Source organism: Thunnus maccoyii, chromosome 21 (genome assembly GCF_910596095.1).
Source record: "Thunnus maccoyii chromosome 21, fThuMac1.1, whole genome shotgun sequence".
NCBI classification, from domain to species: domain Eukaryota; kingdom Metazoa; phylum Chordata; class Actinopteri; order Scombriformes; family Scombridae; genus Thunnus; species Thunnus maccoyii.
Genome location: NC_056553.1, coordinates 9,808,311 through 9,866,631, shown reverse-complemented (window position 1 = coordinate 9,866,631; position 58,321 = coordinate 9,808,311). Strand labels below are relative to the sequence as shown.

The following is a 58,321-nucleotide window of genomic DNA, read 5'->3' as shown; positions in this document are numbered from 1 at the left end:
TGTTAACATTCACTTACATGGTTGGGTGTAGATTGTCATCACTTATAGTGATCTGGAGTTTTATTCTAAGACCTTCCCGTCATTTAAGATGCAAAATAAGAATCATTCAACTACTGAAATCATCAGACACTTCTATACAGTTTTTAAACATTTTATGACACAGAATAAAACATTTTAACCTATTTTGAAGTCCGATTAATCTCATAAGAAGTCATTTTTTCCACAGAAAGCAAAACTGACCATTAGAAATTACTAGCAGCTTCCTGTTTGTCAGACATTCTGAAGTTATTTGCAATTGCGCTGCAATGAATCGTTACTACAAATCACATTTTCAGAGCGAGGTATGAAGGAAGTAGTGTTACCTCTCCTCTTGGTGGGGGAGTCGGTGGGTTTGGTGGAGGCTCTTGCGTCTGGACACACAGCTGCTGAGTCTCCGGCCACATCACTGACTCCGCTGGCAGCAGAGTTGCTGTCCCTGCGGCTGGGCGGCGAAGACGTCCACCTGGTCTTCCGTACGTTTTTCGTGCTGAGGTCGGAGTTACTGGGACATGGCTCAGATGAAAAGCTTAAATTTGAAAGGTCTGGCTTGTGCTGAGTAATGCTTGTGTCGTGCCCAGAACAACTGGGCTGTGATGAAGCTTCAGGGGGCTGCGGTTTGCAGCTGCACTGATCGGGTTTGACGGTCCGGGGCTCTGGTTTGACGATGCTGCAGATTGGATCCGTTGTTCTCTCTCTCTCCGTTGACTCTGCCTCCATGGCTTCTGAACTCAAGATAACCCTGAAATGTGTATTCTCTGAGGGAGTGATGGTCAACGTCTTCGACTTGTCCTTTTTGTTGACCTAGATAACAAAAACAAAACAACACAAGATTATCCTTCAATATATGCGTATTAGTTAGATTTGTTCATATCCTCATTGAAGATACAATCTTCACTTCACAAATGTCTCTTTTCTCATTGCAGCCTGGCAATTCTTTACTTGTGTTTGGGGGATTTTCAATAAGAAAATTTAAAGCCAGATTCTGAGATGCTAGATATGAGTCATACCCTGGTGGATTCTGGAAACTCTCCCCAGCTCCACTGCATGTGCGAGTCGGCCCTGAGCATGCTCTCTGCAGGATTCACCATCAACTCGGAATCACTCTTTGGCGACATGGGCCCAGACATCTCCCTGCTGTAAGCAAAAACCACATTTCCACTGAGTCAGCTGTAATGGCGCTGTGGGAGTGCTTTGTTTTACAACCTTGTCCTGTTTGTTTTGATAAAGGAGAAAATTATTTCTTGTTGTAACTCTCTGCTTGTATGAGCTGTGTAAATATTTGAATGGACAGAGTGAGTGGGCCATACGCAGTGCAGGGCGACCAGTCTCCGTCTGAGAACGGGTAGCTGTCCCATTCCAGGGCGGTGGGGGGGGAATGTTGCCTGTGGTCCGTATTGTCCTTCATCGTGGCGAGTGAAGATGCCCTTAAGACATGACACGATGAAATTAAAGTTTACAGAAAATCACAACACATCAGAATCCAGCGAACGAACTAAACATGTCTACTTACCGTCCATTGTGTGTGTTGTGCTCATCGTCTGAACTGAGTTCACACAGCTCCAGCTCCCCGCCTGCAGGTGTGGTTTGCTCCTCCTTCCGGTGCTCGGCCTTGTGCTTCCTCCTGCGTCTCTTCTTCTTCTTGCCGGCTGTGTTGGAGCAGGGCTGCAGGTTTCCAGAGGCTGGTTCTTCTGGACTGAGAGGCTGACTGCTCTCCGCCGATGATCCCCCATTTCTGGGCTCTCTGCTCCTGAACAGTGGTTCTTCTGTGGTGATGGGCGAGGTCACCAGGTGGGCTGGGATGATCTCCTGTGTTGGTGTTATATATATAAAAAAAAAAAAAGAAAGCTAAGCTAAGCAAGAAAGGTCCAAGAAATATTGAAAGCAAAATTAAATTCCTTGTCATATCCATCACAGTGTGCAAAACTCACATTGTGCTGTTCTGTCTCCTGGACAAAAAAGGCTTCTCCGTTGTCTCCAAGCTTCATGTGCAACTCAACAGGTTCCCCATTGATTTCTATGTCAATCTGCACAATCAAAACAACACGTTTCTGTGAGATACACACTCTGTACAACACTTAACTATGCACCAGGTCACCACGCTCTCCTCAGTGGGCCTCAAGTTTTAAAGGCGCAGTGTATAAGATTTAGTGGCATCTAGTAGTGAGGTTGCAGATTGGTGGCTGCAAAACTCAAAAAAAACATGGCAGGCCCTGTCTACAGTCAGTCTTTGGTTTGTCTGTTTTGAGCTACTGTAGAAACATGGCGGTGCAACATGGTGGGCTCCATGGAAGAGGACCTGACCTGCTCTCTATGTAGATATAAAGGGCTCATTTTAAGCTCACAAAAATACCATGATTCTTGTTTTCAGGTGCTTATACACTAATTAAAACATACTTATGAATATTATATTCCATTTCTGTCAAGTCTGTTCAGCTAAATTCTACACACTGCACCTCACCTTTAACAGGCATTAATGAGGTTTGTTTACAACAAAAAGCACTTAATGTACTTATTGTTCATGTTTGTCACAGATTTACCTGAAGAATTAGAGTTAATCCACAGAAAAACAGTGAGCAGCTTGTGTGAAGGCTTGCATATGCCACAGCTCTTATCCCTGAATTAAACAAACAGCTTTAACTCAAAACCAGGTGGAATTAGGTTGTTGAAAAGGACAAAAAGTCAACGACACAAGTACAAATATGCGAGGTCTGCGCACACAAAAAAAAGCTTTCTTCCACCTTTAAATTATCAGAATGGAAAGGAAGTTAAGACAAAATCTACTGGAAGTGTCTGCAAGACGTTGACATTTGATATGAGGTCAAGATAAGGTTTTGCTTGGTTACTCAACAGTGTCAAAATGATTTACAGAATCACTGAAACCACAGACTTTACTTCCTGCACAGCTCGGCTTTCCTGTAAGCTAAACCTTTTCTCTAAAGACACTTTTTTTGAATGGGATGAATCTTTACATGTTGGGAGTAAGACGCTAAATCTGAGCTCCCCACCTTTAGTCCTCCTCTGGTGACAACTACACTGTGCCTATAAATAGAGAGAAAGGGCAATCTGCTCTTGTGAGAAGCAGAGAGTGGATTAGTTGGTGGTGCTCATAGTGCTTCAGAGGAAAAGAGAAGAAAATATCCTGGTACCACCTTCTAACAAGTCACCATTCAAAATAAGGGTTACAATCTGTCACTAATGCCTTTATTAAAGGTTAATATATACTTTAATAATGCTTTATAGATCAGTTATAAGCCATTAATTAACACTTTTGGGTTGCCAGGTTGTGGAAAATCCCTTTTCCTGGTCAATCAGTCAGATAAACTGAAGAGCTAGAGGGATCTTTCACAACCTGGCAACCAAAAAATGTATTTTTATTAATGGTTTATGCCTTATTAGAAAGTGCAACCAAATTTTATTTCATGTTGTTGTTCATGTTTGTAGTAGAAATTCAATATAATAATGATATTTCAATAAAGTAAGAGAGTTTTCCTTGTATTTTTAGGTTTACTAGGGTTGCTTAATCAATCAAACATTGTTATATTATAATTTAATCCTTCATAACCATCTGTGACATTGCTTTCCACTAAAATATTTCTTTCAGAACACACACTTCACTTAAAATGTTGAAAGGACTGGAAAACTGAACCTTAACAAAAAATGTAAACACTATTCATAACATCAGATTGTCATTACAGACACAAATGTGCAGCTTTAGCTCTCGTGCACTGACCACTTTCTCTCTAGAGCGAAGAACCCCCAGTTTTCCAAAGCGGACGTGGAAAGGGGAGCACTGGAACGTCCCATCAGGCTGTCGTACCACGATCACATCGATGCAGCCAGACAGAGTGGCCTGATTAATCCCCTTATAGAGCTCCTTCACTGTCACCAGCACCTGGCCCGCCAGCTGCCCCACGTAGTTCATGGTGTCCACCTGTCCGGCAAAAATAACACATATATGCAACGTCAGCAATCTATGCACAAGAAGTTCTGCGTTATCTTTAAGTAGAACAGCAGAATAAAACCAGACACTACTTTTTTTTTTTGCTTTTACTGGGCCACTGTCCCTGTAGTAAGCGCTCCTGTTGTTCAGAATAGTCTGCAACGGAAATGCATGCTGGTCCCTAAACACAGCGGCTCTGTCCCATTTTCCTGAAAAGAGTCCTGAGCTGATCAAGACTTAATCAGGCCCTCGATTGCAGCAACAAGGCTGCAGCAGACCAGAGCAGAGAGGACAGTGTGTGGCAGGTTTGTCCTCTCTTTGATTCTTATGAGAGCATGTGAAAGGAAGACACTTAAATTTGAAGTAGAAGAAGTCTAACCTGTCTGTTTCCTCAATATGATCCATCAACAATAAACACAGAAATAAGGGCAGATGAACTAAAGTTTGAGCTTCATAACTGGACAGAAGAGCACATACAGTTAATATCTAAATCTATCCAAAATCCAAATACGGCTCAAAGTATTATCTCGCACAATACACCATGCTTCATTTGCTGCGAAAGTACTACAAAACAATAAACAGCTTTCACTGCACAAATGGCGCAGATTAAGAACTTAGGTGGCCACAATTGTGACAGTATACTTTTTTTCTAAACTGCACATTAGGTGACTGTGAATTTTGTTATTACTTCATGTTAAGATACGACACCAGAATGATTCAGAACGATTTCAGGTCAACATGTGAGGAGTCAGAAAACAGCTAAAACATGACAGATAACACATTCAAGCAGCATATGGTTTATATATGTAAACAGAAAATGTTAAAAGGTCAGAATTAAAACTGATTTTTCAGCTTTCTGATCTTCACTCTGAACTGTCTCATCAGCAATTGATTTATGCAGATGAACTTAAGAGTGTACTAGTTACCATTTCAGTGACAGCAGGAAATATTGAAATGTGTTTGATGCACCAAGATTTTACAAGCAGACTGTATCCTTCTGATTCTGAACATGTTCGCCTTGACATCTTTTCCTTCCAATTTTTTTTTATCTCCAACTATGAAAAACATACTGATGAATTACTTACATGTTGAATTTATCTCCTCTGACCATTCAAATCATTTCACAGATTCTCAGCTGGTGCATAAACTGATATAAAACACGTACAGGAGAGAAGAGGAACCGAGAAAATCACATCAATTTGCACAAAGATGAAAAGATAGAAAGCAGGACCTCATTCTGTCACGATGATGAGCTGATACTCTTCTCGTTATTACTCTCCTTTCTAGAAAGTCACTCACTCATTACAAAAAAAGTATTTCTTATGCAAAAGGACCATTATAAAATTCACAAAAATAAGTAAATCTAAAAAAAGAAAAAGATTCATGCAAAATTGAGGAACAAAGTTTAGCTCTTGAGTCTAGTGTCAACCACACATGAACACCACAATACTTTCATACACACTGCTATTGAGATGACTGATAAAAATCAATCAACAGTTGCTGAATGTTTATCCACATCTGGCTTAACTGGATTTTAAATTGTTTTCTGTATCATATTACACTTGAACATAGCTTTTCTTATTTTTCACCTCATGCAAAACCAGCCCATGATCAAAGTTAAGTGTTTCCTGGATTTCTACAGGACACAAAAAAAGATGAAAGCCACATTTTCTGAGATTAAATCTTTGTTTTTCACTCTTATTCCATCATCAGAGTGTCACTGTGTGTGTGCTCACCTTGGCTACAGCATCTGTAATCACCGTTTGCACCTTGGAGCATGTTTGACTTACAGACAAAGACTTAATGTGTGTGTGTTTACAATCTGAACAATGACACTTTAGCAATGCGTCTCAGTATTTAGGACAATGGTTTACACTGACTGAATCAGAGCTGCATACCAGCTAGATGGACTTTGAAACCTTTTGGTCTCTAAAACTGGCAGCTACTGCACCAGCAAAACTACTGACGGAAAAAACACTGAAAATCATCTTTCATTGAGAATAACAAAAAAAATCTAACTGTGAATAAACAGAACATACAGTACTGTACCAAAAAACTGTTGCACACTGTAGTCACATGACAATCATGTGACTACACTGAGTCTCAACATGGTGTAATGGAACAATGTTACACCATAAAGCAGGGTTGGGCTATAAATGCCATGACACAATACCATTTGAAATTTTATTGTACAGTCGTACTAAGGTTTCATTTTCATATTCTGTTTTACTTTAACATGTGTGATTGTCTTAGAGCATTTTGGATAATGTTGCGAATCAATGAGCTTTATATTAATATGGATTTACAGGATTGTTGCATTTATGTGGTATTTAATTCACTGGATTCAAATAAAAAACTATTTCCATTGGGTCATATATTGGAATTTCTAGGGAATTTAATTTATTACAATATATATTGATATCAAAAAATAAAATTATACAGTACGATTTAACCACATGCTTTTTTTTTCCAATTCATATCGCCCCTCAATTAGTGGTGATCTACAGATGTTCAGTGTAGGGCTGCAACTAACAATTATTTTCTCGACTAGTCAATTAATCATTTGGTCTATGAAATGTTAAAAAAAAATGTGAAAAAATGGCATTCACAAGTTGATGATGTCTTCAGAATGCTCATTTTATCTGACTCACAGTCTGAAATGTTGAAATATTCAATTACCTGTTATATATAAAAAGGAAAAAACAGCAAATCTTCACATTTGAGAAGCTAGAACCATCAAATATTTGGCATTTTCGCATGAAATAAAGACGATTAACTGATTATCAAAGCAGGTGCTGATTAATTTTCTGATGATCGACTAATTGATTAATTGGACTTACCGTTGCAGCTCTAGTTCAGTGTTTGGGTTAGAAATAGAGTCTGTGTTAGGATGGGGTCAGAGTTAGGTTTACTAGAGTAGAGAGATTCACATTTGTCTCCTAAACATTAGAGATCAACACTGCACTTTCCAAAAAAAAACAAAAAATAGGTCATATAAATTTTGTTTTTGTTATAACAGAGGGAAGAAAAGCTCCATGTAATCCACTCTGCATGTTCAAATGGAAGTCTAACCAGCATCCTAACTCACCAGAGTCCAGGAGGACTTCAGGTGCAGCCGCCAGCCCTGCTGCTCTGCAGGAAACCTCCCTGAGAGCTCCATTACACCCCAGCAGGACAAAACAAGAGCAGCAGGTCTGAGCAGATGTAAGGCCTCCTCTCCTCCCTGTCTGTGCCATGCACCACCGCTCCTACAAACTTTCTAACCCCTCTGACTGAGCATAAACTCTCTGAGGGAAAAATAACACCGAGCCTGAGCCCTAAAACTCTTACATAACCTCTCTTAGCACCGGCCCCGCCATCACCGCCGTCCTGTGCTGGAAAAGTCTCCATACAGAACTCAAAGAAGAAGAAAATTTGAGCGTGCATATTAAAAAGGACAGGTTCACAATTTTTCAACTCTGTCCTAAAACATCAGTCGGGTGCCCAAATGAACACTGACACATGTTTTTCTTGCTGTAATCATTCCTCCTGTTCATACTGATCATTAGAAGATCCCTTCATAATGCACAAAAAGTGATTGGGACCAAAATCCACAAGTCTCCTGTTAAAAAATGGTTTATCTGAAGCTAATATAAAGCTCAAGCCTTCCAAACTAGTCAAAGCAAGTAGATATCTTTCAGAATTGATGTCTTTTTAGAGTAGGGCTGGGTAATATGGACAAATTATAATCAAATTATATTTTTGACCAAATACCTCAATATCGATATTGTGATAATATTGTCGGGATGACTAGTGGTGCTTCCACAAAATATTTACACAATTAGATTTTTGATAAATAATCATCAGTAATGTGGACATAATGACTAAGTGGGTAAAGACAAATAATAGAACAGTTAGAGCAGTCTGTTAATTTCAGAAAATTACATCAATTTACTGTAATGAAGCCTTTATCTAGTCTATATCACAATATAGACATAATATCGATATTGCCCAGCCATATTTTAGAGCCAGATTCCCTCTTTTTGTTAAGATCCCTGATCACGGCAGCTGAACAGGAAAACACTGTCAAGACACAAGGAGGGAATTTTCTTACTAAAAAGACTGAAACTGTGGAGGATATCAACTTTATTTGAGTAACTCGGACGGCTGAAACTTCATATCATCTTCAGATAAACTTTTAAATACATTTTTGCACAGAAGGAGGATTTTGTCCCCTGTCACTTACATAGTAAGTACATTAGGAAGGGATCTACTAATGGTCAGTATGAACAGGAGGAATGATTATAGCCAGCAATTGTTTCAATCTTCATATGAGCACCTGAAAAATTGTGAACCTGTCCTTTAATATAATTATTTCCTTGATTAACAGATTAATCATTTAAACTATAAAATCTGAAAAAATATGAAGATCAACAGTTGCCAAAACTCAAACTTACATGTTAACATTTAGCATGACAGTAGAGCCTGTTTGCATGTAAGCATGCTGCAGTATGTCATGGCATGAACCTGAACTGAGGTGCAGCTGAGGCTGACAGGAATTAGGTCAGTTGTTTTAGAGGTCATGAACCTAAATCTGGCCAATTGGCGGAGCTACGTTATAAAGTCAGTAGATCACCAAAGTCAGTAGGATTCATCCTTTGGAGACCATGAATGTTTGTACAAAATTTCCTGGCAATTCAATGAACAGTTGTCACCATATTTCACTCTGGACCAACAGAGTGTGATGTGATAATAAAGTCACAGCTGTGACTGAATTATAAGTACAAACAGACTAAAGTCACTGCAGGCATACTGTGTATTATGGTACCAGATAATAGTGTTCTATTGTGCACACTGTGTTCATGTACTGTATGTTTCCCCTTGTATAACACAGCACATTGTAGAGTGAAAGTGCATTGCTCATTACATGGACAAAGCAGAAGTGTCTAGATGAGGGCCATCAGCCGTGATAGCCAGGTCTCACTAGTGAGCTGACTGCACACTGTCTGCATGATCTGCACACACACACACCACACCAAATTTAGTAAGAGCTTCAACTCCCACAGCACTTCATTCAGACCTCTCTGCTCTAAAACTCCAAGTCTGAGTACAGATGTGGTGGTGTGATAATGTTCTGTTCCCATTGTAAGTCAAAGTGAGGGCTTGAAACGCATTAAAATGATCAGAGCTGCACCTTGGGCTTTTGGGAAACAATACTTTTCACAATTTTCGGACCTTTTATAGAACTATTAAAACAATCAATCGAGAAAATAATCGTTAGTTGCAGCCCTAAAAATGATCAAGACATAATACGCGGGTCGAAAAAGATAAATCATGCATGTATCATAAAACTACACTGATTATACAAGTTTGTTCCTTGATAAATGTATTTGACAAAACAATCTCATCTCAAGATCTATTTACTCACTTGTTCTGGAGCTTTCAAACAGTCTTCATTAGCAGATGAACAATCAAGCTAAATTTTTAAGCCAACATGGACGATAATTACGATTTATTAGTCATTTTTGCCCACTGCTACCACTATTATTATTAGTCATATTTCTATTATTATTGCTGTTATTGTTGTTGTTGCTGTGCTTCTCTGTGTCTCTCTCAACCCAACCAATCGAGGCAGACGGACACTCACCTACACTCCGGTTTCTTCCCGTTAAAGGGGAGTTTTTCCTCGTCGCTTTCGCCTAGTGCTTGCTCATGGAGGAGTGTTGGGTCTCTTATATAGCGCCTTTCTAGTCGTCCGACCACTCAAAGTGCTTTTACACTACAAGCCACATTCACCCGTTCACACACTCACACACCAATGGCGGCAAGCTACCACGCAGGGTCCTGGCACAGCCATCAGGAGCTATTTGGGGTTCAGTAGCTTGCCCAAGGACACTTCAACATGCAGACTAGAGGAGCCGGGAATCGAACCACTGATCTTCCAATTAGTGGATGACCCGCTCTACCGCCTGAACCACAGTCACTACAAAAAAAGAGTACAGTCTAGACCTGCTCTATGTGAAAAGTGCCCTTAGATAAGTTGAACTTGATAACTTGTGATTTGGTGCTATATAAATAAAATTGACTTGACTTAACGAGAGAAATTCTAAAATTATTCAGAAAAATTTAAACTTAACACATCTTTAAACGTCATCTGCTGATGAAGACCATGTGATGCGGTGAAAAGGTTCATTAACGGTGAGTAAGCAGATCTTGAGTCAAGACTGTTTATTGTTCCAAGGTTAAGAATGGACTGTCAAGGTCAAAACGTATTATATTTTTCTTTGAGCTGCATTTCAAACATGTTGCACAAACAAAGGAAGGAAGGATGCTATTACAAGACGCTGTTTTACTTTCATTTTCATTTTTAAACAATACTTGTTTACTGTGCTTCTTCCTCATTGACAGGAATGAGGATGTACTGACATCAACTCTACAGTATCATATTAACACAATAATGCAGCCATCTCCTTGGATATAATATGATTAGAATGAGGGGGACTAAAAACCTTAAGCTCTGTTTTTTTAGATCCTCTCTGGGCTTCACTAGAAACTGTCCATACTTGCTTGATGAGCCACAGCCCAGTTCAGCCATGACACACTCTCGTCTGTATGGGGTGAGATCTTAAGAGGTGTTAATCCTGTTTACAAGATTAGGATGAATCTAGCTTTCCCTGTCTCGGCACGTTTCTCCTGCTCACTACGTCCAAGTGTCCAACGTGATTCTGCGTCAGCCGGTTGTTGTTTTGACCAACCCCGTGCCACCGAGACTGCAGGTTTTCATTTCAACCACAACCACTGAAGTGACCAATACTGAAAAATTTAGACCGCATACCACAATGTTTTTGACTCAGTAACTGCATATTGATAATGCTGCTATGGCTGCAACTAACAATTATTTTCATTTGAGTAATTTATCTAATATTTTTTGATTCATAATTGATCATTTAGTCTATAAAATTGGAAAAACAACACATTTCTAGAGTAAAATGGCTAATAAAAATAGCTTCTTTTGTCCAACCAACAATCAAAAACACAAAGATATCTTGTTGACGATGATAAAAGACAAAGAAAACAAGCAGTTCCTAAAATTTGAGGAACTGGAACCAATGTATGTTTGGTAGTTTAGCTTGATAAAAGATAGATCATTTATCAGCACAGTGCGATCAATTTTTTGTCAATTAACTATTAAAACTTGAGCTTTTCTTCTCAGCGCTACATGAAAACATTCATTAGTAATTTGTATGTCACAGCTTTCACCTTAGAGCTGCAACGATTAGTCAATTAATTGATTAAGTCAATCCAAAGAAAATCTATTAGGAAACATTTCAGTCATTTTTAAAGCAAGAACGCCAGATGTTCTTTGGTTTCAGCTTCTCAAATGTGACGATTTAATGTGTTTCTTTGACATATATGACAAAATTGAATATTTTCAGGTGTTAGACTGTTGGACAGATGAATTGACGACATCACCGTGAGCTTAGACATTGTGATTATCTTAGCATTTCATTGACTAAACAATTAATTAAGAAAATAAGTGGCAGATGAATCGATAATGGTGACAGACTCACAAGGGAGATGACAAGTATATCACTATTTTACAACAGCTTAAATCTGTGTGAATATTGACTCTCATTATCAAGATATGATAAAGTATGGATCATATATCTCTCAGATCTAATGTCTCAATATTTGAGGAGGGCTGCAACTAATGATTATTTTAATTATCAATTAATCTGTCAAATATTTGCTTGATTGAATCGATAAGTCTTTTTCTCTATTAAATGTAAGTAAATAGTAAAAAAAATGGCTAAAAATTTTTCCTAGAGTCACAGGTGATGTCTTCAAATGTCTTCTTCTGTAAGACCAACAGTGTCAAACCCAAAGATATTCAGTTTATTATCATGTATGACAAAGAAAAGCATAAAAACTTAACATTTGAGAAGCTGAAACCAGCAAATTTCCGGCATTTCCTCTTCCAGAATTACTAAAATGATTATTCAATTATCAAAATAGTTGCCAACTGATTTTCTGTCAGTCGACTTATCGATTAATCAACTTATCTTTGCAGCTCTATTTGACAGAATGCTGTTTAATACAATCAGATGGTAAAACTTGAGGCATATGGGTAAATAAACATACGCTATTACGTCATAAGAGTCATGATATTGCCATGAATGTAGTCAAAGAAGCAACTGTGTGATGCTGGTATAAAAAAAAATCTAAAATTTCGTCATTTAATCTTCCAGTAAAGCAAACTCTTCTCCCATAAACATGTGAGGCGTTTAGGGACCCTGCTGACAAAACAGACATTTATGAGAAGCACTGCAATTTCATAAATAGCAATAACGCGTCACAACATTGTTAAATGCCGGTTTACTTTGACGAGAAGACACATATTGTGCTTATTGATTATATCTGCTATCACAGCACTCCAAAATCGATATTCAGGACTCAGGAGTTCCGCACAAGCAGCTAAATGACTCCTCAGAAACATTTCAAGGACTCGGCAGAGCACAGAGAGACGACATGAAGACACATTCACACGAAATCTGCCACATTTTATGTTTTCGAGAACCGTTAAATGCGGACACAGAGCAGACTAGCTGATTAAATCCTCCTACCTGCCGGAGTTGAGGCTCATCCGCAGGCTGTCACACCTTCAGTCAGTCCGCTGCTGCTGCTGCTGTGTGCAGGCAGCCGTCATCACGTGACCTGCAGCTCCGAGGCTGCGCGTGATTACAGCAGGAGGACAGATGACCAAGTTAATTATTCAGGTTAATTATGAAGGTTTTGATTGTTTTGGGGGGGGGGGGGTTTGATGTGGAAATGTCTAAAGATTCCCTCCAGACATATTTTAAGATGCTTATAAAATACTCAACTTAGAATAATAGTTTGTGTTTGATATGTTTTTTCCACACACACACACACACACAAAAGTTCAATTATTTTGTTAAAATCCTTAAAATTGCATCCACTCCTTCTCCCTCGTTAAAAAAATCCAGACTCTATGAATATACAAATATATTTCATTCAGTCTCCTACTTAACTGTGAGGTCTATTCTCAGTGTTTATGCCCTGGAGGCTTAAAGTTTCCACATCACACTTGTGTTAGTTAAATATTGGACCAAAACTGGCTTCCAGACTAGTTTTGATGTCACAAATCATGCTCGCAGGCTTACACCCCTTAAAATCTGATTTTCAACGAGCACAGAGAAATTTTCCACTTTCAGCAGATGAAAGTGAAAACAAACTCTGCATAAACATCATTCTGCACAGTGAAGCACAGACATCCGACTGTAGGAACAAGAAGAAAACATTTTTGAGTGGAGGAGGACTTTAACTATGTTGGCCAAGTTTAGATGTCGAGTCATGGTAGCAGTCCTCTGTTTTCAGCTTTTTTTGAGGGAGTTATTTGATTTTAAGAAAGCATGCTGAAGTGTAGACTATGTTACGCTCCTCCCTTTGTCAGCTCAAAGTAAAACTCTAACACCTTTTAAAACACCCAAACCATGGGATTTATTAACATAAAGACACACAAAACAACCAAGACACTAAATAAAGAGTACAAACGACAGTCAAAAGACAATAGCAACACTAAATAAAATCCCAGACTGAGAGGCAGAAAGACCAGCAGTCCACAAACCAGAAGCATCTCCCTGCAACCGGAACCTGAAACATTTAACCACTTCCTATCCTGGGCCAGGTGCAGCTCAGTGAGGACTGATCAAGTGTAGAAGACCTGAGAAGAAGAGGAGAGGGAATACATACAGCTGTAACAGGCTATGATATAAAAAAAAATAGCTTGGGATATTTATCAAAAATTACTTGTTTGAACTCCTGAATAGACCTCATTTTTATTTTATTCATTTAATTTTATAATACTTATGACTTTAGTTGTTGTCTGTGGACACATGCAGGTATAAATATGTGTATAAATACAAAGATACATTCTCTGTAGTGGTTATCCTGTTTCAGGAGTTATGCTATATTGTACCACCATAAACTGTTGTTAAATAAAAGTTAATCAAAAAAGTTATTAGGGATTTATGAGGAATGATTTCCTGCTCAATGAAAACAATGCAGGTTCAAATTATGAGTTAGTATCTTAATTGTTACTTATAGTATAACAGAATCACTTTATAAGTAAAAGAAAAATAGTAGTCCAATCTTGTGACTTATTTTTAAACACAGCCTCAGTAAGGAGCCAAAATAATGTGATAATATCATAATTATTTATTTAGTTATTGGAAATTATTACTTTTGCCTGCAGTTACTACTAAGTGATGCTTTATGAAAGGTTTAACTTATCAATGGTGTGTTTACATGAGTATCTGTTATGATCAGGTTTTTGGAGGATCCCGGTTATATGTTGCACATGTAAACATCATATCCTGATGTCAGAGACCTGGATGCTACATGGAGAGTCCTCCAATAGAAACCAGGATACTGTGGTAACAGAAAACTTGATCCAGGTTTCTGAACTTTTCTCTGTTGTTTAAAGTAAAGTTATGAGATACAGAGTTGTAAATGTGTCTTTTGAAAGTACCCTTATGAACTGTATTATGTTTCTAAACCTCAAAAGAGAACTCAGTGAAAATTCAGGAATTTTTGGTGTTATTTTGTGCTGTAGAGAAATCAGGAAGTGTTCCCTCCAGTCAGAAATATCACCTGATAAGATCTCATGAGCCGTTTTTTTCCCCTCATGTTTTATCTATTTAACTGGCAGGGACTGGTTCTGATACTAAATCTGCTCTCCAGAGGCTACAAGCCTAACAAAAGCAAACATCTGATTGGTGTAGATACAGTAAAACAAAAAACACAATAAGACATTGTCTATTAGAGCATAATTATTAACTAACTATTTCCATTGTTTATACCCTGAAATCGAGTCCAGCCGATTAAAGTGGCCCTTCATTCGTCCCAGTGATGAAATGAATTCTCAGTGTTCTCCATCTGGAGGTCAGAGGTCACTGTCAGCTACAGAGCAGCAGCCCTGCGGGTGATGGAGGATTTTCATAGGTTCGGTCACTGCACTGAACCTGAATGCTCTGCTCTAAAGGACACTGTGACACTGTGCTTGCCAGGCTTCCCTAATAAACGGATGTAAGGAAGAACAGAGCGAGTCGACCGTCCTCCGGCTCTGGAGCGGAAGAAGAATCTATCTTCACACAATCTGCATGATTGTTTAATATTTTGAAGTATTTGGCTTTAAAACATGTTGAAAGGTCTGTATAATGTTTCTGTTTGTCCGTTTGTATATACTTTGTCTTTCAATCTGTCACTTCTCAGTACGCTGCAAGTATTTGCTGCCAAGCCTACTTATTAGGCCTTATTTCCCAATGAAATGTTTTGCAAGAATTACCTCAATAAACATGTGTGGGATTAGATTTGTTTCAAAATTACTTAATAAAATCTCCCACGAATCAAACCAAAAAAGTGAGTAAGATTAATCTAAAACCACAAAATGACCTCAAAGGCAAAACTGACAATAAAACTAAACAAGACATTACTTTTCTTTCACTGATCAGGATTTTTTGTGTTGCAGGGCTGCATCCCTATTGGTCAGTTACTTTTGGAGGGACAGGTCAGCGGTCTGGACGAGCAACAAGTGGTACGAAGCTGAAAAGTGAAACTCAGTGAAAGAAAAGTGAATAATTCTGTAAACAAATGTTGTCTTTCGGGTCACTTTTTTTGGTTTCAAATGATTGTTTATTCACTTTCAATTTAATTTATTTTGTTTGATTCTTAGGAGATCTTGTTCAGTTATTATGAAACTAATTTAATCCCATAAAAACTCAATTAAACATTTTAAAATACCAAAACTCTAAATGAGCTATGCATATATAAGCAACTGCAACCAGTTCGTTTCATTGATTCATCTTTACTCTACAACTTTCTCTTGTTGAATTGAATTATTTCTGCTTTGTTTCATCCCAAGAATTTCTCCTGTTTGCTTTGTTCCGCCCCCCCAACTAGTGACCGCCTCGTCCTTCTCGGCCTGAATCCACCTGCATTTTACCCCAATTAGTGCGACAATTTAATTAAACCAATGAATATGTCACCCGCTCTTTTATTCAAGCAAATGTGATGAAAAAGATACACATAGTAAACAAAATACCCAAAACAATAACATACAAAGAATAGAAACAATCTAATATTTGTGGTGTTATTACTGTAACAGACTTGGATAAAGTACAAAATATAGTTTCCTTGTAAGATATATAGGGGAGAACAGGGGCGAAAGTAACACTTTTCATTTTAAAAGATAATCAATGAAACTCATTTTCATTGTGATCAACAACTCACATGCATGTTCCATCAATACCAAGTGCTATTTTGTACAAATGTGGAACAACTTTGGTATAATTTGACTTTGTGCATTGTTTCTTTCAACCCCGTCAGTCGGGATGAAAGAAACATACGGATGGGTCAAAAGTAACACAACAGTATAAACTTGAATTGTTTATATTATTCTTGTTTTTATTAAAAATGTCTGATAATGTCCTTGTTAATATGTAATGGCAAATTATGTCCTTTATCTTAATAAAAAAAATATTAAATTTCATTTTTGGAACAGTCAATGATGCACATTTTGCCACTTTTTGCCATCTAACACTTACCTATCCATAAACCCAACCCGCCTCCTCCAAATAAGGAAGTCACCTTTATATAAACTGCATCACTTCCCCAGGTCATAATTACTACGTCCGCTAGTTGGCGTCTGTCACTCAAATGTAACTGAAGGTCCTTTTGTGGTGACTGAATTTTACGACCTACAGGGTGGTTTTTTTGTGAGAGGACAGACTCGTGAATTTACTTACCGTGATTGAAAACAGCTTTTTCAGGTAAAATTCTGCAAACGTATGACGTATCCGCACAATCTTTCGCAGTTCTGTTAAGTGTTGCGTTCTGTATGTGCTGACGCAATTAGGCATACCACACTTGTATGGGCTCGGAGAAAATCGCCGTGTTACTTTCGACCCGGTTCTCCCCTACTTATTCCAATATAAATACATTACTACAAATGTGGAATATTGTTATCATTTATAGAAAATACAAGATCTAGGTTATAAAAACTGACACATTAGACACAAAGGTCCACTTCAAACATTGTGGATGTCAATATTTGAGTATATTTTTCTCTACACTAGCTCAGTTTTACTTCTTAGTGTTTTCTGGCTGTGTCTCAGCTGCTGGTTCAGGGTCCTTTGCTGTGCCTGCAGGCTGTTCAGCGACTTTTTGTTCTGAATCTGAACCTTTTGGTTGAACAGACACAGCGGCTGTAATCTTCTCTTCTTTCTTCTTTCCCGACTCCTTGTTTTTGCTTTCCTTGTTGTCTTCCATCTTTTCCGCAGGAGGTGTTTTAGTTACAGATTCTGCAAAGGCAACAAAAAGCGGCGTCGTTACTGTGATATCTCAGACGTCACACAAACACATATTACATTTCAGCCTTCTCACCCTTTCTCTTCTTCGTTTTTGTTCCAGTTATTGAACTTTTCATCTTTTCCTTTGGGGTGTTTGGGCCGAACACCACATTTCCGTCTGCATCAGTCCAATATGAAGTTACCCCCAAGTCAGGAGTTCCCTCTGTGATCTCCAGCTGAGAGGAGACATGTTAGGAGTTAGACCTCACCATGTCATAAAGATCTGAAATCAGAATCAACCAGCACACCGACAGCCAAATAATGATGCCCACTACTTACCCAGGAAGTTCAGAGAGGTCAGACCTACCACTGACTGTGTGGTGTATTTTCATTAAATGTCATTGGTGTGCTTTAAGAAAATATTAAGCTATGCAGATTGATTTTATAAGTAGTTTTATAAGCAATAAGTGCTAGTGTGTTAAAATTTATATTGATGATGTATTTGTAATCTCATGAATCACATTTAATCACGATGTATGCATAGAAGCATGGTAGAAGAATCATAATCATACACTGGAGAAAATTGAGTGTGTTTGTATTACATGTCACTTTGCTTGGGTCTGCATTAAAGTCTTCACCTTTTTTAAAAATACTCTCTGGAGCAGATCAAGAAATAAGGGTGTAAAGTGACTAGAATAACTTATAAAAAAATAAAGGCCAGAAGACAACTTGGCAATAATGGTGCAAAATGATCCCCAATACTTATATAAAAAAATTGGACATAACCAGATAGAATTGAATATGCCAGTACATATCCACGACAGCTCAAAACCTGTCTTGAAGAGTTTTGACCAACAACAAGTGACGGAGATAAAAATAATAGAGTAATTGGCCAAAAATTAAGGAGCATGGACGATAGGTGTGACCTATGCCGACCCAAGGGTATAAAAACTACGCCCTGAAGGAAAAAACCTTTAGAGCGACCTGGTTCATAATATATGCGCTAATTTGCTCTCCTTTATTGCCGACATTAAAGAACACTTTGCTGCTTGGAAATCTGACTCCTGATTTTTATCTTCAAAAGGTAGTTTTTTGATCTGGTGTTTTTTTTCTTCAACTGTCTTCCATCGATCTGACACAACAACTGCCAAAGTAATCCACCTGACTACAGTACAAACATGATACTGCTGCTTATTAAATATTATTCCCATTTTCAATCAGATTATTTGATATGTTTTAACTGACAACAGTCTATATTGTATAGTGTTCATATTCATAAAATTGAGTGTCAGCAGACTCACTTATTCACATGACATTAAGCAGTGAAAATATCAAAATGTGATTTACAAATTATTTTTAAAGTGTCCCTCAAAATACAGTACAGTGATTTTTTATCTATTCTGTTTATAATTGTGTTGAATTAAGCTATAGAGACCAGCTGAACATGTCCTGCTGCATTGCTATTTACATGGTTGAACTACTCTCTCTCTTCTTCTCCTCAGCAGCCATTAGGACTTATCACACATACAGTAGTCCAGATTTGTCACGTTAACACTTAAGTGAAGAGGTGGAGGAAGTGAGATGAGTATATTCTGCAGATTTAAAGTTGGGGGACTTACAAGAGTCAGTTTTTTAAACAAACATAGTAAAATTTTTGATGCAGCAGAGGCCAAGATATCTTGATTCTAAACCTAGATTATCTAATTATTTGGCCTCTCTTGGGCAGTGGAAACAAATGTAAACACTGAGCTATTGTACATTTTTACGTTGATATTGCAAACTTGTTACCGTAAGTTGCCTATTTACACATCCAGCAGGTGCTGTGCAACATAAACATTCATTTGTCATCCAGTTTGTATCCATTTGATGAATGTAAATCCTGCATTTAATCTCCTTATGGCTCTGTTTAGGTCTTCACCAACTCCTGAGGGAAATATCTGCCTCTTTAGCTGTCAGCTGCAGCTGGAAACAACACTGATGAGAGTCGACTAAAACAGTAAAGTTTGGGGCCATAAAACCAAAACAATGAGCTGAAAGATGCAGAAATGCTCGTGATACGTAATGTAATAATCTCATCATTGGCTTCATCACTGCGAGTGACACCCTTCACATACATGTAGTCATCTGATCTATTGTTAATATGTCTAAATATTGATTACAGCAGCTTTAATGGGTCGATCCTTTACTTCACATAACGCAACTCGATAGCATCTTTAGTGAGACCCTGCTTGCTTCAACACCCCCAGTTTGTAACGTAGGTCTACTGTTTGTAATCTCTAAGCCTGAGATTATTGACGTAGTGTCACATGACTATCTAGCAAACAATATTATGTAACTGGTTCCACAGGCTGACCAGTACTCCTCATCACTAGTAAATTGACTTTGACATGTAACATCAGCGGTGTGCCCCTTTAACTCTTTGTGTGCTCTAGAGACACTATAAAAACATTCTTGGTCCACGTCATCCATACTTTGCAGTCAGTAAACCTGGACCTGCTAATCCACATGTTGTCTAACAGTGTAAAATTGTCTTTAAGAATCATCAAGTACTACATGGCTTTCTCAGCCCTGAGAGGAGAAAAAGCAGCCAAAATGATAAGAATATAATAATCCTGATATATTTCTACTCTATGATTGTACCACTGGATGCTGGTGACCACACAACAAGAGGAAACAGCATTAGTTTTCTCTCAATTACATTAAGGAGAGCTTGATTTTGTTGCTCTTAAAGGATTAAAGGATCACATTTTTTTTTAAGTTTGTCCTAAAACAACAGTCAGGTGCTCATATGACATATGTTTTTCTTGCTGTAATCATTCATCCTGTTCATACTGACCATTAAGAGATCCGTTCATAATGCACTTTTCAGTGTAAATCCACAGTCCTCCTGTGAAAAAATGTATTTAAAAGTTTATCTGAAGATGATATGAAGCTCAAATAAAGACAAATTCCCTCTTTTTGTTGCAATCCTTCGACTGCACCTGCTCCTTCATATGGGCACCTGACTATTGTTTTAACATAGACTTGAGAAATTGTGAATTTATCCTTTAAGGCAACACATTATCTCCATCTTTTTTTTTTACTCGGGGCACCATAAATCAAGCGCACCTCAAGTAATCTAAAAAAAAAAAAACAACAAATATGTGGATCGGGGTTGGATTACAGCGGAGGGGGGTTCTCTCCATGCTGATGGTTGATCTTCGGGGGAAGTTCCAAGTCTACGGGAAATCGTGATTGGGAGTGAAAAAGGGGAAGAGTCGACTGAAACGAGAGAGTGAATGGTGAAATGGTGGACGGGCACAGGGTTCAAACCAAAGTGAGACAACTCAAAGAGGAAGAGGAGGAGGAGGAGGAGGAAGTGGGGAAGTACATGCTCGTTTTTATTAGTGTCATCAAGAAACAGGGGAACAGGAAGTGATGCAATAACCGATTAACAGTCTTTGTTGCAGTGACATCATTATCATCATCATAAATAAAGGGGGACATCATAATCATTAATGGATGACTGTGAAGGGGAGGTCATAACAATGGTGAATTACATCGATAATAAGGACTAGACAGTGGGATCTTTACTACATACAGGGAGACAGTGGAGGTGATGTCATGATCACGACATTAAAAGTGAAGTGAATGGAACAAACAATAAAACAGGACTCAATGTAAAACCTGATGAAATGGCACATTTGCATTTAAGGTACACGTTTTACCCCATTTTCTACAAATTTTGAACACTTCTACTGTTTTATTTCCCAAAAGCAGAACACAGGTATTTAGATCAGTTCATGTGACTTCCAGAGAGACTTTGCTTCCTTTGATTTCAGGTATTGTTGCATTAAAATTCAGCTGCAGAATCTAAAAACCTCCTGATGCTCTAGATTCCCACAAGCACTTGAACGCACCGTCCTGAGGATTTACATGCAACAATGCCGACTTAACCGAAGGGATTAAGATGACTAATCACTGTTAATGATGACCTTCTGTGTCTCAAGAATGAGTCTCTCCAAAATGTTTCCTTTATGTTAATGACATGAAATGAAACCGATTGCTGCAGAAAATGCAGGAAAACAACACATTTATAAATCTAAAACTATTGAGTGCTTTTGAAAATTTTTAGCAGTGAAGTCCACAGAATTTGTAGAAAATGAGGTAGAACGTGCAAATACATCCATATGGCTTTTTATAGACATCTTTCTCTTCTTTGACTGAGAGTTGCATCCTATCAACACAACTTAATTACTTTTGGCTTTTTTTTTGTTGTTGAAAGTAACGTTTCATTTCTTTTCCTGAAGTAAACAATGAAGTTTATGCCAACATTTGCTTCTTTGCATGCCATAGCTTTACACAAACACAAACTAAATTTGCACCAGTAATATTTTTGAGTGTCTTATGACGTTCAGCTGACATTAGATTCATCATTATTGGACCAAATGTGTACATACGGTATAGATTTCCACTTGTGTCTTTAAGTTACAACTCTAAACCACAGTTTGGATTCCTCTCTGAACTGTTGTCATGTTCAGATTGTTCAGCACCTCTTAAGTTAATTTATTTCTACACAAAACATCTAACACATCCTCAAGCCCTTTTTTTTTTTTAAAACTGTTTCCAGTGTTTTTCATTTATACATATTTATGACAAGATTTGGACCGCTTTTACTTTTTCTTGCCGCCCAGTTCTTCAGGGATGAAGACACTTACGGTGAAGTCCCCGCTCTCCGTGCCGTACTTGTTCTTCACCAGGATGCTGTACTTGCCAGAGTCCGACGTGTTCACGGCGGTGATGGTGAAGCTGGCGAACTTGCCCGATTCGAACTTGAGGATGATGTGTTCGTCGGACGTGATCTCCCTGTCGTTCTTCAGCCAGGTGACCTCTGGCACGGGGTCGCCCGAAATGTTGCAGGTGAGGTTGAGGGCCTGCGGGGAGGATAACACACAACACACACCAGTAATATTATACATTAATGACAATAATATTTAGGCAGCATGAGAGGACAGATACAAGTTTAGTGTTTTTCTTGAGGACAAGGTTTTTCTATAAGGTTTACCTTGCCCTCCTGTATGGTGACCACATCAGGCAGACCTCCTGCTACTCGAGCACGGTCTGAAAAACACAATAACGTCAATAACAGCAATAAACCAACTATGTATCGATGGCGCTTTCAAAAACAAAATGGCTTTACATAAAGTTAAAAAGAAGTACAAAAAAGCAACAACACAAAGTGAACAACTGTACTGGACGAAAAGCAAGAAATCAAAACTGCAAAATTACGATTTTAGGTTATCGACTTTGAAGAGAGTTCATAAAAATTAGTTTCCAGTGTTTTCATGTCATTTAAGAGGATAAAAAGCATTTTAATCCAGACTTGAGGTGGGAAAATTGAGTCTTTATCGAAGATGATAAATGATAAAAGCTCTTATATACAGTTTACATTTCTTGTTTTAAAAGTAACCAATAAAAGTCTTAAAATTAACTGTAAAATCTACTGGAAGACGACATTAGTTGGAAAGAACGAGGTTTATATGAGCTGTGTGTTTAGTTTTAGTTCAAATACAAACTACAGCATTGATAAACAGTATACAAAAAACAGGTCATCCAGGCCTAAAAACTGCCAAACAATAGAGAGAACGCTGAAACCACAGTAAAAACATTCATCACTTACTTCTTTCTGCGATAGCAGCAGCTCTGAAGACAAAAAAAGAGGAAACAACAATTAGATTAAAGGTGCTGAAAATCAGAAGTGAATGTTAAAGTTTAATCTGCATTCTAACATCCTCAATGTATTTCCTCAAACCAGAAAAACAGAAGGTCTAAATCTAAAAACAGTCTATTTGAAACAGTAACACAAAGCAGAAGTAATGTTGTAAAGCATGTTGTGTTTGTGGCTACATAAAGCTAATAATAACAGTTATTAATAATAAAAACAGTTTGTAACTCACTTGAGTCTCTGGAATTCTGCAAAAGCATCGTCAAATGCTGAAAAACAAAAACAGGTTGTAAGAAACAGAATCTAGTTAACTCACAAAGTGAGTTTGTACACACAGGTAGGTGATAATAAAATGTAAAACACCACAAAACAAGATCTGCAGTGTAAAAAAAAAGTGTGCTATGTGCCTATTAAAGGTCATTAAATGTCTTAAAAGATCTCTGATGTATGCTGGAACCTGGCTGCTTAAGAAATAACGGTAAAGTGTCACTTAGCGAGAAGTTTCAAACATGTTCTCACCTTTACCAGACAGATCAACGGTCCTCTTCAAGCCGTCCTTTCCATCGTGGAACTCAATGGCGTACTTGCCCATGTCTTTCTCTGTGGGCTCTGTGATCTGCAGCCACAGCTGCTCTCCCACCACACCACTCTTTACACGGTCGGAGAAGGCGATGGCTGAGTCCCTGTAAGAGAGAAAATACAGACGTGGAGACAAAGAAACATGTCTGAACACACTTGCATGGCCTGATTATTTGTTTTTGAATGAAACACAAGCTTGCTGTAGGACTGTGTTTACTACGCAGATGTACTAATTAATTTCAACACAAATGTACACACGTTTGCATACATATAAATATAAACAAGAGAACATACTTGTAGTGCCATGTGACTTGGAGCAAATCATTATAGTAGTTGACAAAGGTGTAGAGTCTTATGCCTTCATCTGTGCTTGTGATCTTCAGCGGTGTGGAGGAATTGGCTGCAAGTAAAGAAAACCACAGAGAGGTGATTGAAATACTATATTCTGTGTGAGAGAGAGAAATGTTCAATGATTCAACAGTTTTTATACTTACCGATAACACTGAAAACTAGATTCATCAAGTCCTTGAAACCTTGAAGAAAGACAGATTTGATCATCTTAAGTGAAATATTTGATTACATTCATTAACAGACTATTAATAGGTGACTCTGCAAGGTTACCTTGATCTGTCAAATTCAACGTAGACGTGTCCTTTCCTCTGTCATCCTTCAGAACAACCTCATATATGCCGGCATCCTTCTTGGAAATCTGACAGAATGAAGAGTAACGTCAAACTCAAAGCCGTAAACAACACAGATCATCACTATTATTTTGTAAAGGAATATGATTTCTATTCATGTGAAAAGGGCAAGCTTTTCTCATCTGCTAAGGGTGCTGCAGAAAACACATATATGACGCAAAAGCAAAAAAGCAACCCTAACGAACAAACAAACAAACAGACAAACAAACAAACAAACATCGATCTAAAATGAGCATTCTCAGGCAAAACGGCAAAAACGGTCACTTATGATGACAACAGATAACTGATCCAGACTTTTGCTGCTCTCCAAACTTGGTCGTCGTCTGTGTCTGCAGTGGAGCCACGCTGAAATGGGACACATGTGACATCATGTTTATATGTTATTTTACCTGGGAGGATGGCATGTCACTGTACGCCACTCGGACAGACGTTTAGGGACAATACAGTGGGATGAGAATGAGTGATGAAATACAGAAAGAAGAGATGGTTAATAAGAAATCTGAGAGAGAAAGAGCAGATTAAAACAGCAAAGAGACAGAACACAGAGAGAGGAAGTGATAACTGCATCTAAAAAATGTAGTGATTTAATCATGTTTAGCATATGATATTGTTAGTTGTCTTAGTGTATGATATGTTAAATTTACATTAACAGTTAAAAGTTTGGACACACAAGGGTGTCCAAATTCAAGGGAATGGGAAAGTGTGTCCAAACTTTTGACTGGTACGTTGAAGAAAATGAATGCTGGTTAATAAGATCAAAACCTTTTAGGTGTCACTGATGAAATTAGTAAAATGTAAATGATCCGGCAACCTCCTTTTGATTGTTTTTTCACAACAACTTACTTAAATAAACTTGTGGACGAAGGATCCATATATTTTTGGAGTATTGACATAAACAGAGCTGTATAAGGATTCCACCGTTTACAGTCATATATGCAAATGAATTCAGAGACAGTTATACAGTACAGAAATATATACTGACACACACACATATATATAAACATATATATATATATATATTATATATGTATCGTCATAATTTCCTCACCTGAGCTATTTCCAGAGTCAGCACTCCCTCAGCGAAGCTCAGGTGCTCGTCTGCTTTGAGCTCGCGTCCGTCTTTGTACCACAGCGCGACCGTCTCCTTCTTCATGTTGCCAACCTGAAAAGCAACAAAGCAGAAGGATGTTTTTTTGAGAATTAAGATACTTAAATAGTATCTCTTGGAAACTACTAGCTGTGTGGGAAAAAATCCCGTAAAGCTCAGTCTCACCTTGCACTTCAATACAACACAGCATTCTGGTGTCACCTCGTAGCTCAGATATTCGATAAAGTGAGGACCTGGAACAAGATGTGGCAGTTATAAAGACAAGAATCAAAACATATAATGCTAATTTAGATGTAAGTCTATTAAGTGAGTGTCACACACCTTGTTTTCTGAACCATTCTTTCCTCTGGAACTCTGATTCCTTCTGCAGCTGCTTGAACACTGCAGGAAAAAAAGCTTTTATGGTTAAAAACTAGACATTAAGTTACCTGAACATGTGATACTTTTTGGTTAGATTATGTGCTAACATGTATTTTGTTTTGGATGTCCTGTTGCAATGTGCTTTCTTATGTGTTTTACTGCCCTCCAGTGTCCAGAACTTAGAGGTGCTGTTTTTTGTACATGCTGAACTTAACAGCTTTTGGAAGGATGATATCATACAAATATTTTTGCAGTGAAATTGTCAACAGATGATATATTGCAGCACTTTCAGTATTTTCCATTTCTATGCCAAAAAGTGAGTAAAATCCACTGATTCTCCATGGGTTTAGTCTCTAAAATAGTATTTAAAGGAAACTAAACTCTCACTGAAGATAGATTTTTGGATTAGGAGCATCTTCAGGATGTTTTTGTACGACTGTACATACCATCCCCTATCAGTACCAAGCTGGACTGGTTTTTAGCTTTCCCATCCTGCAACTGGAAGGTGAAGGTGCCCTCATCTTCCGGGTTCAGACACTCCATGATCATCTCAATCACGCCGGTGTCCTTGTCAAAGTGCATCTTGTATTTCTGTAAAACAAGGACAACATCTTCTGAACTCTTAGGTGAGATCTTTTCAGTCTGGGTTGAGCTGAAACAAAAGGGATCCTTGATATATTATGAATGCAAATTATAGGGTTAATTTCCTTTGTTTCTTACTGACCTCCCCCTGTGAGAGAAGATTGTCATTGAACACGTAATCAACTTTGCCGTTAGCTGATATCTTCTCCGCCTGCAGCCAAAAGCGAACTCTGCCCTTCTCCATCAGCTCCACAGCCAACTCTGACTTCAGAGGAATAACTAGTTTGAAGAGAGAGAGAGAGAGAGAGAGAGCCAGCTCAAGAAAACAGTCCAGTTCATGACATACTTAAAAACTTTTTTTTAAAAAAGCTAGAATGACTTGTGCTGCAGTCACACTCACTAGGGAATTTGTGGTCGTGACTGATCTCTAGCAGCTTCTTCAACTCTGTGAGAGGAAGGGGAAACAGATTTTTAGATAAAAAAGCAATAACTGAAGTTATTTTATTGCAAGAAAATTGTATTTACTTCTCAAAACATGTGTTTTTCATTGTTCATCCTCTGGACTTTATCACTTACCTTCCTCAGAGAGAGTGTAGCTGGCTGAAACACCATCAGTGTGGGTGACAAAACAAGAGTAAATACCAATGTCCTCCTCCCCAGGAGTGTTGAAAATGGCTTTGGACCTGCAGAGAAAACACATTATTTGATTAATAAATGACGTCACGGAGCATCAATCAGGGTCTCAATTTAACAAATATAATCTCACATGTTTCCCTTGGTCTCCATAGTCATGCGGGTTGAATCTGTGATTTCCTCATAATTCTTGGACCACACAAATTTGGAGTCGGCGTTCAAGTCAGAGCATTCAAAGTTCAGGGAGATGACACCGTCATCATCAACATCCACAACGATCTCTGTGGTGCCTGAAACCAGAAAAAAGTCGTGTTACAGCATTCATTTACATCATCATTATCTTCATCAGCTCTTCAGACGTTCTCCTACCTGGTTTGGTCACAGCATGGACGGGGTCTGTGACCTCTGAGGTTTTTCCAACGCCAGCTTTGTTCTGAGCACGCACACGGAACACATACGTCTCTGCCTCTTTTAGATTCTTAATCTGCAAGATGAAAGAAAATCAACATTACAAACCAGCCGTCACCACATTTTAATAATGTGTTTGGATGATGGCGACCTTGAAGAATGTCTTCTCGGTAGCCTTCGTGTTGACGCCTCTCCACGCCTCCTCTGGTGCGTCCGCTTCCTTGATGTCAATGTAGAACCCGTTGACTGGATCACGGCCCTGGTACACGGGTGCTCTCCATAGCAACACCAGAGAGTCACTTCGCACCTCTCTAATCTCAAGATCATAAGGAGGTCCTGTGGTCCAAAGAGTAAATGTCTCACAGTTGCAGTAACTTAGTATATTTACTTAAGTACAATTTTGAGGTACTTGTACTTTACTATACTTCCACTCCACTACATTTCAGAGGGAAATATTGTACTTTCTACTCCACTACATTTATTTGACAGCTTTAGTTACTTTTCAGATGAAGATTTGACACAATGGATAATATAACAAGCTTTTAAAATACAATACATTGTTAAAGATGAAACCAGTGGTTTCCAACCTTTTTGGCTTTTGACGTCTTACAAAAAGCAGTGTGTAGTCGGGGTCACATTTCACATGTCTATGAGTTGTTAACAGCTCCACCAAATAGTAATTTTTCCCTCTAAACTTCTGACATGGTTTCATTTCAATAAATGTACAAATGATCCAATATTTCACCAAAAATCAAAGATTAGAGAAAAAGTCCAAAAACTGAAAACGGATTTGTGTATCAGAACTTTGTTTTTTCTTCTTTCCTCTCCCATTAATCATCTCACGACCCCTCAGATTTATCTGGTGACCGTTTGAAGGGGCCCGACCCCTAGGTTGGGAACCACTGGACTAAAATAGCTAACTGTATATAAAGTAGTTGAAACTAGCTCCACCTCCAGCAGCTACAACAGTAACATGCTGCTCTAACACTGATGCTTCAGTATTAATAATCTAATGATGTCATATATAATAATATATCAGTCAGAGGGACCAAACCACTACTTTTACTGCAATACTTTAACTACATCAAGCTCATAACTTTTATCGAAGTAGGATTTTTCATGCAGGACTTTTACTTGTAATGGAGTATTTTTGCTGTATTGGTACTTTTACTTAAGTCAAGGATCTAAATACTTCTTCCACCACTGCTTAAAATTCACCCGATGTCTTTGTAATCAGAGGTTTCAAATTGAGACAGACTCTAGTCAGGAATCAAAAAAAAGCCAATAAAAAACTTGGAACTGGAATTTGAGTTTACTATCAATGTCTAGACTTCACTATAAAAGTGTGCCGTGATGGATGTACTTTCAACAATTTTGATAGGAGCCAATCACGTTGCGCAAGCAGGAGGAAAAGGTATGTTAAGGGCTTGAAACTCAAAGGTCAGGACTTGAGCTTGACTTGGGACTTCAGGCAGGACTTCATAGCCAAGACTTGAGACTTATAATGACTTCATCCCACCTCTGACTGTAACTGTCACATCAGTATTAAATTAAAGTACTTTGTATGTTAAAATATTTCAACATGTGTTTCACAAAGGGCTTTCTGTTCATGAAAACGAGTTCTCAGTAGGTGGTCTAACTGCACCTGGTACGGCAATGGTCCACTCCTCACACAGGAAGGTGTCACTGGGCAGCGACGGGATGCCGACACCTGCCATGTTGGCTGCTCGCACCTGGAACTGATACTTCTTGTTCTCCTTCAGATCAGTTACCTGGAGACAACAGCTCAGTGACGAAACAATCAATCGAAGCCTACATGTGTGTCGAGGAGGGTATCTCATGTCAACTCACCCTATAGGCCCTCTCACTGACAGACTTGATGTTGGCCTCGTGCCACTTTCCCGGCACTCCATCGATGACCTCACGATAATCCACAAAGTATCCGGTGATGTCAGCGCCGCCGATGAAGGTCGGCTGTTTCCAGGCCAGCACCATGGCGTCGCGCACACACTCCAGGACACTGATGCCATAGGGTGGAGTAGGGGAGGCTGAGATGACAGAAAACTCAAATTAACACCATAGTGCCTCAGCAGGGAAACTGTGATGTAATGGGAAACTGAAGCTCTGAAGTAATGACGTGATACTTTCCATTATTCCCATAATCCTCGTTATATGAAATTGCTATAAAATTGTATTTCATAAATTTACTGTAGCTTTGTAGATGCTGTCGAGCTTCAGTACGCCATTACTGAAAACCTGTCACCACTGGATTGTGTATATGTGTTAAGCAAGTGAATGTCTGCTGTAACAGAATTGCACCTTTAACCTTTCATATAAAGTTTTTGTATTATTGTTTTGCTTAAAGGAACAGTTAGAGGTTTTGGGAAAAACATTTATTTGCATTCTTGCCAAGAGTTAGATCTCACTCTTGTCAAAAAAGCGAACAAGTGTGTCTCCTAAAATGTCGATTCAGTTCCCTTATAGCATTAATTAGAAAGCTGCAAAACAGTTATACATCATATTGTATTGGTGGTAAAAATATTCTAACAAAGAAGGACACTGTGATTTCTGAGACTTGGAATCAAAGGGCTTTTATGTAGGATCATGTAACATGGTGATAATAAATCAGGCCGTCAAACACAAATAGTCACGTGAACTTGATACCCTCCCCTATTTCGGGGTGGGAAGCTGTGTCCAAGAGGGCGACATCTGGAGAAGCACACAGTCTGCTACTAAAAAGGTCTCAGGTCACAAAGTGTCCTGCTCTTGTGTTTGTTGGATGACCCACTTCTCAAGCACAGTGTGTGATTAGCTGACTCCTGCCATAACATACTTGTGTTTGTGTGTTAATATGCTGTTTGGTACTCCGAGTGATGGCAGGTCCTGAGGTGCCAGGTGACTGAAACCAGGCCTCGAGTGAGGAGGTTGTGTGAAAGTAGAGGCCAGTGAAACATCTAAGCGTGACTGTGTTGAGTTAAATCTAAATTAGGAAGTGTGTTACAGTGACTTACCTTTACAAGAAGAATGCCAGTAGAGCAATTCACCTACTGTTTATTGAATATTTGAAGTCAAAAGCCCGTGAATGTGAAAGTTGAACCTTGTAGAACTGATACAACAAAGGAAATCCCTCTTTCATTACATGACAACATCGGGGTAGAATACTTTGTTAAGACTTTATTTTGCTTCATTTTATACTACTTTCCTGAATTTTTTCAATGTAATTCGCAGGCATTTAATGGTTCATTTTTAGGACATTTTACAGAAAGGGTGGTGCTATTTGGTACAAATTATATTATTTATATTAAGAGAAATGGGGGGAAAAAAAGTGTTATGGTGGTTTGGTTGGTAAGTAGCCAATCATTATATTGAGTTCATACGTAGTTATTAATTTGCAAAAATTGTAATAAATTAGATTTTTAATAAACCGGATAATAACAATAACTGATCATCTTAACAGTGCTTTAACTGACTGAAAATGTATTTTGAATGATATATTAGCATATTAGATTATTTCTTAAAAACTATATAATGAGTGCATTTCCTATATACTATCAAAATACATAACCCTTTCAAAGAAATATCATAAGAATTAACAGTTACACAGCTTAACGACATTTTTGAAAAAAAAAAAAAAAAAGTAAAATAAAGTGTTACCAAAATTGTTTTTTAGAAACAACCTAATATGCTAATATATTGTTTTAACACACAAAACTACACACTGAAAACTGAGTATTTTCTGCAATTTTCTATTTTTCCGCATTTTTTTGCAAATTAACAACTACATATGAACCCAAACATAATGAGTGGACACTTACCAATTAAACTCACTTAACTCTTTTTCAGTTCTGTTCTTCATATAATTTTTACCAAATTGCACCACCCTTTCTGTAAAATTACCTAAAATTAACTGTGAAATACCTGTAAATTACTCTTTTCCAAAAATAGTATTAAATTAAGGAACCTGTAAAAGAAAATGTTACCAATACTTTCTTTTCAGATGAAATCATGGATCCTAAGTGATGGTGGGAAACAGTGTTTTATTTTGTGGAGGGGGGTTTTTTTTGGACTTGACAAAAAGGTTTTCATCTCACACCGGTGCTCACCTGCCGACTCTCTCCTGGGCCTCGCTGTCTTCCGATTAGCAGAAGCATCTACTGAGAACTTACGTGCCTGCGTGGCCTCAGGCTCACCGGCTGTCTTTACAGCCTGATCCTGAACCTCAGCACTGACGGGGTCTAAGTGTGCAGCTGTGACTATGTCAGTAAGTGAGTCAGAAACTGAGCCTGACACAGACAGGTCTTTTGCCAGGTTAGGGGCCCAGGACACACCGCCTCTCTTCCCCCCTTTGTTTTTACTCTCCGTGGGGTCTGCGAGGCCCGAGCTAGTAGCCCTGGCCCCCTGCCTGGCTTCAGTGTCAGCCTGAGCTTTGCGCTTTTGCATTGTGTCAGGGGGGGACTGGACAGTTTCATGCTTGCCCGTCCAGCGTGGCCTGTGCTCAGTTAGTTGGCCCACGTTACCCCCCGGCCCCATCTCCGGCAACACACCATGAGGGATGCCGCCCCCTACAGGAGTTAGCAGAGAAAAGCAAAAGAGGCTTTTTAAAACAGGCAAAACATACATTCACAAGTCTCTGATCTCAATCGCAAAGAGAAGACAAGCAGAAACAGAAAGACAGAAACAAATATTCAGTTCATCAGCCTTTAAAATTCAGTAAGATGTCTTCATCTGACTGGGTGTGAAAAATGAAGACAAGATGACCAACAAGTGACATCCATGTGAGGAGGCGAGCAGGCATCATTTGGGATTATGAAAGCATGCAGGCATGTGACAGAGAACATCCAGTGAGTGAGTGTGGGTGTGCAGGCTTTGCACCAAGCCTTCATGAAAAGAACACCGTGCTTTAGTAATGATGCCAACAGATTTCATTGCCTCTAAGATTTCAACTCAAAAGATGAAATAATTGATGTGTTAATATCATTACCTTGTGATCTAATTCATATCATATCATAAAATTCAGTTTTTGTGTTCAGTTTTTTCTGTTCTGTCTTAATATAAAGCCTTTTGAGCTTTAGCTGCTGTACAAAATATGGTATGTGAAATAAAGTTCATTATAAATGTAACAATAATGTAGAAATGTGCTCAGCATGGATATCCGAGACATTTATCAAAATATTCTGTTCTTTGTAATTCAACATAATAGAAGTTAATGTGTTTCCTACTAATATGTGACTGTAGAAAAAACAGATTGGCATTTTTACTAAGTGTGTTTCATAAGGAGAGCATGCTGCTCAGCACAAAGCTGTGAGTTAGTAATAATGCAGAGTGGTTTCAGGGAACAAGAACAGATAAGATCATAAAGAGCATTTCTGACAAATGATAGCAGCAGTATTGGTCTGTCTGTATAGCACATGTTAGTCTGAACTAAATTAGTTGTACTTTTCTTTACGTCTTTGAAAAGTGTTTTCTAATGTAATGATAACAGTAATGTAATGGTAACAGCTTGACATTTTGGGGAATACGCTTATTCGCTTTCTTGCCATTGTTATATGGGAAGATTGATACCACTCTTATATCTGTTTGGTAAATAGAAAGCATACAGCTAGGAGCTATTATCATAGTTTAGCATAGCATAGCGTAACTGGAAGCCTGTCAATCTAACGGTGACAACAAGACTGCAGGAAGTTACTGCGCCTGGCCACGAAATAGTCTCGCACATAACTCTCTGATTAACCACAAATTTGAAACCATTTTTAGATTTAGGTTTTTGTATGAATTAAACAAAAAAGATATAATGTGTTGATTAGTGAGCTTTAGAGGCACTGGTAGATATATATATTTTTAACCTTTGGGCTGTTTGCAGTATTTATGCTAAGCTAAGCTAACCAGCCGCTAGCTGTAACTTCATTCAATCTTCTCATCTAATTCTGGGCAACAAAGCATATTTCTCAAATTGTCATACTGTTCCTTTAAATGTTACATTGGCTTTTTTTGTGGTTTTTTTGTATACATTTCCAATATAATGATATAAATCAATATTGAATAAAATGCTCAAATCAATATCATGATACGGATTTCAGCCCTAGTATGTGCATTATGTGTCCTTAGTCTGTGTGTAACTCAGATTTCAAAAAATGATAATATTATTAAGGACAAAATGAGTGTAGTGAATGAGTGTAACCCTCCTTGGATAGTGTAGTCATTTCAAACAGAACGATACTACTGTGAGGTTAGTTGCCAAGACAGAAGTTGAGAGACTCAGTGCAGTTTAAGGGTACCGGTGGGGTGGGAGAGGTCTGTGTGGTGGTACCTTTAGCACCATGTGGGGTTGCCGACACGTCTCGTGCCCAGGATAGGTAAGGGAAATGGGAGGTGGTGGTTGTGGTTGTGGTGGTGGTGGTGGTGGTGGTGGTGGTGTGTGATACTGGGCTGGTTTGTAACGACCACTGAATTGGATCGCACTGACCCAAATTAGAGGAAGTCTACAAGTCCTGACCCTGATAGGCTGTGCAGGGAGGAGGAGAGGGAAGGAGTGGGGGGGGGGGATAGGTGTGGCTGGACAGGGTGGTGGGTAGGTGGAGCACACAACAGTGTGGAATAACGTGACAGGGTGACGGAGTGGAACCATGGTGGAGAAAGTGTGGGAGTGCAGATGCTGGTGATATAAAGAGCTGAAGACATGTCTCAAGAGAACAGATGTAATCCATAACATAATGTTAACATATCAGGAAAAATGGCAATTCCTGTATAACATTTAAAAAAACTAAGCCAAGAAAATCCCACCCTGAGGGCCAGCACTAAATAGCACTGAATAGTGCTGTTCAGTGCATTCCACAAGTCATTTTGTGTTTAAATTTCATGTTTTTAATTAAAAACTGCCTCACCCATTTATACTTCAGGCGTAAGTTACAGTAAAATGGGTGTGTCATTATTTGGAAAAGCTGTCCATTCATTAAAATAATAATTTTGTTCTGCCTGCATTGCATTCTGCACGATCTACTGAAAACGCTACAGTGAAGAAAGTGATATCTGCTGCATCTGAATGATTATTAAAACTTACTGTAAAATTGTTGCTGTTATTTTAGACTGATTTCACTTTTAACACAATGGAAAACTTAAATATTTCTGCAAAATATAATATACAGCATATCTCAACATAATAGTATCTGTGTTAATCCATGGAAGTTTAACAAATATACAACAAAATGGACTCAGAAATGCCGCTACAACACCAACAGCTGTTTTTAAAATAAAGAGATTTCTTCACAGCGATTTTTCACTTTAAGCCATAAATCTGACTTTAAACAACAGGATGAACTATGATTCTGAGCATCCTCTAACTTCTATGTAAACTCTTTGTATTCAGACATGAACCCTCTGTTTTACTCACCAATTGCAGCCTTCACCTTCACAGGCTCAGACTCTTCAGAGAACTGGCTGAGCCCTGCAGCGTTCACGGCCCTCACCCTCAACACGTACGTCTCTTCTGTCATCAGACCGTGGCAGATAAACCTACGAGAAGGGGGCAGAATTTTAACATATGATAGTATTTGGGCCAATATAATCCTCAGTGAATAAAATGAAGGGTAATTCTACCTGGTAGCATTTACAGGTTTGTTGTTGCACGGCTCCCAGACATTGCTGCCCACAAGACTGGCCTCAATGTAATATCCCACCAACTCTTTAGCGTCATGGGACGCTTCCCAAGACACAACGACTGATGTGTCTGTGTTTCTTGTTGGAACAACTTTGCTTGGGGCAGAGGGGATATCTGTGGACCAGAACATTTTACATTTTTTAGGTCATTTACTGTAATATTGCTGCACAGTATGTGTGTGATTGTGTGTGTGTGTGTGTGTGTTTTCTGACCAAGCTTGTCACCAACTGTGGTGGCCTCAGTTGGGTCAGAGGGCTCGCCGACGCCAGCGGAGTTGCAGCAGCGGACACGGAAGTTGTAGGATTTTCCCTCGGCGAGATCAAACAATGCAAAGCGAGGAGATCTGACTGGGATCTCTGTGTTCACCCTCTGCCAGCTGTCTGAGCCAGACACACACTGACAAAAACAAAGAAAAAAAGGGTCAAATAGTCATCCAAACCAAAACGACATGTTACAAATTCAACTGCAGCAAAAGATGTTTTAGGGTGGATTTTTCCTTTAATAGGTAACATGTAAAAATATGATGTGAAGGAGATGAAATTTACCTTTTCCACGTAGTACATGACACCCTCAAGGCCTTTCTCTCCAGGTGGTTTCCAGCTCAGCACCACATAGTTCTTGGTTGCCTCTGTAACCTGCAGCTCACGAGGTCTTCCGGGAACAATGCCCTCTGATGGTGGAAAGATTAAGGATTAAGTACCTTAACACAGCAGCTGAGCAACAGTAAAATGGGCTTCTGGGTTTCTGGGAGTTCCTACCTGCAGGCTCCTCCTCTGTCACAATGATTTGTCCGGTCCAGGGAGCAGAGGTACCTGACAGCAAGGAAATGATGATCAGTGGTATTCTTTTTATTATCTGTAGGTATTAACATTTCTATATTTTGTTCCAATATTCACTATTTCTAATTGATCCATTTTAATGTCAAAAACACCAACCAAACCTATTCAGTAAGAGGAAAAATATGTATGTTAAATAACATTACTAAACAATTAAACAGACTAAATAAAACTGTAAAGAAACAACAATTTCATCACTGTTTTATGGAGCTGTTGTCAACAAATACAGTACCTTAACCCTCATGTTAACCCACTTTTAATACTACTGTTCTACTACTTTACTTCAGTTCATTAAGCTTTTTAAATATGGACAGGAGTCTGGTAAGGTGTTTGTGGCGAGGTATAGGGAAAAGTCAGAAGCTCAGGGTGTGGTACCTCTCATGCGGGCGCGGTCGGCAGGGTCCATGGCAGCCACTGGCTCAGACACGCGGGACGGATGGCTCATGCCGCTCTTGTTGACCGCACGCACACGGAAGATGTAAGAACGACCTTCAACCAAGCCAGTGACGGGGAAACGGGCAAACTTGATTGGAGTGTCATTGCACTGGCACCAGTGGTTGGTTCCAACCTCACATCTGTACACATATGACAATATAGTTAGGTTTTTATTGATTTATTTTAAAATAATTGCCACTGTGGGGCAATAATATGTGTAAGAAGTGCAGCCAAATGGGGCAGAGGCTTGAGTACGGTCTAGACCCGCTCTATGAAATTGAATTGAATTGAATTGAATTGAATTGAAGTAAAGCTGTTTTTTCATACCACTTGATTTTTGACAATCAAGGTGTCCCCAATACCGTATTGTCTTTTCCTTCATCTTTCCTTTTTCCTTTATTCAGTTTATGTTTATGCTCTTTAACAAACAACAAAAACATTTTTCTTGCAGGAAAATCTAGCAAATATCAATTCTTTATGAAGTGGGCATATAGATTAAATCACTTCAGTAAAAAACTTAGGAGAGAAAAGCAAAATGTCACAGACTATAATTATAAATCTGTGATTCTCCTACTCCACTCCACTGGACAGGTTCTATCAAGATGACCTCTGCTGAGATACATATGTCAAATGTTTAGAAGGAGTAACAGGCAGTAACATGATGACTGACCTGTCCACAAAGTAACCCAGGATGGACTCTCCGCCATCCACAGCTGGCTGCTTCCAGCTGACAATAATGTAATCCTTGTTGGCATCCAGACAGCACACGTCCAGAGGGGCACCTGGAGCTCCTTCCACCTCAGCATCAGAATCTAACACATACAGTAAAGAAACCATCAGTTTGGTCAATATACTTACTCTGTTCTGTCTGTCTTACACACAGATAAACCATGTTCCATTGTTTTTTTTCTTCATATTTATTTACCTAAGTTATGCCTAAAACAGTTTGATTCTAGCTGGTTGTTTTAAAGCGAGCTGTGCCCCTTGGTGAACTGTGTAGCTGCAGGGCTCGATGCCAGGAATGTCGCTGGTACCTCAAGTCAAACACAAGCCCGCAGCAATCGGCGGCGTGAGGACAGAATTAGCAGTAGCCCTCCCCAGAGTGAAAGGGGATAAGAGAGGTGACCCTTAAAGAAACATAGCTCAGTCTGTGGATATAGCGAAGGCACCTAGCAAAGGCTCCTCTAAAGTAATGGATATAAACAGGATGTGTCTATATGAAGCCTGTATTTACAACCATAAAGGCAGTATCTCACTTACATTCAAACTTATTAACTAAATTATACCTTTTTTTTTTTTTTTTAAGTTGAATCGGAGAGTTTGTTGGCTCATAAAGATAGCTAGAAAGATCAGGAAGGACACTGGGCAGCCTATTGTTTCTCCTTGAAGCAGATATATCTTCTGTATTCACAGCCAGCCATTCCATAGCTGAGCTCTCTGAGAATAGCCCGGCTTCAGCCCGGCTCATATAGCGTTTTGTTATGGAGACGCTGGCTGTACCTGGCGTCTTCTCTACTGGGCGTCCCGGAGTTGTAGCAGTGGAACAACAGGGTCTATTTTCTCGCATGTTCATACTCAACGTGGTTCATCTGGAGAAGCCGAGGCTGGAAAGGTCAGATTGTCTCTCAAGGTATCAAAGATAAGCTTCACTGACCATTTTTTCCATGGTATTCAAACGGATGCCGGGGAGTTGTCACTCGACAGCGTCTCTATTAGAGATACCCTATTTAAAACCTCTCACTCATATTCAAAAACTTTGACTACTAAACACTTGACTATTAAATGTGGCATTGTCATAAGGTGCCAGAGGACACGCTGCTGTGTCTTTGACCTTTGGCATACTTAACAAAAACAAAGCTGGAGGAATCAGGGCCAAATTTAGCTTGCGCTGACTAGAGTTGCAGCGAAAATGTCTGCAGGTAGTTGTCTTAGATATGTTAACATATATAAGTTGAGTTGAGGATTATTTATGGTGAGTTGCTCCTAATTTATGAAAGCTAAATTATGCAAAAAAGAGAAATAAATAGGAATTAAATATTGTGGTAATAAAATGTAAAAACTGTAACCACACAAATTAGATATTGCAGCACTTTGTAATGACAAGAGAACTTTTGGGGAAGGTGAACCCACCTCTGACAAAGACGTAGGCGGAGTAGGTTTCATATCCAGACTTGGTGGTGACACGCAGGGTGTAGAGCCCCTCGTCCTCTTTGTTCAGGTGTGTGAGCGTCAGTGTGGCTCGGTCTCCACTCCAGTGCATGTGGCTCCATTTAGATTCAGTTAGCAGAACATCTGGAAAAAGAAAGAAGGTAGTAGTGGTAATCATTGATATAATCCTTTTTTATAAAAAGAAAATATGCAACCATAAAATCTTAATTTAGACATAATAATTGCGCAGATTTCATGAAGTACATACTTTTTAGAGCTGAAATAATCCCAAACAATATTATATATATATATGACATCCCCATTGTCTCAGTTAAATATACAGTACGGTGCAGCAGAGACAGACAAAAACAGTTTGGAGAGCCTTTCAATTGAATTAAGTCCAAAAGCAAAAGACCCCACACTGATCTTCCTGTTTGAGACAAGAGACAAACAATCTACTTACGGTCTCTGTACCACTGGACCTCTGGCTGGTAGTGGTGCAGGTGAGGGTAGATGATGACCGTGCATCCAAGACTCATGGTCTCACCCTCTCTTCCAAATGATACGCCGAACGTATCAACAATGTGAGTCTTGAAGGTGATGCCATACTCAGACACTGGGCCGTCTACAGACAAAACATGAGACAGCAGAGTCAGTTTGCAATCGCACAGCAGTTAATTTTGCAAATCCAGACAAGTGGGACGACGACATATCGAGTGGGAAAATGACACACTGGACTGGAAAAAATGGAGACATAGCATGATCACAATCAATACTCATATCCACAGAAAAACCCAGAAAAGAAACATGAACAGTATGCTAGATCAAAACTTTGCAGTCAGACAGAGGAGGTGGATCAGATGTATCACATGTGAAGATGAACAACAGAAACAAACCAAAAGAGTGACACTGAAAGTACTTTACAGTGCTCAAAAAAACAATTCTGACAACTTGATATCATGCACAACAGTGAAGCACAACAGACACATGAAAACCCAGTTGAAGTAAGATAAACAAAACAAGATTCATTGATTTCAACTGCTTAATTAGTTTAAATTTGATGTGAAAGTGTGATTAGGATCTTTATTGTGTTGTTAATCATGTACACATATGAAATATCAACATATAGCCGGGATTATATAATAATCTCTGAAGTAAAATTAAAAAATACTTTGTAAAAATGTGCTACTTGTACTACTTCCAAAGCACTATTAATTATGTTAGACACTATCAAGTGGTAATGTATGTATTCTCATATAACACAAATGCATTTTGAGAACATTTTCATCTCAAAAATGTCTCAGTTGATCATGAAAATCTGGCAGAGTCCTTGTAAGCTTCCTAAACTACATGACAACATACCTTTACAAGGTTGTATACTAATACAACATTGTTTATGCACACAGAGTGCTGGTATTCAACCTAACAATGCTGAAAAATCTAGAGATTTTTCCAGAGTAACCAGGAGAAAAACTGTGAATTCTACATTTCTGAACAGACAAGAGTGATCATGCACGGACACATAGTCAGTGGATACACCAAAACTCTCTCAAACCAGATCTCTGCGACCCTGTTACCTTCAATAACGTCCCCTGCATTGCCGCCGCAGCATCAAGGAAACAAAAAAGTCGTCAGCGCAGTAGCACCCACTGTCTTCCCAGCCCCCACCCCGCCCCAGGTCAATGCACAACACAGCATAGATAATGTTAATGATGTAGAATTAATTTTGACAAATAAATACATACATGATGATAAAATTAAAGCTGCATCAATCAGTATTTTTATTTTGCCACTGAATCAAATGACTGCATGTAATGTAAGTGACAAACCCACTGAGAATTATTTTTACATTAAAACTCTGCAGCTCTATTCTTTTAAGCATCTTTTAGCTAATTGTTTTAAACTTTATGGTGCATGTAATGTTATTGGTTCAGTCTCAACACCAAATTTCCAGCAGAAGCAGATACAGTAGCTGTCTCAAGCAAACAAGCTCAGCTAACCCCATTATGGTACAGTACCTAGCCAGCAGACAAAGTTAGCGGTTAGCTGTTTAGCGACAAAGTAAGCGGTTTGGTGGAGACCAAATCATGGTAAAAAAAAAGAAGAAATGTTGAACATTCAGAGGATGACCAGAAAAAAAACTAAATTAAACAATGCTCTGTGTCCGCTGGATACACAAGCAACTGTTTGCTAACAAGTTAGCCATAACAATTTTAACACGAGTAGGGTGTTTGTCAGCCATCTAATTAATGCAGCTTTAAATACACAATGCAGGATATAATGAAAAATAAATGCAAGCATATAATAAATTCACACTTACGTCGAGGGGCTGGCAGGGAATCATCAATTTCCCCTTTGAACCCTGTGAAGAATAGCAGCATTTGCTATAAATACATATTAATAAAGCATAAAATATTATATATAATAGAATAATGACAAACTATATATGCAGCATTATACTGACAAAATATAAAAATCAAATGAGACATTATATACAACTTTACAGGAGCATTTCACACAAACATAGACAGAGACAGTGACGTTATGCCATAAAATAGTCTGTAATATCTGTATCTATCTCTGAAACCTTTAAAGGCATTTGGACACTTGACACACTGGTGAGCTGAAGAAGATAATCTCAACATAACAGGCTTTGTTTTGTGACTTTAAATGAACATGTGGTCATGAGAAAACAGTTGGGAGAGCTTGTGGGGGATTTGTGTGTGAGCACTGGGTTGTGGTGTGGCGTCGAGACTTGGTGAAACCTACTCTTCACGACGACGGAGGCAAATGCAGACAGCTCTCCCTTGGAGTTCATAGCAGAGACGCGATACTGCGCCGTGTCATCGAAATCACATCTGAAAAAGGAGAACGTCAGATGATCAATGTCCATGATACGCACATTCTATCTCTTCAGGATTCACATGTACAGTGCCCTTCCCCCACCTCAACCTCAGCCCTCTCAACCATGTAAATAATACCAACTATGTGAGCCTCAACTGTAAAGCGTTCCTTAACTCCTGGCCAGGAATACTCTGGCAATAAATAGACTCCACTGGTGATGTCATTTGAACCAAGTACTGTGGGCCTCTGTACATGAAAGCATCTGTTGTGAGAAATGCATTATGGAAACCAACAGTTAACAGGCGTATTGTACTGTAATGTGAACAAAATTCAAGATAGCAGTGTTTGTTATCTCTTGCTTGTTGAAATAGTCAAAAATGGCTTGTTGAAAGGGTGCAATTTTACCTTTTTTGTTCACCGGCCAAGTGGATATATAGGTTACCATTGTCTTTTTGGCTGGTGAGTGAAACAAATCTACCAGCCACTTGCATATTTTACCAGCATTTGGCTGGTGGCTGGTGCTAATTTTGTACCCTAGTTCAAATGTGATCTAGACTATCTGTAGACATGCTCTTAGTTATGTGCAGCAGCCTGGGAAATGATTTTGGTCTTTGTCCAGCTCAGAGGCCTCTAGTGTCAGTCTGTTTGAGCAGGTCAGGCAAGGACCGAGGCAAATTTCAACAAATCACACATAAAGACAACAGTTTTGGTTCAACAAACATATGTTCTCTACTTGGTTGCAATCATGGCTAAAAGCTGATGCTAATGTGGGTAGATGCTGTCTCTTTTTTTCCTATGTTAGTATCTCAATACCTAATTCATTTTGATTTTCAGAATTATTGTCCCATGAAGGACTAAGGCATAAAGATATGGTCACATTGTTTCTATTGAAGCCTGGAGGACAGACAGATTCAAGCATGCGTTTCCTGTTGTGGTGCCAGCTCCAGCTGGATTTGGCAGATTTGCAGGTCAGAGTTCACCTTTTTTTCAGCTTTGACTTTTGGATGTGCTAAGCTGAAAGAAACACTGCTGTAGTGTGTTTGGAAATGGTCAAGTTTTTATTCTAGTGTATTATATCACCATTTCAGTACATTATCACACTACCAGACTACAAACAGTGGCATAGATCTCGTACACTGTTTATAGTTTATGATCAGTATTTCTTCATTTCCAACATCAGCGCCTTTTTTTAGGGCTGAGTGTGGGAACATTACTGTTGAACAGAAATGTAATGTGACAGTACCTTAAATAGAAGTATGTTCTGGGGTGTATTTGCTTAACTGACAGTTGTCTCAACCTATCAGAGCTAGCTGTGGTGGGTGCTGCATGCTCATCCCACCTCATCTCCTCCCAGGCTTCCTTCTTTCTCCAAAATTTAGATTTTTTGGCTCCAATTACTGTCAAAGATAAATATAACCTTCAAATTGTCCCTACAGAAACTTATGGGAGGCATCATGGACACTACATTGCCCATGCTTTTCTTATTTTCTTGAGGTAAATAATCGTATTGCCTGAGTTCAACTCAAGTGACAGTGCCTGAGAACTGCAATTTTTCAGGTTAAAGCTGGTTGGAAAGGAAAGGACTGACAGAGAAGTAACAAGTTAAAGAAGTCTATGCAAGCTAAATTGTGTGCAAATGGTTCTACAGTTCTATTGAAAGACAATGAAGAAGTGATATTATATTGATGTTAAACTATGGCACAAGATGGCAGTGGTTTTTTGAGAATACTTTATTTTGAGTACTGTGAATAGGAGAAGCTACACCTACCTGTTAATCTCCAGTGAGTGCACGTTGTAACTGCTCTGAAGTTTAAACTTGCCAGGGTGGGCAAGTGGGTCAATTGTCACATTGTTTTTGTACCTTGTGGTGGGAGGCAGAGAACATGAAAGAAGAACGACAAAAGGAAGCAGAAAGAACTTTGACAAGGATGAAACAGAATCACGAGGGGAGAAATAAAGCCATGGAAGCTTGATGGAGCTCAAAGGAAACAGCACGATGTTGAGAGGACAGAAAGGACAGACATGAGTTTATGTTATGGGCAATGTGTGTCTGCAACCTACCAGACGACCCGTGGGTCAGGCCAGCCGCTGACAGTGCAATGCAGCCGCACACACTGATTCTCCCACACGGTGTGGGAGCGAGGTTTAATCACAAAGTTCGGGGCGTGCATTAGGCTGTCTTCGTTCATACGCTTGAAGTGTTCCCCGTGTTCATGGATCTAGAGACGGAACAGTAATTTAGCAGGGACACTCGTACTATAGCCAACCGTAAACTGTTTAACCCTTGACAAATAAATGCAAAACATTCCCCATAAATCCACAATACATGCTTGAGGCAAAAACAGATCTTTAACATACACAAGTTGAGCAATATCCCTAAATACTCTTTTATTTGTTTCACACATGCAAGCTGTATGCACCTCTCGATGTAACACGTGTTATCAGTGTGAGTGTGTGTTGTTTATCATGTCCTATGAATAGCAAGGAGCGTTAAGGTCCCTTCTAGTTGTGCATTGAGCCACTCAACACATAATATGACAACACCAATGGGACTCTGTGTCTCAAGAAACACGATCTCCTGAGGAATTTATCACCCAGTAGTATGGCTATCTGGCAGAGTGAAGACAGATAAATACAGTGGGGGGGGGGGGTCACTTGTGGCTCTTATAATGCTCAATGAATGGTCGGGTACTACTTCACATAATCACCCAGGGACATAAATAACTCCCTTGTGTAAGGGGTTAGTAATAACAACCACTTAGCCACAACCACTTGGCATTCGTAAGCACTGCTCCAATTGATAACGCTCGGTTACACCAGAATGCATATAACATATTTGTGTTCTGTAGCCTAACATTAAGTTTAAAAGACGGAGGTTTTTCACTGTGATGTCACGAGTCATAAAAAGCTATCTATAATGTCATGAGGGAGAATAAATGGTCTACTGTGATGTCACGAGTCCAAAAAGTCTGTTTGTGATATCGAAGGAGAAGGTCAACAAGAATGGAAAAAAACAACGATCTATGATGTCATCAAGCAGAGCGGTCCCCTGTGATGTAACTATAAGAAATGTCATTCATGATGATGCCTACTGTGATGCCACAAGCACCAATATGTGATGTCATGAATGGTATACAAACAGGAAAAGCCGATCTGTGATGCCATGTGATGGTTTTTCTGTGGTGTCACAAGTGGCGAAAGTCAATATGTGACGTCATGAAGGACAATGTCTACTGTGATGTCACTAGTCAGAAAAACCTGATGTTATGAAGAAGCTCTATAGTGATGTTATGCCAATCTGTGACGTTGTGAAGCACACATCAGAGCAAACACCAGTGTCTAAACTAGACACTTGTAGTATCACTAATCAGCAGACAACAGTCATTGATATTTAGTGATGCAGAAATAATAATTATCCACATAGTTATAAAAGACTGTGCCTTCCTGTATGATCTTAAAGTAGCTAGCATTGCCCCACTGACCCTTTTGTTCAGAGAGATGCGTTCAGCCGACTCGCGCATGGTCTCCTTCCTGGAGGTCTGTTCTGACCTCTCCATCTCCAGACCACTGGTGAACAGATCCCTGCGGGCCATGTATGCAGCAGTGTCCCTCACCCTTTTCTCCTCTGTATCCGAAAATCCTGTAGCAAACTCTTGACTAGGAGTCAGCGGAGCGGAGCCAGGGATGGAATTGGGGAGTAAGGCAAAGCATTAAAACTGAAATAACTTCAAGATGAAGCAAAACATTCTTGGAGTTCTATATTTATGCGGTAAGATTTTATTACCTGCCTCTGAAGATAGGCACTACATAGCCGATGATTTGGTTCTCTTTATCCAAAGCCAAGTAAGTTGGCTTGGCTCTCTTGGTTACAGGGCTCAGTCTGCTCTCGTCCAGCCCAGAGTGTGAAGACAGTTTAAGTCTGAGACATACAGAATACCATCAGCCTGGCACCCAGCCAGACAGTGCAACTAATAACATAACATCATGATATGGGGATAAAGCTGAGGTCAGGGGGAGATGAGCTGTAGATTAGGGTTCAATGGGAAAGTAGTGCAGCGGTTTAGTTTTGTCGTAAACATTTTTGCAACCCTACAAGAATTCTGTTGATGAAGATGATATGAATACCACTGGAAATAATAACTATTCACTCATTAAAAGTCCCAAACAACACTTTTGCTGCAATGCAATATGATGGTAACACCGGTAGCACACACCAGAGTCACAAATATGAGAGTACACCCAAAATTATAGCCCAAACAACTCACATACGCCTTACAAATCCTAATTCACCACATACAACAATCCTAAATCATACTATATCTACCTCTTCTACGGACTTTCTTTAGAGAAAAGAAAGAAAGAGATCTCCCTCCAGGATGTCAATTGTAGCTTTTAGGCCAGACGCCACACGGTTTGTTTGTGACAACGCTATCTGCAGCACTGAAGGGTTGGGGCTGGGGGTTCACGGTATGAGATAACAAGGACCAGATAAGGAGGCAGGGGCAAGAGAGGTGACAGGGCAGCTGACCTCATTTTTCCTCTATCTATATGGGCCAATGTCCTTTGTCTCTGACCATTAATATCCTCTTGACTTTGCAGGATCGGGGGTTGAAAAAACTTGTATTAAGATGATTTATAATATGAGAGACTTCCAGTAAAGGTTATGATACATAAAACATAAATGCAGCCGCATCTTTGCAGTAACGGCATTATTGTAACCACCCTGACTGTTAAATCATCATCACAATCATCCTCTCCTTGCCTCAGCACAGATCCAGTGGCTAGTGGGCTGCCGAGCAAAGCACCAGCCAGAGAGTGTAAAGGCACAGATCAGATAGTGTTAGTAAAACTTAAGCCCCATGACCTGTTCACACTCACCGGACCGGTGTATTTAAAGATTCGACAGGCACTGTAAAAGATAGGATCACAGGAAAGTGGGTGTTTTGTTATTCCTGGGATATAAAAGCTCATTAGAGTCCCTTCTGTAAATATCAGAGAACCTAAATTGATGACAAACCATGTAGAAAGCTACCAGACTGTCCAATCATCCATGTCGTCACAGAGTTTGAGAAATCAGCTATACAACCATATTAATTGACACCATTTTTATGCATGAAACTATGGCTCCCTGTGTACTTTGTAACTTAAAACTCTCTTAATCAAATTTGATCCATGTGTAGTATCTATTAGAAACACTAGACAGCTGACCAATGCCTTCAATAAATCTGGGCAACATAACTGACCACTAATAAACAACTTTCCTCAAGTCTATTGGAAATAATGAGAAGCAATCAAGTTTCCACAATGCAATAATCAATGCACATTAAATCCATAACACAGGGGTTCAGTTTTCAAGTCGATGAGACAGAAAAACTTCACTGTCACTTCTCACTTTCCCTCCAACGTGGTATGCACAGGTCAATATTCTATTTCAGTCTATGTGCCATAACTCTGCCATTACATAACAGCAGCTTATCCAACAAATGAAAGGAGCAAAAAACAAAAGAATGTTCAATATTAACACTTGAATTATTTAGGGATAGTTGTGTTAAAGTTAGGAGTTTGTATATATGCATGCAGGGCATTCTTTAGCCTACATGCACGCAGCTCATTGAAACAACATGCAGGACTTAAAGCTGTTTTCAACCAGTATAAAGAGCGATAATCCTCAGGTGTGTGTGAGGGTTGATGAAAGTAAAAGACAACTTGGCGGGGAGAGGATGGTTACTTGGTGAGGACTGTCAATAAGGCAGCAGAGCAGGAAAAGTGATCCCAAAGCTGCGATAGGGAAGTGATCCAACAAGGGAAATGGAGGTGAACTTGATCAGTTGGGGTTGGGTGGGGGGTAGGAGATGGTGTTAAGGGGACAGCAGGGCTTTCCTGTGACAGAGAGGTGGATTCATAAAGGTATGCTCCTCCATCCTCCTCCCCCTTACCCCCTGCTCCTGCTGGTGGCAGAGGCGCTCCTGCTGGTGGCGGAGGCGCTTCTGCTAGCAGAGTATCTGCTGCTGCTGGACTGGTACTGGCTCAAAGTGGCCTCTGTCTCCTTGCTACGGTAGCCACGGTCATAGTGGAGATGGTGCTTCTGGTAGAACGGTATAGATCCAGACATGCTGCAGGCCGCTCCCGGTACCAAGTCTTAGTTTCCAAGTTTCTTCCTGCCTATGTGTTTGTCTGTCTGGTAAGTTAGTGTTCAAGAGCAGGTAGATTGACTGTTATCATGATACACTGTAGGTTCATAATGCCTTTCATTGAATAAAAGTTTTTAAAACTCATTTAAGAATCAATAATCTACTGCATTGGCAAGCTGGCCATGCTTTCATTTACTTCAACATGTTCTTTGAACTTGAACATGGATAGTTAATCTAGTTATCAAGATGGAAAAAAATCAACTGTGCTCATAAGAAAATTATATTGTAGAGAAATCTTGTAATCCAAATGATGCCAGTCTAAGTATATTAAAAATATTATAGCCAAAAACTGCATCATATTTCCTTGATTGAAGAAGAAAACAACTTTTTACCATCATGAAACCTGCAACATCAGCTGGCAAGACATGACATAATATTCAGGCAATCAGGCACTTTCTCAGCATGCTTAGACAACAACCTGACATCTCTCACATCGTATCCCTGCAGAAAAGCTAGCTACTTACCCCCAACAAAAAGCCTCAGACTCCAAGCTTTAAAGGAAAAGATGGTGCAACTCCACACTTAAAGCTTGATATCCCAGCAAAACCTACAGGTAGGTGCTTACAGGGCTGCGGTCTACACAACAAAAATAATATTGGCCCTCGCCAGAGTGTCCAAGCAGCAGTCACAGCCTTGTATGGTGAGGGTGGAGATAAATATAGCTGAGAGCAGAGTGTTGGGGGTGGAAGTCAACTCCCAGTAGTGCAACACATTTATGGATGCAGGTCTTTGCCAATGAGCATTGATGACTGATATGCAGGTAAACAGGTAAAAAGTCTTTTAACTGTTTGAGTTTTGTTTTTAATTTCATGTCACTATTTTATCTGTTAATGCGCCTTATCAGCTTTTTTAAATCCAATTTATTAATGTATGAAATATTTAAAATGTACGGTATTTATGAATGAATGAACATATATTTTTCAGTATTTGTTTTTTCATACTGCTTCATTCGTGTATACATTTATTCATACGTTTGCCTGTTTATTTGCATTTCTGTTACAGCCTACTCACAGTTGACTAGTTATGAAAATGACAAAGCTGACTGTACATACTTTAAATCAATGTCAGAGTACAAAAGCACCTCATAGTTCAACTTTTCCCCAAATATGTCAAGTGGTGGTTTTACAATCTTATATTTAATTCAATATAATAAAGTTCTTTCAACTAAATGTGAAGATCTTGTTGGCCTACACAGTACAGTATGCCATCACTTGTTAACCTCCAGCTGCTTTTATCTTGACTTTTTACCACAGCAGTCTCAGCTGTGACTGTTGCTAACTTTAGCTATGCTATTGTTACTTACTTCACGTGAAACAAATGCCAGTTACTGTTTTCACTCTCTCTTTCTGCCTCTCTCGGTCTCACTCTCATTCGTGGAAGTCAGGGCCGGCCCTACCGCGTTCAGTGCCCTAGGCGAGCTTCACTCCAGGCTCACTCATCTGTCTCAGCAGCAGCTGGTGTGTGCAGCTCCAAAGGCTGGGCAGAGGAGGCTGTATCTGGTGCTTCTGCAGGGAATACAATACACATATTACACTTATTCTCACCTCATGTCCACACAAGCTTCACACATGAACACAGGTCATAATATAATCTTTTATAAGGAATTTACTTGAATCGACTGATTTAGACAATGTGGAGTGTGTAGACAATTACAGCTGTACAGTGAGGTGGCAATTAAACAAGATGACAATTAAAGTTGTGCATATGCTTGTATTCGTGTATTCACACATCTGAGAAAAGTGACAAGTTGTAATCAGTTGTCAGTGCTGTGCTCTCATCATCAGAGGATGTAGCCAACTGTTGAGATGTTTATTAAGTGTTTCTATAGATATACAGAGGAAATAGCAACAAGTTCATTGATTAGATTGTATATAGCATTATATGTAGTATTTACATTAGATTATTTACCATCTGGAATGTCAAAATTGACATGTTGCACTCACTCACCAGTTGTGACAGATGGTGATTGTAGATAGTTTAAAAGTGCATCTGAAATTATATAAGACAATGTTATTAGCTAATATAGCTAGCTAACTTAGCTTACGTCAATGATAGATGCTGAGCTCATGCTAGCTAGCTAACCTAGCAGGCAAACGTTAGCTAGCGCATTCCAATGTAGTTTAGCTAGTGATAGCAGCTAACGAGATATTATGACAAATAAAGATAAATTTACTTAAGTTACTATGAATAGAAAGGACATTCCTGTTTAAATAAAGCTTGTTACAGGCTATTTGGCAGCATGTTTCATTTGGCTGCCACTGATGTTTGGACATTGTTCTGGAAATTGACAGCACACAAACACCTGATAAGTTTCCATGGCAGAAATATCATTTCGCTGAACACTTCTGAGGCTGTTGTTTTGAACATTCGTCCTTTTGGCCCTCATCCATCACTGTATCCCACCTGACACAGCAGTCAGCATGACAACATACCTAAAATGTTACGGCAGTGACCATTAAACACTGCGGGGAACTAATACAAGATGAAGCAAGGTCAACATGCTGTCTAATGAATACGGGATAAAATTTACAATAGGAACATATCACAAGCCACTAAATCATTTACCAACATGACTGCTTTGAACTGTTACGATTAACTGAAAAGCAAGAAATTGACACCAATTGTCAGAAAAGCAGCAATGATATTGTGTTCGGTTGACTCCAAAACCTTTATTTCTGTGGCCTTATTCAAGTGCACTTTAACTGTATTTTTACTAAAAAGAACAGTTTGACATTTTGAGACATATGCTTTTTTGCTGAGAGTTAGATTAGAAGATGGATACCACTCTCATGTCTGTATGAAGCTACATTGGCTTAGCAATTAGCATGAAGGTTGGACACAGGAGGGGGAACTAGCTAACCTGGCTGTGTTAATGCAACAAAATCTGCCTTGGAGCACCACTAATGCTCACTAGTCAACACAATATATCTTGCTTGTTTAATACGTCCAAAAAAGTGACACTTCATGTGTAAAAATGACTCATTGTGGTTTTATGAGAGGGTTACAGGAACTTTTTCTTGGCCACATACACGCAGTGAGTTTCTGGAGTCACTGGTGTCATTTGGTGGCACATAACCACCAAAAAACCATAAGATAATATTTTTTATGCCTTTATTTTTGGTGTGGATTAAACAAACAAGTTAAAATGTGTTAATTGGTGAACTTTAATGGCACTGGTATATGGATTTTGTATGCATTTAGATGGAGCCAGGCTAGCTGTTTCCCCCTGTCTCCAGTCTTTGTGCTATGCTAAGCTAACTGGCTGTTGGCGGTAGCTTCATTTTCATCATACAGACATGAGAGTGATATCAATCCTCTCATCTTACTTGTAGCAATAAAGCGAATCAGCATATTTCAGTCAACCACTGGCAAGGAAAATGTCTTCTTATGTTATTGATTGATTTAATTTGAGCACAACTGGGCATTAAACCCCTTTATCTACTGTAAAAAGATGGTTTCTAAATGTTTTTATCTCTCTGAGAGGTCATCCAAGTGACACAATGTTCACTGAGCATACTGTGTAACAATAATATTCATATGACACTATGTTTATATCACAAAGTCCATCATTACCCTGTCAGACACTTAAAGTGCAGTAACCTACAGGATTAGTGAATATGACTGAAAGTCAAAGAATAGCCTACAGTTTCTCTGTAGCTTTTATCGCACACATCCTGGGCTTTACTCTAATCTGATCATAAACCCCAATTACCAAACAGCTGTCACTCATAGCTCATATAGATGAGTCTTTTCCTTGAAACTTTCCAGTTCATTATGAAAACTCAACTGCGTATCTAAAGGAACGTGATAGCAGACGACTTTATCCCATTGTACCCCATGGTATTCAAGAGTATCATATACCTCATAAATCTATTTTAGCAGTAGTGCTTTACCATGGTCAGCAGTGAATTTTGCATTTAAGGTTATAACTGGAATAGTTGGACATATACTCAGCACATCTGTATAATCTAATGCAATAAAACACAATCACACTGCAGTTGTGACACAGTTATGTTCAGTTTTGTTGAAACTTTGTGGTAGTTTGAAGGCCTTATACTGGTGATGTACTGGACTACGTTTGAAAGGTTTCTAATATTCTTTCCATCCTGTTTACATACACTACTGGTTGGGTTGTCTCCAGTTTGTGTCTGCATTTATGGCTGTAATGAACAGTGTTCATCTCAATGAGTTCAGCTGTCCAGGAAATTCCAGCTATATGCTGGTCTCATGGGATGCATTAGGACTATTTTTATATCCTGTTTTGTTTCACTTCCACATACTGATGCTCGATGAACATTCAAGTTAACAGTTGAACAAATTTACTGAGCTCACACAAGACAAACCAACAATTACCTCAAGAATTAGTCTTGTACAATATCACAAGGCAAATGAAATGTTTCCAATGACACTAGCACACTCTAGTGGTTAAAATGACACTAGAATACACAATAAAACTAGTTTTAAAGGCACACCTACACAGGTGTTTTCAGTTATTCTGGTTAATTAAACTTCAGACTTACAGGTGTTGCCCCAGTTTCATTTGTACAACAATAGAGGGAGGGAGCTGTCAATCAAGCACAGTTCTTACATGCAAATGGAGCCTTGAGAAAGGGGTCTAACCAGACAAATAAGGGAAAAAAACAGAGTAGGTTGGCCTTGGATGATGAGGACCTTTACGTAATTCAGAATTGATTTCAGCAGGACCTTATATGAGTAAAGGCAAAGATGACAAAATCCTGAGTAAATTTGCTTGAGCATGAAAGGTTTAAATTTAAATACATCAGGCTCAGACCTGATATCATTCTGTTACTTGTTTGCAAATGCTCCCAGTTTACCGAATGATTCATTTCCTTTGTATTAAATCCTGTGTTTCATCAATCACACAGTTTTATCTCTCTAAATTAAACATTAAACCACTGTTGATTCACCCTCTGTGGCCTCATATACATATAGTTTACCCACACGAACAGGCTCTCGCTTGAAATGAGAGTCGAATAACAAAACAAGGCGGCCTGAAAAAAGAAAGGAATGACATCTCACTCTTTTTATAGTACCTGACAATAAGTAAACAGTTTTAACTTACGAGGTTCTGAGAAACAACTAATCTTTATCTATTATTACTACTTCATCAACATCCTATCACCAGCTGTATTAACTGTGCCTCCCATTAAAAACAAACACTGTACAGTTTGTGTCTCCTCATTTGATGATGATTTGATGATTTTTACTTTGGACAATGTAGACTGGTGGCCTGTTTTGATTAGATACAGTATAGTTTTACTATAAATGACATTGATGCCCATTTCATTTCGTTATCTACTTTGAAAGTGATATGACTCCCGGAAAAAGACAAAGGTTACTCGTTTTAACCTGTGACTCATCAGTTCCACATCTTGCTTTGAATCCCTGCAGCTGTAATCCCCCCTTTACAGCACTGACTGTGTGTACCAACTGTTGTCTGACCCATGCTGGTCTGTCAGTATCTATAATTATCCATCCTACTAACATTTTTCAACTTATTGTTTTTGTTATACTGTATAGCCGTCTTCTCCTTTTTATCCCTTTCCCTTTTTTTAACCAGGTAAAAGTCTCATTGAGATTAAAGGATATGTTCACAGTTTTTTTTAAGTCTGTCTTAAAACAACAGTTAGGTATCCTTATGAACATTGAAAGAGGTTATCCTTGCTGTAATCATTCCTCCTGTTCATACTGACCATTAGAGGATCACAGTATTTTTAGCATCAAATTCCCTCTTTGTGTTTCGTCGGACAGTGTTTCCCTGTTAAGCTGCGGTGGAAGTACAGTAACAAAAAGAGGGACTTTGGCACTAAAAAGACTGTAATGTTGAAAGATATCTACTTGATTTGACTGATTTTGGTGTCTGAAGCCTCACATTAGCTTCAGATAAACTTTTAATTACATCACTTACATTGTAAGTGTATTATGAAGGGATCTTCTAATGGCCAGTATGAACAGGAGGAATGATTATGGCAAGAAAACCTTATTTCAATGTTCATTTGGGCACTGGACTATTGTTTAAGTACTGAACCCATCCCTTACTTTTTTTTTTCAAGAGAGACCTGTCAAAGAAGTTGAAAATTTAAACCATTGTGACAAGAATAAAAGCAATACAAACAACATAAAAAGGTTAAGACAACTGTCACATACTGCAAAAAAACATAATATGAAATTAAGATGCGTATATAGGTATTTGAGTAATCCCTTACAAATAGTCAATATGTATCTCCTTAGCATCATTTATCACACAAGGGAAAAGAAATGCTCAATAACAATTTCCTTATATGTTTGCCATATTGATTATGACACCCATGTATTCCCATAGGGATCATTTAAACTTTACTTTGTCTTTATTGCACAATGCAAAAGATGAGCGTATCCTTTCTTCCCTTAAATGGACATATCCAGGAATGTTCAACGCAGGCAAGGGAGTGTGAGTGAAATTAGGTTTACTCCTTCGGGGGTGTAAGAGCACAGTATTAATTTTATTACCAAGAATAATAAAACATTGGGCGTCTATTTTGGGCGTATAATAGTAAAGTAAAATATAAGTGTTACGTAATTAGGTCGAAATTAACATATGAGTTGTTTTCTAACGAGTAATAATGATTTCCCGCTTGACAACGCCCCCCTCCCTGACAGTTGGTTTGTTCCGGTTGTTCTGCACGGAACCAACATTATCATCAGGAAGTGAAGGGCGGTGGTTGAGAAAAGAGCAGCGACGGGCTAGCTGATAAGTTTCGGGTTGTCGTCAGGTAAGACTGTGTTTTTGATCTATTTGTATGTATATTAATGGTCTACTTCAGCATTTATAATAACACCACACCGCCACTACCAACATTTAAAGCGTTTAACATGCCAGCGAGCCATTTTTGTTTCTTTTATTGCATCGAAACACGGCTAACTGTTAGCCGTGACGCTAACGTAATGTTGACGATAAATTTGTCAAACTTGTGGGCAATTTTAACGTGTAATTCTCAGCTATGCAAAATATAAATGTGACCTGTGAAGCTGGGTAATTTCAGTAGCTGCTCGGTGTTTCAATTGAAGTAAGTTAATTTAACAGCTGTGTGAACACAATTAAGTAACCGTTAATGTGGCCCAAAACCAGGCCGCAACCATTGAAATACTGTGCGTAGTTTATATTAAGTGTTACCTGCAAGGTAAAAAAAAACAGACCTTTAAAATACACTAATATGAGGAAAATCCACTTTGTAATAAGTCAATTCAGTTGCAAAGTGTGCAACACTTGGCAAAACAAATGTAACGATAGCGAAAATAAATATTTGAATCACATTTTGACATTTATGATGACGATCTTTACTTTCAAATTAAAATATTTGCCTATGTGGAAAAACAATTTTCTACCTGAAATTTTTATTTAAGAATAGTGCGCCTTGTATAATTGAAATTGAGCTTTTAAAATAACCAGTGAGCCAAAAAGTTTAAAGATCCCCTCCAGTCATGTATTAAGACATATAAAATACTTCAATCAATAGTTTTCCCACATAAAAAAGTATAATTATCTTGTTAAAATCCTCAAAATGGTATCTACTCCTTCTCCCTCATTAAAAATTCCAGAGTCTATGAATATCCAAATGTACTTTATTTCATAAGTTTTCCTGCTGAAAACAAGATGTCTCCTACTTCACTATATAGTCCATCCTCAGGATCGGCTTCCAAACTATTTGTGATGTCACAAATCCTGCTTGTAGGCCCAGCCCTAAAAAAATGCATTTTTCAATGAGCACAGAAATAACTTCCACTTTAAATAGATGAAGATGAAAACAGCCTTCTAGTGTCAAACTTTACATCATTCTGCACAGTGAAGCTCTAACGTCCAACTGTAGGAACAAGAAGGAAAAAAACGAACTGGTTCCCAAAGCCAAAGATGACGTCCTCAAATGTTTTGTCCTGAGCAACAGTTCATAACCTAAAGATACTTAGTTCATCACAAAGAGGACTAAAGAAGCCAGAATATATTCACATCTGAGAAGGTGGAATCAGAGAATTTGGAAATGTTCTTCTTAAAAAATGCAGCCCTATATCATAAATGAACTTAAATGGAGCCCTTTATAATAACCAGTGGCCCAGATGATATCTAACCATATCACCATATTGAACAATGTCTCTATATACAGTATGTCCGAGCTCTAGTTAGTAGTCACTGTCCAATTTCCATAACCAGCAAGCAGCAAAAGCACTAAGTGTCAGTCAAGCCAAAGGTGTGAATGTGGGACAGCATTTAAGTACATTTAAAACATTTCCTGAAAAGGGAATCTATCCTCACATCAGTAATTTTCCTGCTGTCAGTGAGAGCAGTGAGCTGATCAACCTAGAAAGATGAGGAACATTTCCATTTATAGCTCAGAAAGGGACACCACACTGGGGATTCACTGCCAGAGAATTAAACTGCCCTGCAACTGAGTTACGGACACGAATGATGAAATCTTATTTTGAGTTTCAGCATCAGCCGCTTTACCTCTGATAAGACTGTTTCCTCTTTTTTCTCTGTATTTTTCCTGCTATTGAAGGATGTTCTACACTGATAAGAAACCTTATAGTGTTGTACATCTTTGTATTTTCACTATTTAAGGAAGAACTGTCTTAATGTTACACATAAAAGCATCTGACAATGTTTGTCTTCTTTAAGGAGTAAGTCCCTGGCTGCAGGATGTATAATCTAACTGTTTTGTTTTACTTCCACAGAAACAAAACACAGTCAAGATGTCAAGCAAAAGAGCAAAGGGAAAGACCACAAAGAAGCGCCCTCAGCGCGCCACCTCCAATGTCTTCGCCATGTTTGACCAGTCTCAGATTCAGGAGTTCAAGGAGGCTTTCAACATGATCGACCAGAACCGTGATGGCTTCGTTGACAAAGAGGACCTCCACGACATGCTCGCCTCCCTGGGTGAGTAGGAGCATTTTTTTTGTTTAGGACGAACTCAGATATTTTCTCATATATGAAGGCATAGAGTGCTAAAATGTCACACTAGATAATCAAATGACAGAGGCAGTTAAAGTGAGCATCTTCTTTTCTTTGTAGGTGCAGTTTGTTGGTCTGGGTGTGCACTTTTCATCTGTTAATGTCACTGTAGTCGTAATTCTTCTGTACTTGTTATGTAGCAGGTTTTTAATGTTCATTGTGTGTCTTTTTAGGAAAAAACCCAACTGATGAATACCTGGAGGCCATGATGATGGAAGCTCCTGGACCCATTAACTTCACCATGTTCCTCACCATGTTTGGAGAGAAGCTCAATGGCACAGACCCCGAAGATGTGATCAGAAATGCATTTGCTTGCTTTGATGAAGAGGGGACAGGTAAGAAGCACTTGAGCTTGTGATTTCTTTACTTTCGAGCAGCACAAAAGTCCTCCTCCCAACTGTGAAGGTTTGTTGCTTAAGTGGTATATCCTGATACCAGATGATTGGAAAAGAAAGTGTTACAGAAACCACAAAATACTCAGAGACAATAATTGTATCATGGCAGGCAAAATAAACTTCTGCAAGAGATGATTTTAATGTTGATTCAGTGTCTTTTTGTCTCATTTTGACTCTGTTCCTTGCAGGTTTCATCCAGGAAGATTACCTCAGAGAACTGCTCACAACAATGGGTGACCGGTTTACAGACGAGGAGGTGGACGAGCTTTTCAGGGAGGCCCCCATCGACAAGAAGAGTAACTTCAACTATGTGGAGTTCACACGCATCCTAAAGCACGGTGCCAAGGATAAGGACGATTAAAGAGCCATACCAGCGTATTCCTTTTCCCCCTTCTCTCCCTCTTTTGTCAGCTAGATCACCGTGCTGCATGTCTCAACTCTACAGTATAAAACCCTGTTGTCAAGCAAACCAAAGCAATAACTATCCACTGTATTTGATGTGAACTTCCAGTTTTGCCAGACTTAAACATCTCTAATGGGAAGAAAAATTTTATAAGCGGTTGTCTAATGTTTTTTTCTGTCATGTAAAGATGTGAAGTGGCAGCATATTGGAAGCTCTTAAGGGATACGTCTTTGCAATTATCATCATGATCGGGTTCAGCTGAATTTTTACATTTTATAATATAAACTTTTTAAATAAAGCCCTCTATCAAGTTGTAGTTTGCTGACTGTTTCCCTTGCATAAATGACAACTGAAATAAGTGTTGCATTATTTTGTCTTTATTTTTCCAGTGGTTTAACTGTGCACCAGTTTTCATTCCTCGAGTTCTTTGCAAGTCTCGACAAGTCCTCTCTCCCTAATTCATTCAGCATGTGCTGACGAGCTCTCGCTGGAGGTTTTTTTTTTCCTTCTGTTTTCAGGTCTAAAAAGGTCAAATACACAGAGTTGAAAGGAATATTTCTGTGCAAGAGTTTAACCTCATAATAGAGAAAGAGGAAACTGCTCATAGTGATGCATTTCTGCCCATAAAGGGAGTGTTCTTATGTAATACGGGTCCTTATCTAACAGGCATGTCAGGGCGTCGAACTAGAGACAAGATGAGCATGATAAAGTTAATCCCGTTGTATAAAAGCTTCAGGTTTAGAGTTGATTCACGAGCAGTAACTGAGATAAGAGCTCACAGTTTATACTGATGAGATCACCTAAATACTTTTTATTTAGGATTATATGTCTCCAACCTTTTATGGCGCCTGGTCCCTGTTCTTCAAATGTGGTTAAACAAATTCAGGCTGACTGCTGTTATCAGGCTAAAATAGTCTTTGAGGGCAGTTTGAGGACTGATTTGTTAATCCTTGATGAAGCTATCTTGAATAAGAAACAAGTTAAACAAGTAGAGTTGAAACCATGATCAGC

At 38.9% G+C, this 58,321-nt stretch overlaps 3 protein-coding genes across 4 annotated transcripts in view; 1 reads left to right on the top strand and 2 right to left on the bottom strand.

Moving 5' to 3' along the window:
- LOC121887795 (phosphatidate phosphatase LPIN2-like) overlaps window positions 1-12,667 on the bottom strand; it is a 17,769-nt gene extending 5,102 nt beyond the window's left edge. Inside the window, exons 1-7 of the mRNA XM_042398776.1 lie at window positions 12,583-12,667; window positions 3,770-3,970; window positions 1,968-2,063; window positions 1,550-1,845; window positions 1,347-1,463; window positions 1,047-1,173; window positions 363-840 (exon numbers count right to left, since the gene is read on the bottom strand). Of these exons, the coding sequence (XP_042254710.1) occupies window positions 363-840; window positions 1,047-1,173; window positions 1,347-1,463; window positions 1,550-1,845; window positions 1,968-2,063; window positions 3,770-3,961 (1,306 nt within the window). The 5' untranslated portion in view covers window positions 3,962-3,970; window positions 12,583-12,667. The remainder of the gene's footprint in view (window positions 1-362; window positions 841-1,046; window positions 1,174-1,346; window positions 1,464-1,549; window positions 1,846-1,967; window positions 2,064-3,769; window positions 3,971-12,582) is intronic.
- Window positions 12,668-21,318: 8,651 nt separating this feature from the next.
- myom1b (myomesin 1b) lies at window positions 21,319-50,236 on the bottom strand. Of its 2 annotated transcripts, XM_042399308.1 has the most exons (40): window positions 49,811-50,236; window positions 49,456-49,497; window positions 48,812-49,013; window positions 45,102-45,236; window positions 44,800-44,974; window positions 43,379-43,536; window positions 43,086-43,178; window positions 41,243-41,331; window positions 40,794-40,835; window positions 38,937-39,098; window positions 38,456-38,617; window positions 36,996-37,137; window positions 36,266-36,465; window positions 35,813-35,866; window positions 35,600-35,724; window positions 35,267-35,450; window positions 34,994-35,168; window positions 34,788-34,909; window positions 31,504-31,962; window positions 29,252-29,448; window positions 29,046-29,172; window positions 27,552-27,736; window positions 27,362-27,476; window positions 27,126-27,282; window positions 26,936-27,042; window positions 26,760-26,804; window positions 26,502-26,638; window positions 26,224-26,368; window positions 25,739-25,798; window positions 25,583-25,650; window positions 25,358-25,471; window positions 24,604-24,654; window positions 24,230-24,317; window positions 24,103-24,141; window positions 23,903-24,008; window positions 23,549-23,712; window positions 23,262-23,298; window positions 22,985-23,007; window positions 22,370-22,425; window positions 21,319-22,238 (listed from the first exon to the last, which is right to left on the bottom strand). In XM_042399308.1, the coding sequence occupies exons 3-40, from the start codon at window positions 48,877-48,879 to the stop codon at window positions 21,978-21,980; spliced, it is 4,827 nt and encodes a 1,608-aa protein (XP_042255242.1). In that variant the 5' UTR covers window positions 48,880-49,013; window positions 49,456-49,497; window positions 49,811-50,236; the 3' UTR covers window positions 21,319-21,977. The 2 variants fall into 2 exon arrangements, with proteins under 2 accessions (XP_042255242.1, XP_042255243.1); XM_042399309.1 differs by lacking the exons at window positions 24,604-24,654; window positions 49,811-50,236 and having other exon boundaries at window positions 49,456-49,622.
- Window positions 50,237-54,175: 3,939 nt separating this feature from the next.
- On the top strand, window positions 54,176-57,668 carry myl12.1 (myosin, light chain 12, genome duplicate 1). Its single transcript, XM_042399982.1, has 4 exons — window positions 54,176-54,281; window positions 56,236-56,437; window positions 56,686-56,847; window positions 57,096-57,668. The coding sequence occupies exons 2-4, from the start codon at window positions 56,254-56,256 to the stop codon at window positions 57,266-57,268; spliced, it is 519 nt and encodes a 172-aa protein (XP_042255916.1). The 5' UTR covers window positions 54,176-54,281; window positions 56,236-56,253; the 3' UTR covers window positions 57,269-57,668.
- The last annotated feature ends 653 nt before the right edge of the window (window positions 57,669-58,321 follow it).

Bases quoted from the DNA above. Each gene is read 5' to 3' on its own strand.
- myom1b (XM_042399308.1), bottom strand. From the start codon at position 48,879: ATGAGAGTGAGACCGAGAGAGGCAGAAAGAGAGAGTGAAAACAGTAAC. The intron at 35,867-36,265 runs GTACCACACCCT...CCTTGCTGTCAG, and splicing joins CGACCGCGCCCGCATGAGAG to GTACCTCTGCTCCCTGGACC. The intron at 26,639-26,759 runs GTGAGTGTGACT...TCTTCAAACTAG, and splicing joins TCACGACCACAAATTCCCTA to TTATTCCTCTGAAGTCAGAG.
- myl12.1 (XM_042399982.1), top strand. From the start codon at position 56,254: ATGTCAAGCAAAAGAGCAAAGGGAAAGACCACAAAGAAGCGCCCTCAG. The intron at 56,438-56,685 runs GTGAGTAGGAGC...GTGTCTTTTTAG, and splicing joins CGACATGCTCGCCTCCCTGG to GAAAAAACCCAACTGATGAA. The intron at 56,848-57,095 runs GTAAGAAGCACT...TGTTCCTTGCAG, and splicing joins CTTTGATGAAGAGGGGACAG to GTTTCATCCAGGAAGATTAC.